The sequence below is a fragment of the Lissotriton vulgaris genome, chromosome 1_1 (assembly GCF_964263255.1).
Source record: "Lissotriton vulgaris chromosome 1_1, aLisVul1.2, whole genome shotgun sequence".
NCBI classification, from domain to species: domain Eukaryota; kingdom Metazoa; phylum Chordata; class Amphibia; order Caudata; family Salamandridae; genus Lissotriton; species Lissotriton vulgaris.
The window spans coordinates 1,249,741,385-1,249,813,473 of NC_141685.1; positions in this window are offsets into that span (position 1 = coordinate 1,249,741,385).

The following is a 72,089-nucleotide window of genomic DNA, read 5'->3' on the forward strand; positions in this document are numbered from 1 at the left end:
TTGGCCGTGCTGTCAAGTGTGCTGGTTATCTGGACTTTGAGATTGGGAATAGAGGAGGAGGGCCAGGCCAGGGTGCTCTGTGCAGCCAGTTGCGAACGTAGGTACCTCAAAGCAGTCTCTTTTTAAAGGCATCTGAATATTCTCCACTTTTAAAAGTATGTCAGTGGTTTAATATTATTAATGCACTACCTGTCTTTATTGTCGTTGAGGGTGCCTGCTAGAGAAACTATCCTTCTGCCTGATGGTAAAAAAAAGTAACTCGTGCCACCTGCTTTCCTGACTGTTTTATTGACTGTCATCAATTTGTATTTTGAAACTGAGTTTGGAAGTGCATCATTTGCAGAATAGGTAGGTTTTAAGACCAAGTGATAGGATGCAACACTGAAGCATCAGATCCTCGCTGATGTGAGTCATTACACATATGCTTGGTGTTTGGGCGCATACTGAGGATTTATCAATTGCAAGCTCTATAGAATCACAGTTCTGGAATATGGACTAGAAACTTATCATTACTCTGATTTTTTCTTTGAACCTTCCAATCCTATCACGAGGGAGATGTAAGTGACAATATTTTCCCAGGCACACGACCTTAACTTAATCTGACTTTATCTCTGACACCAGCATCAGTTTCAGAAACACATAATCCTTGGGAAAGCAGGTTTGGCTTGTGAAACCGCTTCGGCTGTGTATCCATTTATATCAATTGATTTACATTGTTGTGGACATTAGTTAACACATGAAATGAAGACGTCACTCCTGACAGAGCATGATCTATTTTGTTATTGAAGAATTTATTTGAAATATTGTACTGTTAAATATTGCACTACTGTACTGGAACAATTTTTATGTACTTTGCACAGTCAGGATTTTGTATTGATAATATTTTTTTAAAACATAATGAAATGATGTGATGGCGGCGATTGATGCTACTGACTCATGTATGTGCTACTTTCTTTCAATAAAAAGATTTAATACTAAAACAAAATGTCCAAATAAATTAACTCTTTAGATTATTTAAGTGTCATAATGTATTCTATGAATGCTGCTTTTTTCCAAGTATTTCTTTATTGAATTTTCCAAACCATCTAACTAGTATGCCATTTTTCAAAATCCACATATGAACTAAGTCTGTAGCTGTATTTTGTGTCTCGCGCTGCTTGTTCTAGGAATCCTTGTGGGAAATAATTGAAGTTTGTAACATGCAACAGTTATAACATTAAACATTGGGTGGACCCTTGTAGTGGTGCTAATATCCATCATGCCCATTCCTCAAGGTGGTGTCCAGCTGCAGCAAGCACTCTGGTAATCCCCGTCTCTTCTTTCCCCCTAAACACCCGTGACAGGTCCACTGTACCTTCTCCTATATTGTCTATACCTTATCTGCTTGGTTGGAATACTCAGGGGGCCTGGCATCAGACTTGGCCTCAAGGACCGCAATATATATGTTGCACGGTACCTCCAGGGGCCCCCTCACACCTGAATTGCGCAGCCACCACCACGCTTCGATTTCCTTGATTTCTCATTTCTATTGATTACACAACTAGGTATGAATATGCGGGGTCGCTGACGATTTTCATGCCATTGCTATCCCCATTTTTTAGATGTATTTGAGATCAAGGACTTTCACATTATATGTATTAATTTTTGGTCTTTGGCCTAACTCCCAGCTGATGATGGGTTCCATGGTAAGTAGTTTATTCAGTAGTTCAGTCAGCACTACAGTTGCCGCTTCCCAAAATTTAACTATTTTGGAATACTTCCACACCATATGGTAAAAATCAGCATTGGGACATGACCACCTGGGGCACCTGTAACACACCTGGGAACATACGACCAAAACAACTAGGTGTGAGATATACTTGATGTAGAAAATGTATTATATGATTGATGATAATCTATTTGTATGTGTTTTTCTGAAAAAAAATTTTTGTCAGAATTTAGAAGTAACTTTTACCTGGATACTTGGCTGTTGGTGCAGGAGGGATTTCATAATTTTTGTAAGCCAAGATTGTAGGATCAGGTACCAAATTGCTTAGGAAGAATATTTCTACGATCTGCTTCGCTTACTCCAATGAAAACCATTGGTTGCACCAGATTTAGATATCTGTAGTAATGTGGCTTCCAGGTATCCCCAGCAGATTGAGTAAATCAGACATCAGTGGGATTACCAATCACAGACTTACTGCCACCATTCTGCCGTATAGCTGTGGTAATGCTGCTGGTGTTAATACCACAGGCGATAATCCTGTCAATGGTAGATTTAGTCCATCAACCAGAAATCTATGAGGTTTACTTTACACCCTGTTATATTCCATACATGTAATGTTATTTGTAAGCTCCTAGCAACAATATTCTTCTGCTGGAATCTGGATTGTAGAGACCAGCAGAAGAAGCTTGGCTGTGGAGCTGAGAGGACGGCTCTGGGGGTCGTTATGAACATTCTTCAATAAAGCATAATTTTCTTCATTCAAGTGTCCTGTGTTCCTAAAACTCCCCACTTCTAAATCAAGCCAGTTGGGGATGTTTTTGGACAGGTAATGGGGTGATATTCAATCAATCAATCAGAGGGTTTAAAGCACTCTACTCACCCGTGAGGGTCTCAAGGAGCAGGGGGTGGGGGGGGGGGGTGCAGCTCTGGCCAGCCGAAGAGCCAGGTCTTGAGTCTCTTCGTGAAGATGTGCAGAGTAGGGGAACGTCTGATGTTGACTGGGAGCTCTTTCCAGGCTTTGCCGCGATATAGGAGAAAGCTCTTCCACTGGTTCTGGTTTTGCAGATGCGCTGGGTTTCTGCTAGGGCAAGGTTGGCGGAGCGGAGGTTCCTTTTGGGTACATGGAAGGAGACTCTTTTGTTGAGGTATTTTGGTCCGATGTTGTGGAGGGATTTGTAGGCATGGGTGAGTAGCTTGAAGGTTACTCTCTTCTCGACGGTGAGCCAGTGGAGGTCTTGCAGGTGTTGGGTGATGTGCTCAAGTTGTGGGATGCCCAGGACGAGTCTGGCTGCAGTGTTCTGGATGGTCTGGAGTTTGTGTAGCAGGGATTTCTTGATTCCAGTGTAGTTGTCATTCCCGTAGTCCAGTGTGCTTGTTATGAGTGTGTGGGGGACAGTCATTTATTGCTTGGGGGATCCACTTGAAGGTCTTGCAGAGGTTGCAGAGGGTGTGGAAGCAGGTGGAGGCGGCGGTGTTGAACTGCCGGGTCATGGTGAGGGAGGAGTGGAGTATGATGCCGAGGTTCCGTGCATGGTTTGTGGGGGTCGGGGGTGCTGAGTGCGGTGGGCCACCCGGAGTTGTCCCATGCAGAGGGGGAAGGTCCATGGACTAGGACTTCCAAGCAGCAATATCTTTAATTCCTTCTTGGAAGCTGAGTCTGGTCGTTTCAGTGTCCTCCATGAGGGAGAGGATGAGCTGGGTGTCTATGCTGTCTGACGATGGTGGCAAGGAGGGCCATGTATATTTTTGAGAGCATGGTTCTGAGTGATGATCCATGTGGTACTCCACAGTTGATCTCTGTGGGCTTGGAGAGGAAGGGCAGGAAATCTGACCCTGTGGGTTCTGCTGGCAAGGAAGGAGCAGAGTCAGTCGATTGCGGTTCCCTGTATTCCTGTGTCATGTAGTCTGGCTGCGAGGGTGCGGTGGGAGACGGTGTCGAAGGCCGCAAAGAGGTTGACTGAAAGGATCAACTAGAGAGGTGACATCAGTTATGTTTCTTTCTTCAGAGAAATCTGAATGCTGGAGGTTGTTTCGGGCTTCGCGTACGAAGATTGACTTTTCTAAGGACGGCGTTTTAGTAAGCCGGTACGATTGATTTTATATCTCCTTTTACCACCTAATTAGTTCTTGTGATTCTAAATACTCACAAGTGGATTATTGTTTGTACACAGGGTCTCAAATTTTTCATACCTAAGGGTGGATCCTTTCTTTTCATTTGGATATTCGAAGGGGTAAGAACATTATGCCTACTGATAACTTTCTGAAGTGCTTTTGGTATTTTCGTGAATTTAGGCGGTTACATATTTGTTTTCATTTTGTAGATCTACTGCCCAGATCGGGTAAGCCTATCGCTATATGTGTATTGGCACTATTTTCACACACATGGGATATAAGGAGTGCGTGCAAACACCAGCAAATGTGGTATCTGGTTAGTTTCACCGATTAATATACGAGGCATTTACATAATCTTTTGAGTCTTCACACATCATATACACATTTGGGCTTATAATTTTCTACTTTTCTTCTTTTCTCCTTTTCTCCTTTTCCTTTCTCCTTTTTATTTACTATTCATTTTTTTAAATTTGGATGTGCAAATTCTAACGTAGTCTTTGTGTAATTATGTAATCATTGCATTATAGATTGCTGTGGAGGACCTATTTATCATCAGTATCTTTCACACTTTGGATTCTACTTTTTTCCCCTGACGAAGGGTTCAGAGACGAACCCGAAATACATTGGCATTGTTTTTGTGTATAAAGCCGCATGTATTGAATTGCAGATGTAAATTTCTTATTTCTATATGATTTTTTACCTTATTTTCTTGAGACATTGGAAAATAATTCGCTCAGATAATTTGATTTACAAGGCTGCGAATATGTCTTTGTATCAAGTATACTTTTGAAATACAAAAATTTTCAAACACTAAAGAAATCAGGTTCCCGTAGAGGTCAGGGTGTCCTGTACTTACTGGTAGCTGTGTGTTGGACAGGCCACATGAAGGGCTCGCTCCCTCCCCGCCTGACAGGGCCCGGACACCGGCTCACCAGGTACGACCTACTGAAGCAACCCGCAAACCTTCCCCTACGGGACTCCTGCTCCTGGACATCTCTGTATCACTGGCCCGGGCCACCGGCAGCACCATTGCCCGGCCCAGCCGCCATCTTGGACACTGCACCACGAGGCCGCGTGGCCTCAGCTCGACCCCAACCCTGGGCCCGGCCAGGCCCCGACATCCCGGCACCACCATCCACCCAGGAGGTGAACGGACCACTTGGCAGGTCAATGGGAGGAAGAAGTGTCGATGGCTCTCCCCCGCCAGGTGCCGATCGCCCCCAGCCTCCCCGGGCGCTGGCTCCACCCCCCTGCTGGGTGTCTGGACTCCCTCATCCCGGACCTCCCGACCTCCAAGTGCGAGGGTCCGGACATCAAAGGGCGCCAGACCTATAACTGGGGCAGCTCCAGAGCAGGAAGGCAGTTGTATCTTGGAGTCGAGAGACACCGTGAAGAACTCATCCTTGACGGACTGCTGGCGCTGCCGCAGCCCTGCCTTGTGAACTATCGTCCTGCCTGCTGGCGCTGCCGCAGCCTTCTCCAACCTTCATCCTCGTTGGACCTGCTGGCGCTGCCGCGGCCTTCTTGTAACCTTCGTCCTCGTCGGGACCTGCTGGCGCTGCCGCGGCCCGTTCCTCTCTACGACCACCTCGGGACCTGCTGGGGCTGCCGCGGCCCGTCCCTCTCGAACGCCGAGCTCGAGGATAGTGAGCTACCATCATTGCATCGCAGTACCAGATTGGTAACCAAGACTGTCCCGCTACCCCTTTCCCTGTCAAGAGACTAGAATTAAGAGGATCATCGAGTCCTGCTTCCATTGTATCGTATCACCATACTTCAAGAATTGCTTATAAAGAACGTTAACCTTATCCTTGTGTGGTGTCCATCTGTGGGGGGGGAAGTTACTTGTCTGTACGATCGCTGGAGACGGCCCTCACCGGAGGCCTCTCCCCTTGTCCTCGGCCGACCCTCCCGGTCCCCGTCTAACACTGTGGAAGGCAGCTGCCCAGCTGCAAATCCCAATGTGGTGGGTGTAGAGCAGTAGCAGTGGCATTTAGAGCCTCATGCTGCAGCTCATTGTCCCGGTAACAATCATGGACACAGCTTCCGTGTCCGAGCTCCAGCAGAGATAAGCCCCTGCACCCTCAAAAACAGATGTCGAACAGTAAAGTGGAGAGCTGGGGTGAAGAGAAGCACTCAGTGCTTCAAAGTAGCACAGAGAGCATGATGAAGGGAACACATCCGTAATTTCCCCTCCAAAAAATGAATATGAGAGGGGGCATGGCCAAGCACGGACTAGGACGGCCGCGTAGTATGAGTGCTCTGTCGCCCGTTTATCCCTTGACCATCCTGATTACCTATCCGTGGCACCCAACTGCTGCCTCTCACGCCGGTTCATCAGCGGAGCCCATCCCGCCTGCTCCTGTGCGTGAAGAGTGCAGATTAAGGAAGCTATCGCCCTCTTAAGATTGCGGCCCCTACAGGATCCCGAGGCCGGTGCCTACAGTAGAGGGACATCCCGCATCCGGGATCCAGACGGTCCACTCCTGCCTGACTGTGGTGCCACTGTTTGGGGCACCGTTGTGATTCTTTTACCACCCGGGCATCCCGACACAGCTCTGAGGACCCAGGATGACGGAACTATCGAGGTGGGGGCAGCGGCATGCTGGTGAGTGAGGGAGAGGCTGAGGATGCAGGGTGAAGGTGTGCGCCAGCTGTGATGTGCAAAATGGTGGCGGCGCGACTGGCATAGTGAACCCTTTCACTCCACCTGCCCCCTCGCTGCTATTTTCATGCACCTGCTGCCAGCCATGGCCAGAGGTGGGACCTGTTATTTGAAGAGCATGGCAGCAGGGCAATCTGTGACCCCGACCTGTGGGGGTAAACATAGCCTCGCTTTTGAGGTACTTGTCAGGATCTTGGTGAGCAACTGTTGGGGATCGGGCGCGCCATCCATGGAGCAGCTGTTGGCAGCAGTGGGCCCCTTCCTGTGACAGACCCTGCACCTGCTGTGCCAGCCAGCGGACGTCCCCCACCCCACCTGCCATTTGTATACTGAGGCCCATACAACAGCCTAAAGCCAAACCTGCAGTTGCAGCCCTCCCAACTGGCAGCTTCAGCTATCCTGCTGCTGCACGAAAGTGGCACTCAGACCCTGCACTGCTGTTGCGCAATGCGCACCAACCATAATGAGTGCGAGTGAAGGGAGGGTCGTATACCACAACACCATTGCCATCTGTTGTGACCTCGCCTAGACAGACTGCTGACAACAATCTGGGTAACACTTTGAGGCCAGTCGGGGGGTGCCAACTGTGGTTCTTTGAGCGGCTGCGACACAGCTTCTTTGTCTACTCCTCCTTTGTTTCCCCGTGGAACCCCCACAGGGCTCGGCTGGTCACCTATGCCTTCTTTCCCCACAGATGAGATCAGGAGCGGATTGGATTGTGACGAGTGGCCTCAGTGCCAAGTGGGACACACCATAGGGGGCTGGGGAGGCCTCTGTGCTTTGGCTCCCTTTGTACTATTTACCTACTTTGGCTCCAACCTTGTGGTGGTTGGGATAGGGTGCGAGACATTCATTGTCACTCTTATTAGACCTGCCCTAGAGCAAAACACTTCTTCACTCAATTACCTATCCTATAACCTGCGCCCATCAGTGACCCGCTTCAGCAGCTATAATGGAGCGCAATAAGGGGACCAGGACCAGGGGACCGAAACCAGTCAAAACCAACAAGCTGGTTCGGTATACAGTGACCAAATACTTACAGCATGGTCGTCCATCGGATGAAGCAGCAAGGGGAGGCCCTGGTGAGGGAGAGCTCGAGATCTCTCTCAAAGACGTCATGGCGGCCATCACAGGTATCAAGACCTCCCTGGACTCAGTGGCTATTGACATTAACCTCATCAGGGCCGACATGGGGAAACTCAACGAAAAAGTGAAGCAGGTGGAAATCACGATGACCAGCTTTGTGGGTGATGTCACGCAGTTGCAGAGAGAGGTCCAGGGACTGCAGGAATCCCGAAATTGCACAGACCTCAAGTTGGACGACTACGAAGGCCGACTTCGCTGCAACAATCTCCGTATCCTAGCAGTTCTGGAAAAAGCAGAGGGGCACTCTCTAGACTTGTTTGTTGAGGACCTTATCCTCAAACACCTGCAACCCAAAGGCCTCAGTAAATTTTTTGTGATTGAGTGGGCCCACAGGATTCCAGGTGGCCGACCTAAACCGGGCGCTCCCCCGCGGCCCATGTTGGCTCGTGTCCTGAATTACCGGGACAAGGATGTGATCCTCCAAAATTCCAGGGCCAACGATACCCTACGATATGAAAATGCTGAAATCTCCTTTTTTCCCGACTTCACGCAGAAGGTGCAGAAGCAGAGGAGATCATTCCTGTCTGTTAAGCGCGACCTGAGAGACAGGGGCCTGAAATACTCGATTACATTTCCAGCATGCCTCCGAGTCGAGGCGGAGGGGAGAGATCCTGAGGCAGTTGCGGACTGGATTGACTTCCAAATGACTAAAAACCCAGCTGAGAGAGTAGCTGGAGGCCACGCGGACAGTGGGCCGGCCTGAGGCAGAGTTTCAAAAGAGGATCACCTTGTTGAGAAGTGAAGGGAACCTTTGATGCGGGGCTGGTTGGGGCAGGGGATGACTATACAATGCTTATTGGGGTCTGCTGCTTTACCTGTGACCTTACGTTTAATGTTTAACAAGGGTGAGACAGTAGTGTAGCATAGGGCAGGACGCGGAGCCCACCGCTTAACCCCCTGTTTTTTTCTTCCTTTGAATTTTAGGGCGTCAAGCACTCTGCTTGTTTTTCTTTTGATGGGCAGTTTTGAGGTGAGCGGGCAGGGCTGCGGGGTGGGGGTTGTTGGCTTGGGGTTATTTCTTTAGTTGTTCTGTGTTCTTGTGTTCGTTATTCTCAACATTATTTTGATGGTGCAGTCCCAATCTGTGGCTGTTGCCACTATGGCGCTCAACAAGCAGGACAATGGGTGTGCAGCAAAACAAGGAAGTCAAGATCTTAAGTTGGAATGTTAATGGGTTGGGTGATAAAAACAAGTGTATTGCAATATGCAAAGAGATTGGCACCGGATATTGTATTGCTGCAGGAAACTCACCTAATTGGTAACACATGTAAAACTATGCACAGGTTGGGTTACTCAATGGTGGCACATGATGCATTGCCTCCAATTCCAGAGGGGTGGGCTTCAAGCAAAAGAAGAGGTTCCCCCTACTACCTACGTCCACACATGTGGATAACCACAGCAGGTATGTTGGTGTCACGGGCACTTGGGAGGGCCAAACCAAAACCTTTATGTCAGTGTATGCACGGCCAGGGATACAGGCCGCAACATTTTCTGATCTTAGCACAGTACTGCTAGCACTACCAGATGGGCACCTTGTGCTCAGTGGCGACTTCAACTCCATAATATCGGGATCATTGGACAGACATTCCCCACGCACAATCCCTCACACCGCACACTCCTTCTCTAGCTTCTTGGAAGCGATGGGGTTAGTGGATGGTTGGAGAACCCACCACCCAACAAGATTCAGCACACCTTACATTCTGGGGCTCATAACAGCCTATCTCCCTTGGACTATATAATTGTCCCGGCTCCACAGGTTACGGATATCCATGAGATACGGCATCTAGCTTGGAGCATTTCTGACCAATCCCCCCTCTGGGTCCACATTGTTCTCGTCCACTCCCAGGCTGGACACATTGCCCCCATTAACCCATGGTATCTAAAAAGCCCGAAAATACGCAAAAACCCAATCAAATCCATTGACAACTACTTTTTAGAAAACAACCATACTGTTGACTCTCCACAAATGTTATGGAAAGCCTTTAAAACAGTGTTTCTGAGGTGAGGCTCTCTCTCTTATAGCGGGATCCAAAAAAGAAAAGCTAAAAGACATCTCTGATGTTGAGCAGGAGATTTATCGTCTTGAGCAGGACGTTAATTCTGATCTGTCACTGGATGCGCTGCATAAACTGCGTCTCCGACAGGGTGCTGGTTACCGACCGTGCTAAGTTACTGGAGCTAGACAGACTAGGCCGACTTTACAAATGGGGAGATAAGGCGGGGCAATTAATCGCATGGCTGGACAAAAAGACTTGTCCCGGAACTAACTGGCGCTGAGGGATCCCCCATAACAGATCCCCAAGACATAGTCGACCACTTTGGAAGGCACTTTTACAAAGTCTACAGCTCTGTCACACCATATTCCGAGGTGGACTCTTCCAAGCTCTTATGGGATATCACCCTTCCCGTGTTGTCAGGCGGTGAGCGGGCATTCACGGACAGTGTCCTCACCGCTGACGAAATAGTGACCGCAATTCGAGCGCTTCACTCTGGCAAAGCTCTGGGCCAGAGCGGTATCCCGATTGAGCTCTACGAGCTCCATCCGGACAAATTAGGTCCATACCTGAAGTCTATGTTTGAGAACAGCCTGGAACTCGGGTTACTTCCCCAGGATCAAAGAATTGAAACCATTGTTCCAATCCATAAGGAAGGGAAACCCAAAACAGATTGCGCCTCCTATCGTCCTATCTCATTGCTTAATGCTGAACCTAAAATCTTGGCCAAAGTGCTTGCAAATAGGCTGCTTAAGGTGATAAACGGACTGGTACACCCGGATCAATCGGAGTTCATGCCTAGGAGAAGCACTGCTCTGAACCTGCGCAGAGTCCATGGGGTAGGGCGCCAACCATCCATGAAATGCTGTCATTGTCTCCCTCAATGCCACCATGGCTTTCGAGACAGTTGAGTGGCCCTTCCTCTTCTAAAGTTGGGGTTTATCAGCCGGTGGGTGCCCCTGTTGTACAGCCTCCCTATGGCACAGGTAGTAGTCAATAACAAAAAATCAGAAACCTTTTTACTTAGCCATGGGACCCGTCAGGGATGTCCTCTCTCTCCCTTGTTATTCGCCTTGGCCCTCGAGCCCCTCGCGGCTTGGATTGGTCAGGACGTAATGATTCGGGTATGCGGTGGTCGGCAGGGTGCGAGGACCATATCTCCCTATATGCTGATGACACCCTTCTATATCTTACATCCCCCAAACGGTCCCTTATCACTGAATTTGACATCTTGGCCATCTTTGGCACATACTCCAGGTTCTGTATTAATTGGCAGAAATCTCTCCTATACGTCCTCTGTGGAGAGGAGACCACACCACGATACCTCAAAACTACCCCATCCCAATAATTTCAGAAGGATTCAAATACCTGGGTATATTAATCTCGCTTGATAGCTCACTTCGATTCGCCTGCAACCTTGTTCCCCAGCTGCAAAGGCTCAAACGTGATATTGCCAACTAGAAAACACTCCCACTCTCTTTGTTGGGAAAGGCCGCCCTTTTTTTAAATGATGTCCCTACCCCGACTCCTCTATGCTCTCCAGAACTCGGCCGACCCTGTCCAAACTCATACTTCAAAGAAATAGAGGGGCTACAGTAGGACCTTCTCTGGGATGGGAGACCATGTATCGCCTTACCAAAACTTACGCTCAGCTGGTATGATGGGGGAATCGGCTTGCCTGACATAAAAAAATACTATTGGGGAGCACATCTTACAGCAATAAACCATTGCACCTATGGGTGGCCCGACGACCAGGGGTTTAACATGGACAGATGGAACCTTCATTTGAGCCTTATACTCTAAACTGAACAGGGATCCACTTACTGGTCCCACTAACCACTCAGTCAAGATCTGGTATTCGGCGACCACATCATTAGGCTGGAGCAATAAACTGACTTTGCCACGCCCCTGTGGGACTCCTAGAGGCTGAGAGACTTGGGAAATTCTAAAGGATTTGATAGGTGGGATCTAATTGGCATCTCCTACGTTAGAGACCTTTGGGACAAAAATGACGTGAAGTTCTTTGACACCCTTCAGCGACAGTACAAAATGGAAGAGTTGTAGCGTTTTTGTTACTTCCGACACGCACTGTGCACAGCATTGCCCCGTGACTCCTCCCCGCCAGACTATTCCCCATTAGAGGACAGATTACTCGATGGCTACCTACCTATAAAACTCATTAACAACATAGAAGGTCCCCTACTGTCCCTACGAGAGAAATGGCTTGGAGATGGGATCGAATTAGATGACGAAAACTGACAGGCGGCAGTCTCCTCCCCCAAAACAGTTGCCATTCCAGCGCGTCTCCGCCTGGTGCAACTAAAAATACTTCATAGAATTTACATCACTGGACCCAAATTGATACACATGGGTGGTCCATCAGATGGGTCCTGTAGGAGGTGGTGCACCCTCACAGGCACGTTCATACACATCATATGGCATTGCTACCCAATCCAGGAGTACAAGTGAAAAATTCACGAAACAATGAGCGAAACACCAACAATTTAAATTAAGCCAGAGGCCCCTAGATGCCTCCTCAAAATCTGGGAACCCATGCACCTTAATGAATACGCCATGCAATGGGTCACACCGGGCTGTATGATTGCTAAGAGAAATATCGCCTAACTCTGGGGGGGGGGGCGCCACATGCTCCTAAGGTTGTGGTTTGGAAGAAAGATCTTGATTGGTGTATGCTAAGGGAAAAGACAGTGTACGCAGCCCGGGGATGTCCCCGAAAGTGGTCTAAGATTTGGGCTCCATGGAATTATGATGATCCCCCCTCCCCGTGATTTCCAAACATTATCCATCTGTCTTTGTATTTGCCTTGATTTCCCTGTGCCTCCTAATATTGACCTATGTGGAATTGTACCCTTATGCCGAGCATGTTTAATAAAAAGATTTATTAAAAATAAAACTGAATATGAACTTAGGTTATGTAATATGTGCACATGTAAGGCACTCTGATACCTTCAAAAATCAAAACACAACACAAATGCTGTCTAATTTAGCGTCTTTTGTTAAGGAAGGCTGAAACACTGCAAGCAGAAAACATGACCCAAAGCAGACCCAGATCAAACAAACAAAAATGCAAGCAAGGAGGGGGTGCACACACTGGGGCTGCCGGGGTCCCGTGGAGGTCAGGGTGTCCTTCACTTACAGGTAGCTGTGGAAAACAGCAGCCCAATTCCAATCCCTATGTGCCATGCGCAGAGCAGTAGCAGCAGCAGGCAGAGTGCCGGTCGCAGCCATGCACACAACCCCCATGCTCCAACAGCAGGAAGCCCCCAGTGCACTCAAAAACAGATTGCAAATAGTAAAGTGGAGCGCTGGGGTGCACACACTGGGCTGAAAACAGGGCTTCAAAGTGACACATAGAGGATGAGGACGGTAACACGTGATCCTCCCCAATAAATTAATGTGAACATAGGTAATGTAATTGACGTGTATGTAAAGCGCTCTGGTACCCACAGCAATCAATTTATTTGTTGGGTCATCCTTTAAGCAAGGGCCTCGGTCGCTAAGGCTGTTTGTTTGCCTACTGTTAAGAAGGGGAATGCGGAGCACGCAAAAAAAAACTAAACTAACATAATTGAATTTAGTGCCCAGTCTACGCTGAGTGCTTCCCTTGTTCTGTGCATGCATTAGGTTAGAGACTGCAAGGATGCACAGAAACTATGTTGTGTGTTTTGTTTTTGGCCACAGCTATGGACCACCAAAAGAACACTAAGGCTGAAATGCCCAGATGGGTGGATGGGCCATCACAAGCTGTAACAGTTTGATGGCCAACAAAAATGCTCTCTTACTGAAATTGCTGGGGAGGGAACTAAGCACACAATCGATGGACATTTAGAAAAATGCACCAATAGAAAAGGAAGCCTTTAAGACATGTACAACAAATAACCAAAAGCAATACATGGGCCTGATTAAAGCCCATAGACTGAATACAGCATGTCTTGCAGAACGTACATGCACGCTGCCTAAGCTTGACCTAAAAATGTCCCCCCCCCCATTTCTTTCAGTTAAATAGTAAGTGGCCCATGTTTGCAAACTAGGACACTTTTTAAGTTGTACCTACATGCTGTATAAATGGTTTTCAAAGTATGGAAGACCGCATAGATTTTAGCTTCCTGCCTGTAATTAGTGTTTCAAAAGCATGGAAATCAACAGTAAACACTGGCCTAGCCGACCATAAAACAGACCCCCAAACAGCCAGAAAAACCTGCCCACACACGGACATGTCAAATCAGCCTATTGAGCACTGCCTGATATGTCTTATAAGTTACTTGAACCAGGATACCATTTTTTCCCTAGGATTTCCTTCAGATACAATTATTTCCCCTTCCAGTAATCCTTGTACCATCTTGTGTTCACTTTCGTTGCTAAACCCTAAGAATTTTTGTCAGTCTCTCTTTACGTTTTTAGTAGATTTTCTTCATTTTAATATTTTATTGTTGAGGAAGTATTATACTGTTGTGCTAAAGTGCAAAGAACCTTTGTTGTGTTATATAATGGAATTAACATAACCCAACATAATCCCCCATAGGGCAAAGGCGATTTCAATTCAATGTTAAAAGTAAGCATTCTTTCTTAATTTGAGCCAGGGTCGTTAAGAAAATGTACTCAACTCACTTTCAAATGTAATATGGCTTTGCTATGTACCTTACTATACTGTCACAACTGTTTAATAAAAAGTTTATTTTTTTTTAAAAAGCATTCTTTTTAGATTTTATTTTATTTGCAGGTTTAGCTCTGTGTTATATACCACCTAGATTCAGAGCTCTTTGGACCAGATACAGAGAAAAGGAAGAATGGATGAAGTTCTATGCAATAGCGGAACACAGTTGAAATTATATTATTAACTGATCATGTTTGCGGACACAAAAGTGGAAAAATGGTGGAGAAGAATCAACAGAGTGTGACAGAAAGAAAAAAAATAAGTCCTGCATTTGGATAGTGTCTTAGACATTTTAAGTGAATTTGATATTTCTTTCTGTGAAGGAAAACTCTTTGTCTGAAGCCTGCATGTTTTCTTGCCAATTGGTAACCCTCCCCGTTTATTTCCCTCTTGGATTGAGTTTGGTGTAAGCCTATGCCCCTTGTCCTGAGCACGCAAAACAAGTCGGTCCACCGGGGATGTTTTGTTTCAGTTTAGGGAGAATGCTCAGCTAAATGTTTCAAGGTTTTGTGTCTCCTCAGCTTCAAGTCCTCTCTGTAACTACTTAAAGTCACCACGTTAGAATACTCTCAGATGATATGCTAAAAACAACAGTGGGATTGCTTTGAGAGGTTACAGATTTCTACCAGGAGACTATAACTGTGAATATATGTCATGGTTTAGAGATAGTGCCCTGGAAAATGTGGGAGAAACAATATGGATCCAATTAAGATTGGGACGGTTAGACCTGGCATGGTTTACCCTGTCTTTAAGCCTCTGCCTCCTGTATGTTTTATTGATTTGATGCTGGACTTTGTCTTTGCTGGATTGTGTGCTCTGGGCACTTTACCACTGCTAATCATTGCTAAAGTGAAAGTGATCCCTGTGTAAATTGGGATTATGATTGGTTATCCATGATTGCCATATTTGTTTTTCTGCAAGTCCCTAGTAAAGTGCACTGAGTGTGCCAAGGACCTGTATATCAAATGCTACTAGTGGGCCTACAGTACTGGTTGTACCACCCACATGAGTAGCCTTGTTAAGCTGCCTCATGCCTGCCATTGCAGTGTCTGGGAATGTAGTTTTGAAGTGCCATGTCGACCTGATAAGTACACCCACTTGCCAGGCCCAGACCTTACCTTTTACTACATGTAAGACACCCCTAAGGTAGGCCCAAAGTACCCCTATGGGCAGTGGGCAGTGTGTGTGAATGGTATGACATGTACTGGTGTGTCCTACATGTCCTGATAGTAAAATACTGCCAATTTCGTTTTTCACTGTTGCATGGACTAGCGCTCCCATAGGTTATCATTGTAGCTGCTCTGTAACATTTTACAGGTGTAACCTTCAATTGGAAAAAGCTAGAGATTTGGAGTTTGGGCTCTCTGAGCTCAGAATTTAAAAACACATCTTTTAGGTTTACCACCATGTGCCTCTGCCTGCCTGTGGGATCAACATCTGGTTTCGACTGACAGCTGGGTTTTTTGTGCATTCACTCTAGCCAGTCACAAAAATGGAGCTGAGGAGTGCCTTTCATATTCTGATGGCTCATTGCCAGGCTGATGGGTCTTCCTGAGCTAGAGCGGTGGGAGGAGTTGTCACTGACACACGAATAGGGCTGTGCCTGGCCTCTCACAATGCTGTCTTCACCTCCCTGTAGAGTGTCTGGAACAAGACAGGGCAAGGCAGAATGTGTGCACTGCAAAGACTGGCCTTTGAACTATGCCTACTTCAAAGGCTAAAAGGGGAATAAGTATTGGACCTAAAACCCCAGACTTTTAAAAAACGTCTGGATTGAGGACTCTGTCAAGAAGAAGAGCTGAAGAGGTGCCAGGATGAGTACTGCCCCTTTTCTGTGTGTTGGTTTGCTGGGTTGGATTGCAGTAGCTGCGTTTGTCTCTGGGCAGTGAAAGAACTAGACTTTGCTTTTGAATCCTGCTTTTCCAAAGTTCTCCAAGTGCTTGGGTGTGCTTATCTCCCACTGGAAGTCACATGGCTATCAAAGACTTCACCTGTTTCTTCGTTTCACAATAGCTTTATTCGGTTAAAAATTTTAAAACCATCAAAGCACACACAGTAAATTCCTTTCATAATGAATCACATTTTTGGATCATGATTACACAACTAAATAAATTACAATGTGCAGAAATAAAATAGTTGGTGAATGCCGAGACACAATAAAAAAGTTTGTCACCAAATTGAAAGTTAATAGTTTCTAAAAATTCCAATTTCCATAATATACAATAATCTTTACATTTAAAACTATCAAGATAGTACGGGCACAAAAATGCAGCGATTAAGGTAGCAGCATTTTCTTTCGGCATCTCACTGCCCCTGTAATGTAGCTTGCCACCCCAAAACATATCACAGCGGATCCTAACATTTGTACATAAACCAGGGCTGGTCTAACCTGTTCAAAATTACAACCTCTTAATAGTGGGAGAATAAATTTCTTTCGCTGTGGTACATAAAATTTACAGAATCATGTGGATGACATTTTGCTCCGATTAATTATCACACGGACACGGCCCCAGCGTCCCACATTTAACAAACCCCCCCGGGAAAAGATAGCAGCCAAGGGAGGATACCATGTTTGAACCTTACAAGTAAAAACAGGTGGAATGGCTTATTTATGTATGTCAAGTACGGCTGGATATCTCTCCCTGCACTTAACATAACAAATTTTCTAACCGAAGGTTTAGCCAATTCCTCCTCTTCCCTCTTTACATCCAACCTGTTTATAAACTGTAATTTTACTGCTTTAATCATGATTTTACTTAAAGCCATCAGGCTTGTAAACAAGTCATTGCTACCCATTAAGTCCAGTTGAGTTTTAATGTACCGGATCCATGGTATAGCCATGGCCTTATCTAGGGACAGACAGTCCTGGATAATTAATTGATTTGAACTCGGCACTGGCTGGGACCAGATTCTCAACTACTCTAGTATCGGATCTACAGCAATCTAATCAGAAATATGACCAGCCCCCAGGTCTTCGTGCACATTAAATGATGCTGCTGATTGGGGGAGCGATAGGATTTTTCTGAAGAAAATATTTTCTGCCATTTGAATCTCGCTTGAGTTAGTGTAGCCCCACACCTCACTCCCATACAACACCACGGGCAAGCATTTAGCGTTGTAGATTTTCATAATGGCCGGTAAAGGCTTACAGCCTAATCGTTTAGCAAAGCCCGACAGGGCACCTGTGGCCCTAGCTAGTATGTTTTTTTTCAGCGCCCGCTGCATTGCCCATGATCTTTTGTCATCAAAAACAATACCCAGGTATGGGAAGGTTTGTACTTTACTGAGCTCCTGTCCCTTGCAGACAAACAAAGCCCTTTTTGCCCGTCTACTGCCTATCGACATGGCGTGCGATTTTTAAAAATTGGTTTTTAGATCCAAGTATTCCATAAAAATAATAAAGCAGTCTAACAATGATTGTAAGCCTCGGGCAGTCCTGGCTACTAACACCGCATCATCGGCGTATAGTAGTGCCGGGATCTTTTTTAGGCCAACTCTGGGGATGTCCTTACATGATGAAATTAGGGCTTCGCCCAGCTTGTTTATATAGACTGTAAACAGCAAGGGAGCAAGTATACACCCTTGCCTTACCCCTCTCTTTACTGCACCTGAATCATCCCTGCACTCCAAAGCTGGGAGTCCTGACATGCCAAGAGGTGCCAATTCCAGTTCTGGGCCCTTGGAGAATGTTCCTGCTGCAGAATCGACACATCACCCTTCCAGCGCCTGTTTTTCCTATCCATCACCACCATAATAATAATAATAATAATAAAACATTTATAGAGCGCCTGGCTACACATAGAACAGTGTGTCCCTGCGCTAATCACTGATAAAATTCAACAGAGGACCTGAGAGAACGGGATTATGAAATGGGGAAGAGGAGTGTTTTTAATTTCCTCCGGAATCCTGTTTCAGATGGCTCCATCCTCAAATTCAGTGGTAGAGCATTCCAGTATTTGGGGGCTAAGTTCCTAAATGAGCGTCCGCCCATTCTGGCCCTACGAATACGAGGAGTTTTAAACAACATCGCACCAGAAGATCTTAAATTGCGAGTAGGGCGATGTATGGTCAGGAGGTTATTGAGATAGTCCGGACCTTTGTTCTGGGCTATGCGGTGTGCATAGCAAAGGGCTTTAAATTTAATACGCTCCCTGACGGGGAGCCAGTGGAGTTTAGCCAATGCAGACTTTCCTGATGCTCTGCGCGGGAGGCCAAGCACTAAACGTGCAGCAGCATTTTGCACGCATTGAAGTTGATGAAGTGCTTTTTGGCTTAGCCCTAACAGCATGGCGTTGCCGTAATCAAGGTGAGGAGTCACTAAGGCGTGAACAATGGTTTTTCTGGCTACTGCAGGTAGGAGGTCTAAGACCTTACGCAGAACCTTGAGTAGACCAAAACATCTCCCTGTGACTTTATTAACATGGGTCTTATATGAGAGGTCGGTGTCTAACATAACACCAAGGTTACGTACCGACTCCCTCGGAATGGGGGGGTCCCCAAGTTCACTGGGCCACCAAAGCCTTGACCATGAGGATGTTGCTCTCCCGACCACCAACAACTCTGTCTTTTCGCCATTAAGGCGTAGGCAGTTGTCGTTCATCCATACTGCCACTGCTGACATACAGTTCGAGAAGTTGATGGCATCTTGACTACAGTCGGGTGTGAGTTTAAACACCAACTGGGTGTCATCGGCGTAGCTAACAATGTCCACCCCAAACGCCTCCACCACGCGAGCCAGGGGTTCCATGTAGATGTTAAACAAGGTGGGGCTCAAACTTGAGCCCTGAGGAACCCCATGGCTTACCTTGCGTGGGGATGATCTGAAGGGAGGACAATGTAGCTGAAAGCTTCTATCAGCTAGATAGGACTTCAGCCATGCTAGCGCTGACCCCGTCGCCCCCATCTCCATCAGGCGAGACAGCAGCGTGGAGTGCAGCACGGTATCAAACGCTGCACTCAGATCTAATAAAACTAATGCTGCTGTCTCGCCTTCATCCGCTATCTGCCTTATGCGCTCAGTGGAGTATAGGACGGCTGACTCCGTCGAGTAGCCGGTTCTAAAACCAGATTGGGATGAGTGGAGATGGGTTTCTTCTTCTAGATGTTTCATGAGCTGTCTATTAGCAATTTTCTCCACAATCTTTGCACAGAAGGGAAGAAGGGAGATGGGGCGAAGGTTTTGCAGTTGTGAAATGGGGATGTTAGGTTTTTTCTTTAGGGGGATGACCTGGGCAGTCTTCCATGCTTCCAGTACATGACACTCTTGAAAAGACAGAGTGATCATGTGGCTAATATGATCGATTAGCATGCTTTCCATAACACCTTTACACCGCGCCACTGGGCATGAGTCAGATGGAGATCCGGATTGTATGCTTTTAATAATACCTAGAAGTTCGTTTCTTTCTGGCGTTGTAAAGCATGATAGCCGCGATTTTTGTGTGGAAACAGCTACATTAGTCCCAAAACTGGTTGGCAGATTGTTACTAGCTGTGAAGGTGTCATGAATTTTGTCCACCTTGTCCACAAAATAATCGGCTACAAGATCGCATAATTCATTAGAGTAGACGTCTTGAGCCTCAAGCCTGGATGGGGTCGTGAGTTCTCTGTAAATACCAAAAAGTTCTTTGGTGGGGTTGTCTGCTGATTCGATTCTATTTTTAAAGTAGATGCCCTTTTCTGACCTTAATAGCTTGTGGTATTTCTTTATCTCTATTTTATATTCTTCTTTGAGTTCAGGGGCATAATTCAATCTCCACCTCCGCTCTAACGTTTTGCATTTGGCTTTCGCCAATCTAAGTTTTTCAGAGAACCATGAAGCTGTTTTGGAATGCCTAGTCGGGGGTTTAGACACCCATGGAGCTACTTCATCCAGAGCCATGGCCATCCAATTTTCATAACTGTTCCATGTTTCCTGAAGTGTGTTACATTGGGGCATGGGATGGTTAAGTAAGGCGCGTTCGAATAGTTCATAAGAGAATTTCTTCCAGACCCTGCGCTTAATAGGTAAAGCTCTATTAGATTTAATAGGCGGGGGGGTAGATTCTATTTCGAACGGGACAATACAGTGGTCTGACCAGACTATCTGGATTGGGAGTAAGACTACAGCACCTTCCCAGTTAGAGAAAATGGGGTCCAGTGTATGGCCCATCTGATGTGTGGAAGCAGTGGATAGTAGCCTGAGCCCGACAGAGTTAAGTGCTGTTATCACAGTTTGTGCCTCATTACACTCTTTATCTTCACAATGGAGATTGAGATCTCCCAAGACCAGGAATTTTGTGTGTCTGATAGCAGGTTGATGCACTAGGTCCAGGAGTTGGTTTGCGAAGTAGGCTGCACTGCCTGGGGGGCGATATATTAGTAGTCCGTTAACCGCATTTTTGGGGTGTATTTTAAGGGTGAACATGCCGCACTCAGTATTAGGTATGGTAGCTTTAGTAAGTACACAGTCTAGTTCTTGTTTGTAGATTATAGCTAATCCCCCACCACGTTGCTTTTGTCTGTCTAATCTTAGTAGACTATACCCCGGGGGGATAGCTTCAAGAACTTCCGGGGAGGATGAATCATCCAACCATGTTTCGGTAAGAAACAGGGCATCCGTTTGCCTATTTTGCAGTAAGTCGTGAATCTCGACTTTATGCTTCCTCATGGACCTGCAATTCAGTAATAGCAACTTTAATTTGTCTATTTCCTTAATCTCTTCTCTGACCAGTGAAAGTGTGGAGTTACATATTTTACAGTAGGAGGGCAGTGAAGTAGCCGGGAATGTATGAAAACAGCTGAGGCCAGATTCCTGATTAAGTGACAGCAACTCCGATTTAGTATAGCATAATTGATGGGTGGACTTATTTTGCAGAGACTCACCGTTGACTGGGTCACGGAGTCCTGCCCCTTGCCCCGTCCGTTCGCCGACGGGCGCAGACGGGCAGGACTCTGGCTTGACTCCGGCGCGCAATCGGCGCGCCAGCTGTACGCGTCCGCTGCGCGGAGCCATCGCTGTATGTTTTTATATGGCGCCTGAGGGGCAAAGTATGAGAGCCCTCACAAAGATGGCCGCCACTGACTACTCGTCCCAGTCCCTCAGTAGTGCCGGCCCTAACTCGGCCAGTACGTGCGTGCAGGGCAAGTAATCTGCCAAATGCAGAATAGATTTTAAAGTTCTTTGAAGGTGAGGAATCCGCGCACAAACGGTGCGTGATTCTAGCGCCTCGAAAAGTGAAGCGTAGCGCGCTGATGCCAGGGGGAGGGAGAGGACACAAAGGGTAAAATAATGCCGATATTTTTAAAACCGATAGGAGTATCAAACACCCGGCTCAAGCCTCAGGTGGAATTAAAACAGCAATTTACAGAAGGAAGTGAATTTTCTGTTTTTATATGGCGCCTGAGGGGCAAAGTATGAGAGCCCTCACAAAGATGGCCGCCACTGACTACTCGTCCCAGTCCCTCAGTAGTGCCGGCCCTAACTCGGCCAGTACGTGCGTGCAGGGCAAGTAATCTGCCAAATGCAGAATAGATTTTAAAGTTCTTTGAAGGTGAGGAATCCGCGCACAAACGGTGCGTGATTCTAGCGCCTCGAAAAGTGAAGCGTAGCGCGCTGATGCCAGGGGGAGGGAAAGGACACAAAGGGTAAAATAATGCCGATATTTTTAAAACCGATAGGAGTATCAAACACCCGGATCAAGCCTCAGGTGGAATTAAAACAGCAATTTACAGAAGGAAGTGAATTTTCTGTTTTTATATGGCGCCTGAGGGGCAAAGTATGAGAGCCCTCACAAAGATGGCCTCCACTGACTACTCGTCCCAGTCCCTCAGTAGTGCCGGCCCTAACTCGGCCAGTACGTGCGTGCAGGGCAAGTAATCTGCCAAATGCAGAATAGATTTTAAAGTTCTTTGAAGGTGAGGAATCCGCGCACAAACGGTGCGTGATTCTAGCGCCTCGAAAAGTGAAGCGTAGCGCGCTGATGCCAGGGGGAGGGAAAGGACACAAAGGGTAAAATAATGCCGATATTTTTAAAACCGATAGGAGTATCAAACACCCGGATCAAGCCTCAGGTGGAATTAAAACAGCAATTTACAGAAGGAAGTGAATTTTCTGTTTTTATATGGCGCCTGAGGGGCAAAGTATGAGAGCCCTCACAAAGATGGCCGCCACTGACTACTCGTCCCAGTCCCTCAGTAGTGCCGGCCCTAACTCGGCCAGTACGTGCGTGCAGGGCAAGTAATCTACCAAATGCAGAATAGATTTTAAAGTTCTTTGAAGGTGAGGAATCCGCGCACAAACGGTGCGTGATTCTAGCGCCTCGAAAAGTGAAGCGTAGCGCGCTGATGCCAGGGGGAGGGAAAGGACACAAAGGGTAAAATAATGCCGATATTTTTAAAACCTATAGGAGTATCAAACACCCGGCTCAAGCCTCAGGTGGAATTAAAACAGCAGGAAAAGTTTCCATGCAACGCAGTCGTGTGTCTGAAGAAATCAGCACAGCACCTGTTAGAACCACCGCAACCTGTGTCCAGCGCACCATGTCTCTGATGTCTGAGACCACTACACTGACTTTGACGTAGGCCCTGCTGTGCAGCTGAAAACATCGACACATCAGTGGTCTGCAACTCGAAGAATTGATGCATCACTGATCCACGGCTGAAAAAATCAACGCAGTGCCTTTTTGCTGCTCAACCTCAACCTCCAGTGCAGGATGTATGACGTTACAACGCATACTTTTACAACGCCTACCTTTACAACGCGGTTTTTACAACGCATACCATTACAACGCATAATGCTTTTAGGCGCTGGATAGTGAATAGTTTAATTTACTATTCCAACTCCAGTCCCCGTGGATAGTAGGGAAGGTTATTGGATAGTAAATTAACCTATTCCCTATCCTAGAGCGCCCCCCAGCGCAATGCGTTGTAATAGTTTGCGTTGTAAAAGTTGCGTTGTAATGGTAGGTAGTTGTAAAAGTTGCGTTGTAACGGTTGTATACCTCCAGTGCATCCAGATTTCCACATATTTCACCTGTGCACAAATCTTTCCACCGCATCACCCTCAGACCAGAACGGTCTTTGGATTTCAATGTATTCTCTTTACAGTCCGGATCTGATGCAACACTTCCCCTGCGTGCAGCAGAACTGATGCATCACTCTCCCGGGGACTCAAGAACTAATGCATTGCTATGTTTTCCAGTGCTTTCCTCCTCTGTGGCTGTTTATCCTTGTGTATTTTGATGCATCAAAGCTACTTTGTGCTTAAATTACTGTACCCATAAAGTTGTATGGACAGAACTGCTTAAACCTTTCAAAAGGGAACTTTTTAGTTATGGATGTTGGATGTCTGTTGTTTTTGTCTTGTTTTTGGTTTAGATAAAGATTGCTTAATTTTCTAAACTGGTTTGGTGTCCATTTGTAGTGTTTTCATTGTGTTACTGTGTGTGTTGTGTGTAAATACTTTACACATTGACTCTGAGATAACCCTCACTGCTCGTGCCAAGCTACCAAGAGGGTGAGCAGAGGTTATCTTGCGTGTGTAACTCCCTTACCCTGATTTAAAAACGCCACCCGCATTCACCACCAACTGATCCGGACTGCCAAGAAAGCCGCATTCAAAGACCGACTTGACAACAACGCCCACAACAGCAAGGAATTATTCAACATCGTCAAAGAGTTTACCAACCCTACTTCCAACTCCAACAACATAACTCCCTCTCAAACCCTTTGCGACTCCCTAGCTTCGTTCTTCCACGACAAAATCGCAGACATCCACAACAGCTTCGACAACCAACCTGGAGACCAACCCACCCAACCTTCTGTCGTACCTTCACCCCCCTTTAACTTCCTTAATGACTGGAACCTAATCTCTACTGAGGACACCATCCGCCTGATGAACTCCATCCACTCAGGATCCCCCACAGACCCATGCCCTCACCACATCTTCAACAAAGCAGACTCCATCTTAGCACCACACCTCCGAGACGTCATCAACTGCTCCCTCAACTCCGCCACCTTCCCGGATATCTGGAAACACGCCGAACTCAGCGCCCTTCTGAAAAAACCCACAGCTGACCCCACCGAACTCAAAAACTACCGCCCCATCTCGCTCCTTCCATTCCTGGCCAAAGTCATTGAGAAAGCTGTCAACAACCAGCTCGCCGCCTTCCTCGAAACCAACAAATCCCTCGACCCCTCACAGTCCGGATTCCGAGCCAAACACAGCACTGAGACCGCACTCATCGCTGCAACAGACGACATTCGAACTCTACTGGACAATGGAGACACAGTCGCCCTCATCCTCCTCGACCTCTCCGCAGCTTTCGACACAGTCTGTCATAGCACCCTGTTACAACGCCTCAGTAACAGCATAATGGAGTGGTGTGGCTCACTGGTTGGAGGCGGCAGACCCGAGAGCAGAGAACGGCCCAGGACCAGGGTTCGATTCCTGACGCGGCAGGGTCTTGGACCAGGATCAGCGGACTCGATAATTCTCGCATCGGTGCCTACTCCAACCAGGGATCACACTCGGCAACTCTGGGCATTAGCTTGCCTCATCTCCACAACGGCCCCTCACAAACGCCGGGGATGCCTGGTTTCACCTTGGAGACTCCCAGGAGGGACTATCTCACAGGGAAAGCCAGGACGGGTTCCCCAGCGGTCTATAGCGCTACGAGGCCTGCGGTGCGGGTAGAAGTGCGCTTTACAAGACACACACAATCCAAGGAAAAGCACTGGAATGGATCACCTCGTTCCTTGCCGGCAGAACTCAGAAAGTCCGCCTCCCACCATTCAAGTCAGAGGCCACTGAAGTCATTTGCGGCGTGCCACAAGGATCTTCACTCAGCCCCACCCTCTTCAACGTACACTTGAGCCCCCTCGCGGCCATCGCACGCCAACACAACCTCATCATCATCTCTTACGCTGATGACACTCAACTGATCCTCTCACTCACCAAAGACCCTAACACCGCCAAAACCAACCTTCATGAAGGAATGAAAGAAGTAGCCGAGTGGATGAAACACAGCCGTCTGAAACTTAATTCAGACAAAACAGAAGTCCTTATCTTAGGTACCTCCCCCTCCACTTGGGACGACTCGTGGTGGCCAGAGGCCCTTGGAAAAGCACCCATCCCGACGGACCACGCACGGAACCTGGGCGTCATCCTGGACTCCTCACTCTCGATGACCAGACAAGTCAACGCCGTCTCATCATCCTGCTTCAACATTCTTCGCATGCTCAAAAAAACATTTAGTTGGATCCCCACCGAAATTAGAAAAACGGTCACCCACGCTCTGGTTACAAGCCGCCTGGACTACGGAAACACCCTATACGCCGGCACCACCGCAAAACTTCTGAAAAAACTCCAACGCATCCAGAACGCATCAGCCAGACTCATACTAGACATCCTGCGTAACGACCACATCTCTGATCACCTGAAAAACCTCCACTGGCTCCCCGTCAATAAGAGGATAACATTCCGCCTCCTAACCCACGCACACAAATCACTTTACAAACTTGGATTCGAATGCCTCAACACACGACTTTCCTTCTACACCCCCTCCCGCCAGCTACGCTCTTCCAACCAAGCCCTTGCTGCTGTACCCCGCATCAACAAAACCACCATGGAAGGAAGATCCTTCTCCTACCTGGCGGCTAAAACCTGGAACTCACTTCCCATTCACCTTCGCCTCACTCAGAACCACATTGCATTCAGAATGCAACTTAAAACCTGGATTTTCGACTTGTAATTCCCCACCCTTCTTCAAGCGCCTTGAGACCCTCTGGGTATGTAGCGCGCTATATAAATTACTTGACTTGACTTTTATTAGATGGAGCCTGAGGGTTTGACTTTAGTGAGTGTATTTTGTGTACACTGTGTTTGGCACCTCCTATCTGTATGGCTAACCATTGCCATACTCATGGTCTTTTACCACTGTGATCTGGGTATATTTCTATATGGATGTGGAATTTGCCTTCTCAATATTTTTTGTGACTCTGTCGTACTGTGGACGTCTCGCTCTCTCAGTGTGAGTGTTATCTAATGGTGTGAAGTAAAGTCCTGTTATGGTCACCAAGTGCTGATGACTGTAATATGGGAAAAAATAAATATAGATGTTTATGAGTTTTTGGGTTTTGCTGTCCAGATCGTTGGTGCCCCAGCAAAAGTCTTTCTTAAAGACGGGCAGTCTCTGCCTCCTCTTAAAATTCTTATTACCTGAGAACGTTTGCTAAATGGCTGCTTAATTTGCCTGCAAACTTGAGTGCCATTCATTCTTCAGAATGGGGAGGAAACTAGAGACCCAGTATTACTAAAATAGACATTGATTTCGCTCATATATACCTATGATCACAGCTATATGGAGTCAATACGTCACTTATGACTTGCGTCGTGAAATTAAGATTCTATGCCACCAGTTTTTTATTCTAGGCCTTGATTCAGGGCCCATTGCCCCATCACAGATGTCATGCTCCTCCTCAACATTATCACCTCACAGTCCTCTTCCCCGTCACAGGCTACAGAGTGATGTGAAACCTCACCTTGGAGAAAGGGAATTCACTAGCCTCCAAAAAGAAGGACATATTTTTAATTTTCTTACCAGCATTTCCTTGAAACTGGTCATTCACGTCTTAACTTTAAAAACGAATTACATCCTTATATGAAACATGTCTGTATCATTTACAACTGCTAATTAGGATTGGGCAACATTTTTTATGCGAGTTCCTTGCGCTGAATAAATTTGCAGAATGATAAGAGAATTTAGAGATATAAAAAATTTGCTTGATTTTCATAAGGCAAGATTTATCACGTTTTCCTTAAAGGACATACATACGTTTATACACTGAATTTGAAAAGGGCTTTCTTCAATGTACATTGATTCAATAGTTTATTTAGGTAAGTGAGCCAAGGCACTAAAACCTGTTAAATGAACTGAGCTGGTTTTCAGGTGTTGGTGAAAAGAATAAACAAGCATTGGAAATGCAATAGGTCTCGGATTTATTTGAGTTAAAGCTAATGGCATTGTAAATGGCAATTTCTTTTAGCCATGTGTTATGGAGTGTATGCATGTGGTGTGTAGTGGAATTATGTGGGTTGGATTGGAATTGTTAGTTTGTGTGTGTGTGGTTGTGTGGTTGTGCTTGTGTGTGTGGTTGTGTGTGTGTGTGGTTGTGTGTGTGTGGTTGTTTGTGTGGTTGTGTGTGTGGTTGTGTGTGGTTGTGTGTTTGTTGTGCTTGTGGTTCAGTGTTTGTGGGTGTGTGGGGTTGTGTGTGTGCTGGTGGTTGTGCATGTGGTTGTGTGTGTGGTTGGGTTTGTGCGGCTGTGTGTGGTTGTGTGTGGTTTTGGGTGTGGTTGTGTGTGTATGCTATGTTTTGTTCTGCTATGTTTTTTTATGATATGCTGAGCTTTGTTGTGTTTTGTTATGCTATGCTATGTTTGTTTTGTTATGCTATGCTATGTTTTGTTGTGTTTTATGCTATGCTATGTATTATGTTGTGCTATGTTATGTTTTGTTATGCTGTGCTTTGTAATGCTATGCTATGTTTTGTTTTGTTATGGTATGTTTTGTTATGCTATGTTTCGTTGTGTTTGGTTATGCTATGCTAGGTTTTGTTATGCTATGCTATGTTTTGTTATGCTATGCTAAGCTTTGTTGTGTTTTGTTATGCACACTCACACACTGCTCACCCTGCACACTCACACAACACTGCTCACCCTACACACTCACACACTGCTTACCCTACACACTCACACACTGCTCACCCTACACACTCACACACTGTTGGCCCTGGACACCCACACACTGCTCACCCTGCATACTCACACACTGCTCACCCAGCACACTAACATACTGCTCACCATGCACACTCACACACTGCTCACCCTGCACACACACACACTGCTCACCCTGCATACTCACACACTGCTCACCCTGCACACTCACACACTGCTCACCCTACACACCCACACTGCTCACCCGGCACACTCACACACTGCTCACCCTGCACACTCGCACACTGCTCACCCTACAAACTGCTCACCCTGCACACTCACACACTGCTTACCCTACACACTCACACACTGCTGGCCCTGGATACCCACACATTGCTCACCCTGCATACTCACACACTGCTCACCCAGCACACTAACATACTGCTCACCCTGCATACTCTCACACTGCTCACCCAGCACACTAACATACTGCTCACCCTACACACTCACACACTGCTCACCCTGCATACTCATACACTGCTCACCCTACACACTCACATACTGCTCACCCTGCACACTCACACACTGCTCACCATACACACTCACACACTGCTCACCCAGCGCGCTCACACACTGCTCACCCTGCACGCTCACACACTGTTAACCCTGCATACTGACACACTGCTCACCCAGAACACTAACGTACTGCTCACCCTGCATACTCACACTCTGCTCACCCAGCACACTAACATACTGCCCACCCTACACACTCACACACTGCTCACCCTGCACACTCACACACTGCTCACCCTACACACTAACACACTGCTCACCCTGCACACTCACACACTGCTCACCCTACACACTCACACACTGCTCACCCTACACACTCACAGACTGCTGGCCCTGGACACCCACACACTGCTCACCCTGCATACTCACACACTGCTCACCCAGCACACTAACATACTGCTCACCCTGCATACTCTCACACTGCTCACCCAGCACACTAACATACTGCTCACCCTACATACTCACACACTGCTCACCCTGCATACTCACACACTGCTCACCCTACACACTCACACACTGCTCTCCCTGCACACTCACACACTGCTCACCATACACACTCACACACTGCTCACCCAGCGCGCTCACACACTGCTCACCCTGCACGCTCACACACTGTTAACCCTGCATCCTGACACACTGCTCACCCAGCACACTAACATACTACTCACCCTGCATACTCACACTCTGCTCACCCAGCACACTAACATACTGCCCACCCTACACACTCACACACTGCTCACCCTGCACACTCACACACTGCTCACCCTACACACTAACACACTGCTCACCCTGCACACTCACACACTGCTCACCCTACACACTCACACACTGCTCACCCTACACACTCACAGACTGCTGGCCCTGGACACCCACACACTGCTCACCCTGCATACTCACACACTGCTCACTCAGCACACTAACATACTGCTCACCCTGCATACTCTCACACTGCTCACCCAGCACACTAACATACTGCTCATCCTACATACTCACACACTGCTCACCCTGCATACTCACACACTGCTCACCCTACATACTCACACACTGCTCTCCCTGCACACTCACACACTGCTCACCCTACACACTCACACACTGCTCACCCTGCACGCTCACACACTGCTCACCCTGCACGCTCACACACTGTTAACCCTGCATCCTGACACACTGCTCACCCAGCACACTAACATACTACTCACCCTGCATTCTCACACACTGCTCACCCAGCACACTAACATACTGCTCACCCTACACACTCACACACTGCTCACCCTGCACACTCACACACTGCTCACCCTACACACTCACACACTGCTCACCCTGCACACTCACACACTGCTCACCCTGCACACTCACACACTGCTCACTCTGCACACTCACACAATGTTCACCCTGCACACTTACACACTGCTCACCCTGCACGCACACATACTAATGGCCCTGGACACTCACATACTGCTCACCCTACACACTGCTCACCCTGCACACTCACACACTGCTCACCCTGCACACTCACACACTGCTCACCTTGCACACACACATACTGCTGGCCCTGGACAACTCACACACTGCTCACCCTACACACTGCTCACCCTGCACACTCACACACTGCTCACCCTGCATACTCACACACTGCTCACCGTGCATACTCACACATAAATGTGGGCTTAAAATCCGTTTCGTTCGTGTAATTTGCGGATTTTTTGGAAAATTCGTGGTCCGCGAATCGCGCAAATTTGCCCAAAAATCTGCAAATTCGCAAGCTGCAAATTATTTTGATTGGTCGCGCTTGAAAAATACAATATCGCGCGCGCGGCATTGACTTACCGTGATTCTGAGTCCGCCGAGTTGTTTTTCTCCCGGTTTGCGTGTGCTGTGCCATTTTGGATCTTGCTGCGTGATCGCGCAAGAGTTTTTCGAACGCAATTACGTCATCGTCATCGCGGCTCGCCATCTTGCACAGCGAGAGTTTGACAACGCAAGTACGTCATAAGGGCCCGCAATCCCGCATTGCGGGAGTAAACAATGCCGAACATTTAGATGCTGCGTGCAGCTGACTTCCAGCGGGAGATTTGAACAGCTTGCTTTCCCGAAATTGCAAAAATTGCAATTCTGCACAAGAAATCCACCGCAGGAAGCATTAACCTTCTGAAAATGATGATTTTGATCAGAATAACGCCTCAGATTGACATTTGGCTGCACTTTGTGGTGCAAGGAGTCCATTTTAGGGGCCGAGGGGGTGGGAGGAAGGAAGTGCCCCAGAGTCTCCAACTTCCTGTTCCTCTCCAGCAGGCTCCTCCCAGTGCTTTGTCCATGTCCTGGTCATTTTTGATTTGGATCTGGAGCTGGAAGGATTACTTTTTGTGGCTGCTGATGGATATTTGTATTTGAGGACTTTTTGGACTTTGAAGTTTGGATCACTTTTGGACTTGAGATTTTACAAGTAAGTTGGTGTTGTTTGTTTGGGGCATTGCAGTTGCTGCAACTACAGTTTAAAAACTTTTTCACAACTTAAAAAAAATATATATTGTGGGTAGCCACAGTATCCAGTAGGCCCAGGGTTAGTCATGGGAGCATGATACAACTGTTTCTGTGATTTTTTTTAACTCAATTCTCATTTATGTCATGGAATTTTAGCTCACTGTTATATGTTGATTTTTATTTTAATGTTGGGGTGCCTGTAAAGCCTCACTAGCCAGTAGGCTCAGGGGTAGTGAGTGGTGCATGGACCAAGTCTTTCTGTGGGGTACCTTTAATTTAGACATCATTGAGGGCATGGATTGGCATTGGATTGTAGTGATTTCTGTGTGTTTTTCGACTTTTTCGGGTGTTGTTGGGGCTTGGCCATGTGGGTGGGGGCCATTTTGAGGCCTGGTCCAGGCAGGGCCTTGTCACGTGGCTGGGGGTCAAGGGCCCATTTTGAAGCCAGGCAGTGTGCTCAGGCCTGCACCCAGTTTGCCTTGCTTTCTTCCATTAGGCCCAGGGGTACTCAGTGGTGCATGGACCAAGTCTTTCTGTGGGGTGCCTTGAACTTAAACATCATTGAGGGCATGGATGGCATTGGATTGTGGTGATTTATGTGTGTGTTTCGACTTTTTGGGGTGTTTAACTGATGTTCCTCTGGCTTCCATTGCTTTTAGGTGCACAAGAGAACCACCAGTGCCAGGAAGAAGTCCTGCAGCAGTGTGTGCAGCACATCACGTGAAATCACGTGTGGCCACAGACAAGACAACTCTGCAACTTGTGCAACTGTGGCCTGCTGTTCTGACATCTAAAGAAGATGGGCCCAAAGAAAGGTGGCCATAGCGCCTCAGCGAAAAAAGTTGCCAGTGCCACTGCCAGTAGGAAGGAGCAGAAGAAGCAAGTGGCACCACCTTCCAAGGAGACTGGTGTGCCCACCGACACCTTTTTTGGGAAAAAAACTACGCTTGCAGCATCAGCGGTGTCCGCCGGGGACCAAGCTGGAAGCAGCACCTCCACTTCATTGGGCTCAGTGCCACCACGCCAAGTTAGGTCCAAGACCATGAGTGCTGCTGAGGCAGCCACTTTACTTTCTCAATCACCATCGACCAGTGATGTTGGCTCATCACAAGAAAGTACCATCCAATCAACGCCGGGTGTAACTCAGCTGTAATTCAACAACCACAGCCTCAACGACAACCACAGGTGCAACTAGTACCAGCGCAAGTACATGGGCAAGGAGAGGCGCAAGTAGAGGCGCAAGGAGAGGAGCAAGTAGAGGCACATGGAGAGGAGCGAGGAGAGGAGCGAGGAGAGGCGCAAGTAGAGGCGCAAGTAGAGGCGCAAGTAGAGGCGCATGGAGAGGTGCATGGAGAGGTGCATCTAGAGGTTCATGCAGCGGAACAACTGCCTACAACGCTTGTTCCTCCAGAAATAGGGGCACATCAGGAAATTGATATTCAAGCGTTATCATCCGAGGAAGCCACTCCTACTGATGATGATCCATTGTCTTCCAGATCCCCAGCAAGAAAAAGGTCTAGGAGGGCTACTACTACTACTACAAGTTCTTCTTCAAGCCCCCTTCACACTGATGATCTTGATCTTGATTGGAACCCAGCATTGCAGTAAGAGAGTGAGTTGCGCCATGAGCCGACAAAGGTAGCTTAGCCTAAAAGGAAGGTTCCCGCAAGGCTTCGACATATGGGTGATGACGTCGAACAAGAAGTGGTGTCTTCTGCTGCTGATGAACAGTCTGACGTTGACCCAGTCATCACAGTCGTCACTCCAGCCCCAGTGGGCATGCAACAGACAGACATTTTCACCCTATCCTGAATGGCTGCTGAGCGGGATGTGGGCGGCGTGGCACTGGTACCACCACCAACGCAGTTAACTACAACACCAACCCGACCTACAGCTTCCATATTTTTTTGTCAGAATGGCCAGCAGGGACCTCCATCCAACTCGTCCTCAAGTAGTGGTGCTGTAAGTGAACAACAGAAACAAATTCAGCCACGCCCATCCTCCACTTCATCTGGCATTGAAACTCAAAGTAGCACCTCCACCACCAGCAGAGATCTCCAGTCCCCAGTTTGGGACTTCTTTACTGTTAGCCAAAAGGCAGAAAACATGGTCATTTGTTCGATTTGTAAAACATTAGTTAGTCGGGGTAAGCTCGGTACCAACTATGGTACCGGAGGCCAGAGAGGTCATCTCAAAAAACACCACACTAACCAGTGGGAGGCTCACCTAAGTAAGATCCAGGAAGCCAAAAGAAAAACAAATCCAAATGTATCCATTGATTTGGCATCTGATGATGATGAGGGGCTGATTGTGCAGGGGGGAAGTGAAGAAGCGACAGACATTTTTTCTGGTACACCCTGTACCCCTGGCAGCAGCACTGCAGTGGTAGCGCCCACACCCTCTACCCCTGCAACATGTATGAGGCACACTAAGAGTCTGGGAGAGACACCAATGTGAAAAAGTACATCAATGAGCCTAACTGGTTTGAAGTCTGCATCATCATCATCATCATCACGTAAAACGGTCCAGCCCAGCATTAGAAGCATGTTTTGGTCGGATGCGCCATTTGAACGCAACCACCCAAAGGTACGTCTGTATACCGCAAAGCTGGCTAAAGTGCTAGCGCTGGACCTTCTCCATTTTTCTTTAGTGGAAGGGGTGGGTTTTCTAGAATTTTTGGCAACAGTCTGCCCTAAATGGAAGGTTTCTAGCCGGTTCTATTTTGCCAGAGTTGCGGTTCCAGCACTACATCAAGATGTGCTGGAGGTGATTGGGGCAGCTTTGCAGAAGAGTGCTGTTCACACTATCCACTTGACAACAGACATGTTGACCAGTTGCCAAGCCCTTGATTACATGTGCATCACTGCACACTGGGTCTCTTTTGCAGGGGTTAGAGACAAGACAAATGCAGAAGTTGACCCGGACACAGTTTTTCAAGCTACTCGGAAACATGCAACATTACCCATGTTTGCCATGGAGAAAACTCATACTGCACCTAACCTTTGGACGAGTTTGATAGGAAGGTCTCTGAATGGCTGCATCCAAGAAATCGCATAGTTGGTCATGTTTCCACGGATAATGGCAGTAATATAGTTAAGGCCATGCAGCAAGGTGGCTATTTCAGAGTGCCGTGCTTGGTGCACAGTATTAACATTGTGGTGCAAGATTTCTTGAAAAATGAAAACACAGTCAGCAAGTTACTGACCACCTGCCGAAGAATCTGCACACATTTCAGCCATTCTTTTAAGGCCCGGAAGGAGCTGAGAAGCATTCAACATGAACGTAGACTGCCAGTCAAAGGACTCATCCAGGAGGTGGCAACACGTTGGAACTCAACCTTTTACATGCTTGAGCGTCTGTCTGAGCTGTGCCTGGTAATAAATGAGTATGTCTTTCAACTGTGTTCTGTTATGAAAGACATGAGGCTAGAGTTGGAGGAATGGAAGCTAGTTGCAAGCCTGACAGACATGCTTCGTCCTTTTGAGGTCTTCATGCGTGAAGTCAGCAGGGAGGACTGTTCTTTGGGCAAAGCTATCCCATTGTTGCGCATGCTAGAGCACCAACTGAAGGCGGTGTCTTCAACGCTCAGAGATGATGCTGAAAAGCAAGACGCATATCAGTTGGCGGAGAGGTTATTAAGCCGCCTAGTAGACAATGAAAGGCTTAAAAACAGACATACAGAACAACATTACATTTGTGCCACTATTCTGGATCCACGGTACAAAAAGGCAGTGGCCAGCAAAGCATTCATTCCTTTTGATGAAGCAGATGTTTCAAAGTACAAACATTGGCTTGCTGTGTCAGCCACTCGGTTCGAAAAAGATCGGCAGAAAATTCAAGGAGCCGGCAGAAGTCCAACTGAATCAGCAGGCCATCCGGCATCAAGTTCCACTTCTGAATCTGTGGCCGAAGGGAGTCACTTTCCCTCACAGCCGTTAACGACACCAGCAGCAACAGTATCATCATCCTCACCTGCACCAGGCCCAGCCATAATATTGTCGGAAGCGGATTGGCTAACTCATCAAGGGTTTGCTCGTTCCAGTACTGCAAAGGCCACAGATGGTACGCAAAGTTGAGCAACCGTGGAGAACCTTGAGTCGATGGTGCAGGCCTATCTGGATGACCCAACAGAGGTCTTTGTTAATCAGAACCCATTGCGGTATTGGTATAGGAAAAGGCCTCTATGGCCACTGATCACCAACCTGCCTCTAAATTATTTGTCTTACCCACTCGCAAGCGTGTCTTCTGAACGTGTTTTCAGTGCTGCTGGTGCCATTGTAACTTCAAAAAGGACCCGCCTCTTGCCAAAAAATGTGGAGAGGTTAACACTGATCAAGATGAATCATCACTTCGTACCACCAGATTACAAAATACGTGAATGCACGCAGGAAGAAGAGGACACCGACTTAGGTGACTGAAGTTCTTCTCTGTTAGCTGACCTACTCCCGTCTCAATTCATAGAGTTTGAGGACGAGCTCTACTTCCCTGACACCAAGGCCTGAAAATGACTTCCTTTTTTTTCGTCCTTATTCACTTTTTCTCCCTTGTGTCTTTCTTTGTTTTGCAACTTTTACCACAACAAAACTCTCACAACAAGTCCATCAGCAGCACTGTCTTCATCTTATTTTTCTTATTGATTTGAACGTGCCGCAGTATGCATTCCTGAGGTTCATAAGTTCACAACTCAATCATGCTCCTCTATCCTCCTCCTCCAAGCTTGGGCCAAACATCCGTTATGTGTGCGAAATTTGCTGTTTTTCAGTTTTTCGCGAAAGTCGCGAAATTATAGAAAAATCGCAAATTCTGGAGCGGAAAGGATTTTTGGCCCATGCTTGCGGCAGGGCCATGCAGACGGTCAAGGCAGGCACCACTGAGTGAAGCTTTCTGATGTAGCATACCTAGGCTCTTTGACACAGACAGACAAAGCATATCTAGGGTTTAGGGTTCAGTGCGATTAACTTACGATTTTTGGGTTCAAGTTGGTAGGGTTCCTGCTGAGTCTAGGGCTCAGGGCCAAATGCAGGCTTGTTCATAATGATGTTGGCAAGGTTGTAGGGGGGCTTGGCATTCTTTGGTCCAGAATTTGTAGAATTTTGGCCTTTTCTGTTGTTTTGCGGGCGTGTGTGTTTGGGTGAAAACTAAGTGAAAACTAGTCGTAGACCTTCTTCTTCTTCTTCTTCAAAGAGCGCAGTGGTTTGATTTTGTTCTGCCTTGCTGAGATTCTTGGGAATCGCTGGAACACGTGTCCAGGTAAGTTTCAAGAGGATTGAAGTAGTGGAAGTGCTGAAAAAAAGCTATTTTTTGTGAACAGCGCAATTTGCCATGTTTTGAATATACCAGTATTGCATGTTTTTTTTTCTCCAAAATTGCATTTCTGCGGCGGGCTACTTAGGGGGGGTTCTAGATTTTTGCGACAGGGTTTAGGGGTCTGGGAGCACTCCTGGGAATGTCTAATAATCATTGCAAGTGTTTTGAAGAAAATCCATGGTGGAAAAGGGGTCTTTTGGGCCTAATTTCAAAGTCCGCTTTCTGTTTGATTTTCAACTAGGCCTCATCCCCGTCGCAGTATTGCATGTTTTTGGGGGGCTAGTTGGGGGGTTCTACAGTTTCGCGCCTGGGTTACGGGGTCTAGGGGCACTCCTGGGAATGTCTAATTTTGATTGCAAGTGTTTTGAAGAAAATCCATGGTGGAAAAGGGGGGTTTGGGCATAGCTGCAGAGTGCTTTTTGGCACGATTTGAAGTTAGGGTTCAACCTGGTAGCAGTATCGCATGTTTTTAGGGGGCTACTTGGGGGTGTTCTACATTTTGCCGACTGGGTTCAGGGGTCTGGGAGCACTCCTGGGAATATCTAATTTTGTTTGCAATTTTTTTAAAGAAAATCCATGGTGGATCCGCAGAATTCAACCATAGTTACTATTACTATCCTTGTAAATGAGAAACAGTTTGCGCACTTTTGAAGTGATGATTGTATATAATAATGTCAGCTCTGAAAACTGAAAGTGTTATATTTGCACTACACAGCGTATCTTATATTTTTTTAGCTGGTTCACTTCCTGTTTTTTTCCATCAAAAATGACAGGACGGCTTTTAACATGTGCCATGGAACAAACGATGAAGTCAGACGTAATCCGCAATTACTCATCAGGCAGCCAGTGGACAGTGTGTGTGGTCACCAATATTGATCGACGGAGCGTAAGATAGAATGGAGGAGTATATCGTGAATAAGAGGAATGGCTGGATGCATGCAACTTCACCAATTCAACAGGACAACTACAACATAAAGTTACAGTATTCTCTCTTAACTTCTCCTTATCTTTTAAATGTTATTGTTGTAAACTTGAACTTCTACGAATGTGAATAGGTGCGTTTCTTTGTTCTCTGCTTCAAAGTCATCTCTCCAACTATTTCATACGTTTCTTTGCTATATTTATAACTAACTTAATGTACTAATAATAAGTGTTTATTCTCTATAAGGGCAGAAAGGCAAGTGAAATTGTGTAATTAATGCAGACCTGTACTAGTGTCAATGTCAAATTGTTTCCTCATACTTACCAATAAGATGTAGTAAGTACAACTTTTCAGTAACCTAACCATCCGTTTAGCAAGCAACTTCATGCATGCAGTAGTGCACTACCTTTATGTCCCTTAATGTGACATTACTGGGAGTTTCAGGAATTAAACTAGCAGGACTATGGATGGACTCACTACTACATACATAGTCAGAGAATACTAAAAAAAGTCTTCTGTTTTTTTCTCTTGTTTTGCAAAAGAAATTACTGATACGGGAACTTGTGGTAGCCGGCATGGCAGCTCACTCAGCTTGCGCCCAAGAAGAACAGACACAAGCCATGATGACGCAGACTCACTGCTCAATGTAATGATATCTTTCACACTGCCCCCCTCCCGGGCCTTGACTACTAGAAAAGAAGAATGAAGATTATTCAAGTCTGATCATATATCATTATCCTGCCGATCAGATGATCTTTGGTTATATGATGGATGACTTTAGGTGCTTTGTTTTGATAGATTGAGTGAACTACAGCGATAGTCGACCCATGACCCAGTTGAAATAAAATTATTAACATAGGGAGTAAGTGTGGTACCCATAATTGCCGGAGGAAGGGACTTGACTTGATATAATGTTGTCAACTATACAATACATACACAATAGATGCTGTGCTTGCAAAGTAAAGTACTGTACTGTTAGTCAAGGCAGGGAGTATTTGTGAACAATCACAAATTCTAGTATTTGGATTTCCTCAGTTTGCTACTCTGGCATGGACATGTTGTTTAAAGTAACAATCTTCATCCACTCAGCGTCTCCTCTACTACATCATACACCTCTGCTATCGATGAGGAAAAAGAAGATAACATCCAGGGTTCCAAAGTACGTCTATCATTCTTAATGTCTCAAATGTACCAAGTTTTCTTTTTCTCAACAACCAACTAACACCCTTTTCATTATATTTTGGAAACCACCGTCTTCTTCTCTTGACTTGCATTCAAAAACACAATTCTTTACAGTCATAAATGTTAAGACTCGCTCGTCCTTCGTTTCACCCTTCTTTGACTTTTCGTTCTTCACATCCCTAAAGTACATCTGATATGACTTGGCTTCAGGATAAAAGTTTGCCAACTGAGTTGAAGTCAAATAGAGGGGGCCATTGCTTACCCGAGAAGTACCGCCGCTAATGCTATTACAAGTCAAGGTTGACTGTCTTCTCTGTGATAGCCAAAAAAGTAGTTCTAAATTAGTAACTGTTCTTAACAGTACAGTGTACATGTACTAGTGTACTGTGTACTGTACAGTACTTTGTGAGCCTACTCAAAAATTTTAATAAGTAAGGAGTATTTTAACTTACCACCGTCTGCCACCGCTGAGCCTTCCCCCCAGCTCCTCCCGGTGGCGCAGCCGTATCCGCCCCTAGAGTGGACCCCTCCGCTCTGCTGGGCCCGGCACTGGTGGTCACCTGTGCCGCATCAGATGTTGCATTAAATGCTACACTTCTTAGGACAACTGATGAATGCTTGCTTAACGCGCACCATTTTTCTAATTACAGAAAGAAGATTACATTGCCCTTCTGCCAACAGGACGATTAACCAGCTACTAGTAAGTCATCACCAGCAGTACTTTAAGTACTTTAAAGAAGGTGGGGGCTCCCGCACAGTTATTCTAATAATTTCAGTCCGTTAACTATTACGTTAAAGTAATTTGATTTATGGGAATGTTGTTTAAACTTTAACGTCATCTATCAGCAGTGCTCGCTCCGAATACTATGCCATTAAAAATAATGAAATAATTTTTTCATTTCTTAATTCAAAAGAACATTTTAAAACTAACATACTCTGTGTGGTTTTTGTTCACGAGTGAGTGAGTGGAAGGGTTTGAACTACTGCACTTGGCAGTCATGTTTCAGTGACTCAGATAGGCCGGGACTCGGCAATAGTCTTCTTCTGTTCTTCTGGGTCGTAAAATCATTGGTCAGACACACTAGATAGTCGGTCAGGGGATTGGAGGTTCAACTTCTGTTTGGACTGAGGTATGTGCAAAGTCGAACTTCACCTATCATCAATAATGTCCTATTTCTCTTGTCCATACTTTTTTATGTGCAGAATAGTCCCTGAAACACTAGCAGTATGGTATGGGCTCCTAGCAAATCAAAAAGGCAACTACTACCTTTTTCTTGGTGTAAACATTGACATTTTGTTGTTGGAAATTGTCGAAGCACTCACATTAAGAAGACTGGAATAGACAGCAAGGGCAACCCAGATGACTGCACTCAGTGCAGAGAGCTATTGCTGGATCAGAGTTTTGTTTAACACTGTTTGCCGACTGGGCAAGCTTAGCTAACTACACAGACTGACTCATAATCGTAAATAGTAGTAGCACAGAGAGTGATGGTAGAGGCAGGATAAGAATGTAGAAAGTAGTCTAGAATAAAAGAAGATCAAAGACTATTTTGTGAAAAATAGAATTAGGAAACAGTTTGTAATGAATAGGAGCTGTAAAAGTTAGGGAAGTATAAGTATTAATATAACAATAAAACAACTTACTGGGGCCAGCAGAAGAGCCTGCAAGGGACTGATCCTGTGACTGTCCACCTTCTTCCACCGGAGTCTCAATGGTGCTAGTCGCCTTGCCCCTGGGAGGTGCTGATAATCATGAAATAAAGAAACACAACATGGATGATTGTTTTTTTGAAATATTTGATCTCTTTGAACACAATCTAAAATTATCTCGGGTCTACAAATTAACAACAATTGCACTACATGTATTGACCTATCTGATCTGGTCAACTAGGAGGATAGCACAGTATTGCAGGATTCGCAGCCATCTAATAGGAAAGTTATGTAATTCACTAACTACACCAACAACTAAAAGGTTCTACTACGACTGCCATCACTCAGCAGCATGAGAAGTCACGTGACAGACACAGTCCGTCATCATGATTGCAGACCACTAACAAATAAATAATATACTAAACGTATCAATCCACCACTTTCTCTTCTTAGTGGCAGCAGGAGTACAAAGAAGGACTAGAATTGAGTCTCTACTGTCCCTAGCATTACGCAGTTATGCTCTCAAACAAGCAAAAAGTTGCAAACAAGTAAGCATAGTAGCAACGCAAATTACCAGGTGAGCAACTGCAATGACAGAAGCTATTTAAACATTAATTTACCTGCAATGTAATCGAATCAGCAGCATTCGTACTCTTCCGGAAAAAATATCAATATTACACAGAGCAGAAGAAAACAAAGTAGTTATTAAATAGCTACTCACCAAGGCCAGGGATCTCCACACCTAGCAGGTCAAGCAGGTCCTGCTCCCGGTCGAGGATGTCGGCCCACCGGTGCGTCGCTTGGTCGTAGGTGTGTCGGACCCCCGACTCCCTCCGCATGGCCCGGCACACCTTATCCCACCGCTGGCGACGCTCCCGGGGGCCATACTCTTGACCGGGCCTGCCCCCTACTGCCACGGTCTTAGGGAGGTGGCGCAGAACAAAAAATATAAGGGCAGCCACCTCCACCGCGTTGAAAATCTCCCTGGCCACCACTTGCACCCCCCTCAAACACATGCATGGGAGCCGGGTGCGGGGTGCGGGACCCTTCCACTTACTCTTCCGGACGCCCTCTGGCATGGTCCTGGACAGCTGATGGAAAAAAAAATAGGAAAGAATAGGGAAAAAGTAAAGTAAAGAAAAGAGTTTTAAAAAGTAGCTTTAAAAGTAACGAAAAGTTAAAAAAACACAAAATATAGATGTAGAAAAATAGAGGGATAGATAATGAGTAAAAAAGATCCAAAAAAAAGTTCAAACAAACAAAGGATTGCAGAGATTAGGGGAGGATAGGAAAAGCATGCCCAGAACCATTCCAATGAATGAAAAAAAAGATGGCCGCGCCCATTGAGGACCGCGCGGGTAAGTTTGCGCGATATTTCCCCTTTGAGCACAAAAAAACACACGCAAACTCGTAATAGCGCGCCGCACACAACGCGAGCTTGCCAATAGTGCCCGGCAACGGAAATACGCAACACGCACAAGATGGCCATGCCCATGTATGACCGCATGGGTAAATTCGCGGTCGGTGCGCTGCAAGCGGCCAGCGAATACAGAAAAAACCCAGCGAACACGCAAAAAAAATCAGCAAATTTGCACGAATTCGCGAATTTTGCGGATCGAGGACCGGTTTCTGGCATTCCAGCCGTCTTCAGCCCGGCTTGCTTGAATTCAGTGGCAAAGTGAGCAAGGGACTCACGTCTGAGCATACCCTGCCACACTTATGGCCGCCAAAAGCGGTACAAAAGGGGGTGGTGATGGACGGAGCATCTGAATCAATCAAACACTCACACCCAGTCAAAAGATCTGGGTTTAATCCATCACCGTTCTTTAGCCCACTCTGCCACCCTAGTTCAGACATGGCTATATGCAAATCAGTCTGACCCTGTGCCTCATGGGAACAGTCCAGTTTTGGCCGCCATAAGAGTGGCAGGGTATGCTCAGACGTGAGTCCCTTGCTCACTTTGCCACTGGATTCAAGCAAGCCGGGCTGAAGACGGCTGGAATGCCAGAAACCGGTCCTCGGAAGCTTGTTTCTGGTCCAGGGAAGACATGGCTTGGCAGTTCGGGCTGGACTGTTCCCATGAGGCTCAGGGTCAGACTGATTTGCATATAGCCATGTTTGAACTGGGGTGGCAGAGTAGACTAAAGAACGGTGATGGATTAAACCCAGATCTTTTGACTGGGTGTGAGTGTTTGATTGATTCAGATGCTCCGTCCATCACCACTCTCTTTTGTACCGTCTTGGTGGTTTTTGGCAAGGGTTTGAAAAACTGGGAAGTGTCTGGTAGTTTACATGACATGTGGTGCAAGATTAGACTTTTAACTAACCCTGGGCGAAGAACTACGCTCCGTTCGCGGAGTTTGCGGAGTTTCGGCAACTCCGCGCTCCGCGGAGAACGCGAAGTTGTCGAATTCTCCGCAAACTGCTGCGTAGCGTAGTTCTCGCGCGCTCAATAGCATTTTCGCGTGCGCGAGGATGCTTGTCGGTAAGATCGAGTTGCCGAACACCCAGAAACTGCAATCTGGCACAGAATAACTCGCGAACACGTTAGTAGTGACCAGAAATAAGGGGACGCGAGCGGGCGGGACAAACCTCATGGGTAACTTCGCGCGCTACACATCCCGAGCATGCAGTCAATCAATCAATCAATCAATCAGGATATTTGTATAGCGCGCTACTCACCCAGAGGGTCTCAAGGCGCTTGGGGGAGGGGGGTCCGCTACTGCTCGAACAGCCATGTCTTGAGTTGCTTCCTGAAGCAGAGGTGGTCTTGGGTCAGGCGGAGGTGGATGGGGAGGGAGTTCCAAGTCATGGCTGCCAGGTAGGAGAAGGATCTTCCTCCCATGGTGGATCTTCGGATGCGTGGCACGGCGGCGAGGGCGTGGCTGGTCGATCGTAGCTGGCGGGTGGGAGTGTAGAAGGTCAGGCGGTTGTTGAGGTACCTGGGGCCCAGGTCGTGGAGGGCCTTGTGTGCGTGGGTGAGGAGTTGGAACGTGATTCTCTTGCTGACGCGGAGCCAGTGAAGGTCTCTCAGGTGTCCGGAGATGTGGCTGTGTCGGGGGATGTCCAAGATGAGTCGTGCGGAGGCGTTCTGGATGTGTTAGAGTCTTTTCTGGAGTTTGGCTGTGGTTCCGGTATAGAGGGTGTTTCCGTAGTCCAGTCGGCTGGTGACGAGTGCCTGTGTGACCGTCTTCCTGGTTTCGGTGGTGAGCCATCGGAAGATCTTTCGGAGCATGCGTAGGATGTTGAAGCATGATGATGAGACGGCGTTGACTTGTCTGGTCATCGAGAGGGAGGAGTCCAGGATGAAGCCCAGGTTGCGTGCGTGGTCCGTTGGTTTGGGTGCGCTGCCCAGGGCAGGGGGCCACCAGGAGTCGTCCCAGGCGGAGGGTGATGATCCAAGGATGAGGACTTCCGTCTTGTCTGAGTTCAGTTTCAGGCGGCTGTTCCTCATCCACTCGACTACGTCTTTCATCCCTTCTTGTAGGTTGGTTCTAGCGGTTTCTTGGTCGTTGGTGAGGGAGAGGATCAGCTGGGTGTCGTAGGCGTAGGAGATGATGTCGAGGTTGTGTTGGCGTACGATGGCTGCGAGGGGGCTCATGTAGACGTTGAAGAGGGTGGGGATGAGTGATGATCCTTGTGGTACGCCGCATATGACTTCGGTGGCCTTGGATCTGTACGGGGGGAGGCGGACTCTCTGGGTTCTTCCGGTGAGGAACGAGATGATCCACTCCAGTGCCTTCTCTTGGATTCCGATGTTGCTGAGGCGCTGAACTAGGGTGCAGTGGCAGACCGTATCGAATGCTGCGGAGAGGTCCAGGAGGATGAGGGCCGCTGTTTCCCAGTTGTCGAGCAGGGCTCGGATGTCGTCAGTGGCTGTGATGAGGGCGGTCTCGGTGCTGTGGTTGGCGCGGAAGCCGGACTGCGAGTGGTCGAGGCTGGTTGGGCGAGCGCAATTGGTGATCCACTGTGTGAGGTTGTTGGCTGCTTGGTTGGGGTCCGTTGAGCTGGCGGGAGGGTTCTGGCTCAGTGAAGTGGTGAGCTGGTCGGTGGTGATCTTGTTCCAGTTCCTGCGGGGAACCTGTTGCGGGTGGTGGTGAGTCGTGGTCTTTCTGAAGCTGAAGTGGACGCAGCTGTGGTCTGTCCAGTGGAGTCCGGTGGAGTGGCTGAAGGAGATGTACTTGCTGGAGGAGAAGACTGGGTCAAGCGTGTGTCCGGCGTAGTGAGTGGGGGTGTTCACCAGTTGCATGAGTCCAAGGTTGGCGAGGTTGTCCAGCAGGGTGGTGGTGGTGTTGTCGTTGTTGTTCTCCAGGTGGAAGTTGAGGTCCCCTAGGAAGATGTAGTCAGCGGAGGCGAGGGCGTGCGGGCTGATGAAGTCTGTGATGTCTTTGCTGAATTGTGTGCGAGGTCCTGGGGGTCTGTAGATGAGGGTGCCTCTGAGTGTGGTCTTGGGGTCGGTGTGTATCTGGAAGTGAAGATGTTAAGCGGCTGTGAGGGTGTCGTCTGAGTTGGTCGTGATGCGGATGGTGTTCTTGTGGACGATGGCGATGCCTCCTCCTGTCTCGTTGACGCGGTCTCTCCGAGTGATCTTGTATCCGTCCGGGATGGTGACGGCGATGTCGGGCGCTGAGGAGGCGTTCATCCATGTTTCCGTGAGGAAGGCGACGTCTGGAGATGTGGTGTTGAGCAGGTTCCAGAGTTCCACGGCGCTCCCGAAAGACGAAAAATGCCTCGCGAACGGGTCAAGCAAGCTACTACGCATGCTCGCGGAGCTATGCGTAGTTCGCGGAGTGCAAGTGCATCTTCGCGTAGCTCCGCGGAGTGCGGCTACGCGAACTACGCCCAGGCTTACTTTTAACAGAGGCTGTTAAGTCATAGACTAAGGATTTTAAATCTCTAACTTCAGCTCTTAAAGAATTTACAATAGACACTAGCTTCGAGCTGCTGGTACTATAGGCTACTCTGCCCTCCGTCTGTATTTCAGTTAGGTCGTCCACCGGCGCCTGGGTGGTTAGGTCGTCGGGACAGGCTAACTCATCAGCCAGGGCAGAGAAACGATTGGAGCAGACTACAACGGTAGGCTCCAAATGCCTCGGCCCAGAGAGTGCCGGTAATGAAGGGAGCTGGAAAGTGGCGGTTTCTGAGCTAAGCTGCCCTAGTGGCACCTCTTCATTACTGGTGGGGGGATTCAGGCAAGGTGATTTGTGAAACATCTGGGGTATACGTAATGACTGAGAGTGTTTACCAATTTCGGTGGTCTGAGTATTAGTGGAATCTGGGCTCGGGGAGGAATCTGCCATTAGTATGTTTTCACATTCAACAACAAGTGTCTTGATCCGATTCAATACAGAAGTATTACACAATTTCTTGTTGCTTTTCCTTGCCTTCTTTACTTTCCTAGTTCAGTGAGTGCAACAGTAGGGAAAGTGTTGGATAGTGTAGGGGTAAAAATTACTATTCCCACTCCAGAGAGTGCTACAGTAGGGAAAGCGTTGGATAGCGTAGGGGTAAAAATTACTATTCCCACTCCAGTGAGTGCAACAGTAGGGAAAGCGCTGGATAGGGGAGGGGTAAAAATGACTATTCCCACTCCAGTGAGTGCAACAGTAGAGAAAGCGCTTGATCCCAAAACAATAAAAAACAAAAGTATCAACATTTTTATTTAATTTAATTTCCAAATGTAACATAATTAATATATAAATGTAAATATATTATTATTACCAACGATAATACAAAATTATTAATAACACATCATTTACACATACAAACACCACAACACACACCTAAAAATTATTACACTATTACAATTAATAATTACTAAATAATTAGTAGTGAATAATTTTAAAATGGATAATAATTATTCACTAAAAAATGAATTACTTACCACCCTTCACACCATTTACACATATAAACACCACAACACAAACCTAAAATTAATTAAACAATTAACATAATTAATTAATAATTGACTAATTGAAATTAATTAACAACTAATTATTAAACTATTATTATTTAATAAGTTGACACATTAAATAATCAATTAATTGTATATAATTAAATTACTTCCCACCCTATTACCCTATAAACCCACTTCCCGCTACGGAACTAATAACGCAAAATTAAACTTAAAATAAATTATTAACTAGAAAAATTCTAAAACATTTAATAAAATGACAAACAATTCTTATTAAAAACACTAAAATACATAACATTATTGATACATCGATATTTTTGTCAACTATATTTTTGTAAATGATTTTTATTACAACTTTATTTTTGTAATCAATATTACTTACCTGTCGGTCGATATTCTTGTCAACTATATTTTTGTTGTCGATGTTTCTTCCAAACGATATTTCTGTGGCGATATTAATATCCCACAATATTTCTCTGTCGATATTCCTCCTCTGCACGGTGTCACACTAGGCCAGTGTAGGCATTGGACTGCTTCGGATTCAAAGAAGCCACCATTGTGCTTGCAAGGACTTGTGATGAAAGACTTCAGAGATGTGCTGCATTGTGCTGCGCCGGAGTCAATGGCGGGCTGCGTCATATTACATTGAGATGTGTGGAGATGCATTGACGTTGATTGAGGAAACCTGTATGTGACTTTCAACACATGGCCAGCCAACTGAACCTTGGAGATTTACTGGACTTCTGGGTCCACACAGGCAGGCTCGATTCAGAAGGGCAACTCACAAAACTAGAAGATTCCTTGTGCAGCAACAGTAGGCCTTTGCAGCAAAGAAGCTCATTCATCAGCAAGCAGGTCAGACTTTAACAGTTTGGCAGTCCTTCTTCCTGGCAAAGTCCACTGATTCCAAAGTGATCTGAAGAGTTGGGTCTGAGGATCCATTATTGATACCTGGCATCAACATTAGAGTAGGAGAAGCTTCTAGAGTCCTCCCTCTAGAGAGGTGTCTGGAATTTCAAGCTTCTCTGCCATGGCCTCAGCTTGGCTGGTGCCCCAAAAGATTAGTAGTAAACCCTTTATGAGTGTGATGAGTTAGAGCCTTTGTGATGTGCAAGTGTGGTATGTGACAGCTCCGTCTGAGATGGACCTTCCAGCATACACCTGTTACCTCTTTGTCTCACTGTCTGGGAGCAATAGTCAAAGACCACATGCCAGCTACGCCTAGTTATGTGATTCAGAATACAAGCTGTAGGGACCAAATGGTTGGGACAAGGAAATTCCAACTTTCTAAAAGTGGCATTTTCAGAATTTAAACTTAAAATCCAACTTTACCATTAAAGAGGGTTTTAAATTACATTTTTAAAGGCACCAAGCTCTAAAATCCTACTTGTTTTCAATTAAAAGTTATCACTCATTAAATGTAAAAAGGTAATCCAATGTTATCCCATAGGAGCGGCAGCTCTTGAAGTAGAGAAAAACAAATGTAAGCATTCTTCACTTCAAGGACATGTAGAAGTTAGAAGTAAATGCCTGTTTTAAATACATTGCACCCTGCCCTCTGGATGTTTAGGGCCTATGGATGACTCTCTATGTATTACAAAAAAGGGTTGAGGCCTGGCAAAAGTTTTGTTTTGCCAAGTTGAAATGGAAGATTGAACTTCACACACAGGCAGCAATAGCAGGTATGAGACCTGTTTAAAGGTTTACTTAAGAGGGTGGCACAGTCAGTGCTGCAGGCCCACCAGAGTAATATCAAACAGGGGGCAACCTAGTATACCCCCTAAATACTGTAACTCACAAATCAGGTGCTCCTGTAGGATTCCTTCTAAAAACTCGATCTTATTACTTAAATAGGTAAAAAATATCCCCAATCATTACGAAATACTTTCATGTATTAATGATGTAATACTTATTAGTAGAGCTATGTATTGTTATAGAAAAATGGTCAATTCATAGTACATAAACTTGATCTTACAGAGACAGAATCTCAATTGACATTAGATTTGAGTCAGCTGTACAAAAACAGTAAATCAATAATAAGTACAATGCACATACCAATGCTTCCTTTAAATCCTAATCTCTATATTACTCAAGCTTTTTTAAATTTACAAAGTAGCGTAAAGATCCTCCTGACTTTATAGGTACTCAAAACATAGAGTTCATTTGAGTTACTTTCTCATGATGTAATTATGTTGAAGAACTCAGAACCCCAAAAGGTGCAAAGTAATTTCTGTTACAGAGGAAAGCAGTCGACGTTTCGGTCTCTACAGGCAACGTAGCTCTGTGAGACCATCTTTAGGACCCAATGTAGTGTAGTTGCAAGATGGAACTTAATAAACTAGTTCAATTAACCCTTTCGATGCTGATGACGAGCTCAGCTCATCATCACCCACGGGTGTCGTGTGCTGATGACGAGCTGAGCTCGTCATGGTGCCACTTAAATGGCATTTTCCAGCACAGGGGGGGAAAATGGCCAGCAGCAATGTGGTTAAAAGGATCAATCCAAATCGTACATAATATGTCCCTATACGGAGGAGGTGCGGACGATATACAACCACTCTTTCCCCGATATGTGCCACTATGCTGCCTAAGGTCGGCCAACACTGGACTGGTACATCTCCCTAAGATAAAAAGAATCAGGTGGGGAGGTAAGGGTTTCGCGTTCCAAGCCGCTAAACTGTGGAACTCCCTCCCCGTACAGATGAGATTACGGTCGAGCAGGTTTCTTTTTAGAAAAATTATAAAAACCTTGGCCTTCACCAAGCTCTAGATCTGTTTAGCTTCTCTGGGATTGCACACATCTCAGCGCCAAGACACCTCGGCAATAGTGTGCTTTATAAATATTCAGTCAGTCAGTCAGTCAGATCAATCCACACCTTGGGCTGGAGCTGATAATCGTACAAGACCCACTAGCAGCATGTAATTGTACATGTACATGTAGTACCACTTGAATGAATGAATGACTACACATTTGTATAGCGCATGGTTACCCGGAGGCATCCCAGCGCTTAAGTGGTCCATTCATCTCTGATGTATTAGAGGAACAGAAATGTTTTCAACATTTTCCTAAACCTGTGGTGGTTCTCCTCCAGACGAATAGCATCAGGGAGGTTGTTCCAGAGTTTTGCAGCCTGTAACGCAAAGCGCCTACCGCCCATACAGATTCTCCTAATCCTTGGCATTACCAGTAGATTCTTATTACTGTATCTTAGGGTCCTGCATGTTTGGTAGGGGCGGAACAGAGGTAAGAGGAGGTCTGTTCCTGAATTAGTCAGGGCTTTATGAACAATAGTCATGGCCTTGAATTCAATCCTTTGTTGTACAGAAAGTCAGTGGAGTTGCCGAAGCGCTGGTTTGGCTGAGGCTCTTCGTGGGATGTCCAATAATATCCGGGTTGCACAATTCTGGACGGTCTGTAAGATCTTAAGTGTCCCCTTTGGGGCCCCTAGGTAGACTGCGTTGGAATAGTCCAGGCGTGATAAAATCAACGCCTGTACTAGTATCCGCCTAGCCTCAAACGGAAGTAGCCCCATGATTTTTCTAAGTGATCTGATCAGGGCATAGCAGGTCCCTGTTACCTTCCGAGCCTGTACCAGAAAATTGAGAGCTGGGTCCAGCCAAACTACCAGACTCTGAATTTGCTCTTTTGGGAGCGGGGGCTGGCCCAGAATATCCGGCCACCATTCCTCTACAGAGGTGGGTGCATTATGTCCCAGCATCATGACCTGGGTTTTAGCTCCATTTAATTTCAAGAAGGACTCATTCATCCACTCATAAACTCTGCTGAGACAGGAGGACAGGTTGTTGTAAGTCAACTCCTGCCCGGACAGAGTGATGATGAGCTGAGTATCATCAGCATAAGTCACCAGTTGCACCCCCCAGGGTAACACCACCTCAGCCAGTGGTCTCATATAGATGTTAAATAAGGTCGGGCTGAGGGATGAACCCTGAGGAACACCGCATTGTAGATGCATTGGGGGAGATACAGCATCATCCTCGAACACTGAAAAGGTCCGATCGGAGAGGAAGGACTGAAGCCACCTCAGTGCGGTTCCAGTGATACCTAGATTACTCAATCTTTGAGTCAGAATAGTATGGTTAACGGTATCAAAGGCCGCACTGAGGTCTAATAATAGTATGGCAACACAGTTCCCTCCATCTACAATCTTCCGTGTTTCCTCCACTAATGCAATAAGGGCAGTTTCAGTGCCCTGTTTGCACCAAAACCCAGTCTGGGTGGGATGTAGTAGATTGTTACTTTCGATGAAGGTGGATAACAGGGAGTTAACGTATTTTTCGGCAATCTTACTAATAGTAGGCAAAAAGAGATAGGGCGGTAGTTAGCCCAATCATCAGGGTTAAGATTGGGTTTCTTTAATAACGCCCTTACTCTTGCCTGTTTCCATGCGGGTGGAACTAACCCAGCTGCCAAGGAGGTATTAATCACACCCTGTATCACCGGGGCCACCGTGTCTGAGACCAAATTAAGAACGGTTGGTGGCGCTACATTGATTGGTGAGCCTGATTTCAGATTCCCCAAGAGCAAATGAACCTTCGCACTTTACTAAGGACTTACAGTAAATTAAATGTGCCAGTAGGGTGTAAGCCAATGTTACTATGTTTTAGGGAGAGAGCACAAGCACTTAACCACAGGTTATCAGTGGTAAGGTGTGCAGAGTCCTGAGGCCAGCAAAACCGAAGTAAGCAAAAAAAGGGGTGTAGAAGACAAAAAGTTGGCAAAAAACGACGCCAAGGATGTCAGGTCCAACACTAATTATGAGTGCAAATTATTCAAATGTGTAAATCTATGTGTCTCTGTGTCCTGAAACAGGGGCGGAGCCAAATGTATGACTGTAAGTTACTATAGTCAAAAAGGAGCAGTAGTTAGTCCAACACCACACATTGTCAACCACTGATTCTGCAACACCCTGTCACAGAAAATAATGAAGGCAAGGAATTATAATACAGCCTTATAAGAAATAAAGTTACATGTAATTACCTTATTTGACATTTTACATATGTAGAAAAATAAATTATGTTAAGAAATGTAAATACAAATGAATAAATGAAGATTATTTAATGCTAAAACATTTTAGTAAACAGCATGTATGGTTAAGTGCACTCCCAATATGACACACTTTGTCTTCTGACCACATACACAGACACATACCCAGACTAAGAAACCAGAAAGACACCGTGTCCAGTGTGCTGATCTTAACTCAGTCACGGTCGGACTGGGACGGAAAATAGGCTTGTGCAACAAAATAAAAGTGGCCCCATTAGTGATTTCTAAAACTAAAAAAGTGGCCCATGTTTGTAAAATGGGGCAGTTTTGAACTTGCATAGACACACTGTTTAAGTGCCTTGCGAGATGTGGAAGACAGTATGCATATGCGCTTGCTAAAGGCAATGGTTGTTTTAATACCAGTGAAATCAACAGTAAAAACCAGCCCACTGTACCATAAAACAGCCCCACAAACAGCTAAAACACCGGCACACACACTGAACTATCAGACTAGCCCATCGGGGACTGCCTGGTTGCCCTATAGCCCAGTCTGATCGTGCCTGCAGGTTCCATAATTTGACATGTGTACTGTAACACTCACTCATGGAATTTATGGTCGTGGTAGAACATTCAAAGTATGTCTGGTTGTTCATGTACACCTGCACCAGCCTAGTGGTGATACGAGAGGACCCTGGAGAATATTCCACTGCTGCTTGTCAGCAAGACCTGCTTGTTATCTCTGTTCCCTGCCTCTCCTCCACGACTGCACAATGTTAAGCACCCATAGTATTTTTTCCATTTCCAGGATCGATGGACTATACCTGCAAGGTTCACTCCAAGCTTGTTCCAACTGGTACTTTATTCCCCTCCAATCTTCCTCTCAGTATCACCAGAACACTCCATGTTTTTCTTAGTAGCTCTTGTGAATTATGCAGGGTTTTATAGCCATCTGCTGCCTTCAGCAACAATTGTGGGGGAGTAGTGAGCTACATGTGCTGCTATTTAAGATATGATGCCAGCAATATGCTGCCTCCAACTTTTAGTTCATTTGCATTTTGCATTTAAGTTAATTTCTTTTGCTGTCATGTACAGATGTAGCTCCAGTGAGAAGTGCATTTAATTAACTATTGCCCCTATTGTATATTGTCAGCAGCGTATATCTTGATACCCTATTTTCATCAGAGCTTTTATCTGTATTAAAATGCATTATATATTCTGGATTAAGTGTGGAACACTATCTTCGCTCAATGTTAATGAAAACCCGCAATAAGATAACGAAATGTCTGTTCTTTCGGAGACATATGCTGTTAATAATTACATTACAATGTTTTTCCTGCAATCTGTGCACTTAATAAGACATACTGTGATTTGAGATGATTAAAATTGGCTTAAGGCCTTGATCACGCAATGGTCCATTGCTCAAACTAAACTGCAACATTTATTATGCAAATAGCAACAGACAATGGATCGTCCTTCTCTTTTTTTTAATGTAAAGTGTTTTTTTCATTTTTTCTGGGGCAAACCTGGCATTACACATCTTTCCAAGAGAACATGACATTATACATTTTTTCTTTTCTTGTGGGCACAGAGTGATTAAGTGATTTGCCCAGGATCACAGGATGTTGAGCCGACGCTGAGAATCAAGCCTTGTTCGTACGTTAGGAAGTGGGCAGCTCTAGCTATTAGACCACATCTTTCTCCAGGCGCCGAGATAACTGTAAGACCCTCATCATGGGGCAGATTTACAACCCCCTTGAACCACTTTTCCCATGTTAAAAGTGACACAAAAGTTACGCAAGGGGCTTGCAATTCTGCCCCTATGTGTTCACTGATAATGCGGCGACTCTTGGACGAGTAGATCGTGAGTTACCTGTAGCTCTCCAGCTACCTGAAAGTAGCTCTCCTACAAGCAGCCCAGCCTCCTAAATGACAAGTGTTTGCTTGGTTGAAATAATATATGTAGAGCAGATTTGAGAGTGTGCATCCAAGATGAAAATGTGCATATTTTCAGTACTCATAAACTGATGCTTGGAGAAAAATGGCTGAATTTCCAAAATATATTTAAAGATGATATTTGCATGATAAATCATATGGCACTGGGGACACTTATTACTAATAACCCGGCATGTTCTTACCCCGCTTTTGAAAACACATGTTTTAATAAAATTCGGTGAGCACATATCAGGCTTGGACAGACATGTACTATATGCAATAGTGTTTTCTGTGGATAGTCACAAGGCCTGAAACTCCTACTTAGCTATTCTTGGATGCATTTTGGTGTCCAGTCCTTAGTTGGTTATAGACCAAGTCTTTAGTTCAAAAATACATACATCATCATCATAATCTTTATTCGATTTTATAGATAAAATCACAAAAGACAAAACATTTCATTTAAACGCAACATATAGAATATCAGTATCATAGTCATTCATATTTTAAAACTCCCACCAGAAAGCACACAAGTAAAAAGCAGGTAAAAGGTGAATTCAACAGCTGTAAAAAAAGTAAATCTGTCTTAACTTGGTTAAAATTAAGCGGTGATAAAATCGGGCATATAAAATGATGGCGCAGGTAGCTATATTTTGGGCAAAGCATAAACACATGTAATTTGTCATTAAGCGAGATGCTATTGCAGTTGTATGTGGGAATCGGTTACATAAGTGTAACCTAAAATAGGGCATCAATTTGCGTTGATGGCGAGGTATGTCCCAGGTCAGATAAGTTTCAATGTTACTGTTTTCACCAACAGTGTGTGCGGTATAGCGTGTTTTGTTAGAGCGACATCTTCTCGTTCTGACCTGAACTTGTCCATAAGTGCCGATTCAACCCATTTTCCATCGACACAGGCTATGCTTGTGGTGTTTACAAACATATCCGGCCTCCCTATAGCCCGCAAACTGCGTGCCACATATGCCAACCATGAGAGCTATAGGGGGCTGTCTAATTGTAAGCTGTCATGCAAGATTAATATACCAATACCCCACTCCTTCTTTGTCCAGATCGAGTTCCAGAGTTTTAATGGATTAAGTAGAAGCCTATCAGCTAAGTAATCCATACCTAGTTCTTCGTGGACTATTTCATAGGGTGGGCTTTGGCAAACGCCCAGGAGACTCCTTAAAAACGTATTTTCTGCCAGTTGAAGTGGAGCAACCTGGCCGTATCCCCAGATTAGGCTGCCATTACACGCTAAGGGGATACATTTAGCCTTGTAAATCTGCAGAGCCGATTGGATGTGAATGCGCCCCAGTCAACGGGAAAAATCCCTGACACCGAATACAGCCCTGCTAAAAGAGGAAACTTTTTGATTAATGAGTGCCAATTAAGCTCTGAATACAGTTGAATCCCCAGATACTAGAACTTATCAAACCCTTCTAATGTGCTAGCCATTTTTACATATTTCATTGTTTTTATTTTTGTTGGGCCAAAATTCATGACATGCTATTTAGAGAAATTAGTGGATAGGTCAAGACTATTCATAAAATTAATAAAAAGGGAGAGAAGCTTATTCAGGCTTTTAGCAGCACGGGCTATTAACCGCATCGCTGCGGCGGTTAATTTTCCGCTGTGCGGCATTTTAAAAAATACCGCGTTACATGACGAGCTCAGCTCGTCATCAGCACTAGGCCTGGGCGGAGTTGGCGGAGTGGGGCTTCGCGGAGCTACGCGAAGTGGGCGAGAAACTACGCCCACCTCCGCACTCCGCGTAGCCCCACTCCGCAAACACCACTGGCCGCCAGCCCCGCCACCCGCCTCCCTCCCGCCCTCCCGCCCTCCCTAAATACTTTCAAATAGCGCAATCAAATAATTTAAAAAGCACTTACCTTGCCGCCGCTGCCCGCCGCGTCCCCGGGGCTCGTTATCTTCCGTCTTCTTTAGTAATGCGCATGCGCGGGCGGCCGCGCATGCGCATTTTCTCGTGAAGGGAGGGTGGGAGGGAGGCGGGTGGCGGCCAGCTACGCTCCGTCTGCAAAGCGTGCGTAGTGCCGCCTGGCTACGCCAGCTCCGCAAAATGCGGAGTAGGCGGCACTACGCACACTCCGTGCACGGAGCGTAGCTGGCCGCCCACCCCTAATCAGCACACGACACCGTGGCTGATGACGAGCTGAGCTCGTCATCAGCATCGAAGGGGTTAAAACTGTATTGTCCGCATATATGTAAGGCAGGAATGGGACGGCCACCTACTCTGGGGCTATCAACACCCACAACAGTCAGGACCTGCTCTAAGCTGTTGATGTAACATATAAATAGAAAAGGAGCTAAAATACAACCCTGCTGTACCCCTCCCTGAAGTTTAAAGTGCTCAGTGCATTCCCCATTGGGGCCATACCTAACGCTGGCAGAGAGGCCGTTGTGCAAATCATGCAAAAAATAATTAAGACTATATCAACATTCATCCGTTCCCTCATTGACCAGAGCTTAGAGCGATTAACTCTATCAAAGACTGGGATGAGATCCATAAAGGCCAGATGGATGGCCCCATTCTTGGCCTTAGTATACTTGCAAGGTAAAAAATAGAGGTTCAAGGTCTGTTCTATTGATCCCCGACCAGGGCAAAACCCATAATGGAGGTCAGACAAAAGGCCTCGGCCCTATCCGTGAGGTTGTTTATTAAAATTCTGCCAATCATTTTTTCCTCCGAGTCTATGATGGAAATGGGTCTAAAACAGGCTGGGTCTGATCTATTGCCCTTTTTGAAGACAGGGACTATTATAGACTGGGACCATGTAAAGGGAAGATGACTAGATACAGTAGAGTTTAAGTGCAGTGTCAATATCGGGGACCACAGAACTATACAATCCTTTCATAGGTCACCAGGTACCCCATCAGGCCTTGGAGCCTTGTTTAAAGGCAACTAGGAAATGGCATATCTGACCTATGAGAGGCTAAAAGTTACATCACGGTCCTTCCGGGGGCCTTCTACAGGCTCTGGCTCTCCCTCAAGGCTATAAATGGCCCTGAAGTGATCCACCCAGGCCTGAGATGGGATGGTATATGTCTGCTTGGTAAGTTGGTTTTCAAGAAAAAGGGGCGAGTTGATGCCACTCCAGAAGGCTGCGCTATTGCACTGCTGACTGGTCATCACCAACTTGTCCCAGGTCTCTGCTTTGACTCGGGCTTTACGGTCTTTGCAGGCTTTCTTAAAGGCCGCCCTGGTCTTCTAAACCTTTTACTGACAGAGAGGTTTATCAGGCAAGAGATATCACAGTTCCTTATGGGCTCTAGAGCATTTTCTGTCAAACCATCTAACCACACAGGTAGTTGGCGAGGCAACGATTTTAAGGAGTGTCGACTTAATAAACCTGGAGATATTTGTATATGACGTCAAGATCCTCTGTGGTGGCTCTGCATCTGACAGACAACTTTGAAAATCCTCATGACACGAAACAATTAGGTTTTGAGCAAAGGCCGATGGGACAATTCTAGCCCACTTTCTCTTACCCCCCTGCTCAGCCATTGCAGTGCGTGCCTGGTAAGTGGGTGTGGAGCTAACCACTTTATTGTTCCAAAAAAATGATGCAGTTAATGGGTTAAGGTCGCTCAGAAGGTGTTGAGAAACCTCAGAGTCTAAAGTGTGGCAAACAGACAACTGGCGACAAAGATATAATCAATCACACTACAATGCCCTCCCCCCTCAAAGGTCTGTGTGTAGGCCTCCACAGGACCATGTTTGCTCACCAATACGTTCACCAAGTTAAACTCAAAGATAAGGTTGTTAGTCGCTTCCCTTGGTGTGAGTGTTTAAAATGTGCCTGGGTTAAAAATGGCCCCATAAAATCAGATTTCTGGTTGTTATACCAGGAGCGGCACGGGGTAAAATCTCCCACCAACATTATTAGAGTAAAAAGGGGTTCTGACAGAAAGAAATTATCCATAAAACTTTTAAGACTAGCCATCGCTTCTGTTTCATTTTTCGGGGAAAATACATTATAAATATTGATGAGGATTAGTCTACTCTTGTGGGGAATATTAAAAGAGTGGCCAAAAAATGTTTGCATTTGGAATTTATCACCTGCACTTTACAGTTATATTCTAATTTAATTAGGGTGGTGAGGCCACCACTAGTATGTCCACTAGAGGAACGGGCGGCTAAAACTGAGTGGGAGGAATAGCCATCAAGATGCAAACAACCCTTGGTGTCCCATGTTTCTTGTAGACAGATCAGACCAAAGTTCTTCAGCATGTCCAGCCAGTCACTATCAGAAAGTTTACTCTGGGCCCCGGCAGTCACAGGATCGTCAGTTGCATTGGCATGGGTCTGTGATCAGAGTAGAGTTCAGTCAATCTGGGTCATCAAGCTCACTCAATAAAAGGAAACAGTTGCTCAGTAACAGGTGAGTGGTATTAGATATGGCATGGGAATTTAAGAGGCAACACTATGGCTTTCCCTGTGGCAAAATCAAATGTCTCGAGCCTCCAACATTGGAGTTATTAGGGGGTAGAAAAAGCCCAATGGGAGAGCTGTTATACGGTCTGAGGGTGCACCCACCAAACCAAAGGCACAAGAAATTAAGCCTGCCTCCGGGGGGTTGTTAAAGTTCACTATAATGCAGTCTCCCACCTCCGTTTTCCGAGATTGTCCTATCCAACCCACCCTATAGACCATTATGATTTTTTCTGTCAGCATCTGCATGGGGGGATAAGAGGCATTGGTCCTGGTTCCCAGCCAGTGAACAGTCTTGTTTTTCAGTTCATCAAAATTTTCCTCTGCCCCCTCCTCAAAGGAGGCACATCCGCCAGCACAATAACATATGGTGTGGCCGCCGGGGGCAACTGGATAGTCGTATTGGAGGGCAGCATGTCGACTGTGATTTTTAGGATGTGGCAGAAGAAGTCAAATCTTGGTTACTCCAGCTTCCCTGCTGGATTGCCGTACTAGGCACTTGCCGCCCAGAGTTAGCCTCCGTGATCCTCAGCACGTCTGGTAAATTAGGTGTATAGTATTACAAGGTTGGTTGTGGTGCGATTGCCAGTAAGACCTGGGCCTGAACTTGGGCTTGAGCCTGAGGTGTTACTCCTGCTCTTCTACTGACAGTGATGTCGCGCGGCAGAGTACTTAGGCCTGTATTTAGGAAAGTGTGCTGGAAATCCGAAAACTGGCTGCTTATACTTGGATATAGAGTGTCCACAGACTCCTTCAATGATCCGACTATTTGCTCCAGTGCAGAAATCCGGGTGTCAAACGCATTTAGGGCTGAGATGATCTTCATTTCAAAAGCTTTAAAGGATGCTAAGAGACTGTCAGCTGGCGTATCCTTCCCCGTGGCTACGGAATGGTCCATTACAGAAGTAGATGGAGTACTCACATGCTCTTGAATAGTCTTCCTGCTCAATTTGGTAGATACAGGCAACCCCGTGGTAGAATTTTTGCATCTGGTTACCAATTTACATGTTTTAGAGGGGCATTTCAACACTTAGTCCCTTGGTGTGGGTAGTGGATCTGGTGTATTGAAGGAGCTAGCTATGGGGTCAGGATCAATAGGAGGGGGACAGGAGGAGGACTAGCTATATGGTTGTTTGGTTCAACCAGCCTCCCGGTCAAGGTGCCTGCCACTTGGTTCTCAGGGGATTTGGCTTGATGATCCCTAGCCAGCTCTATTTCACCATTGTTAATCTCCTGCGATAAGACTCCCACAGCCTGGTTCAAAAAAGGCAAGATTGACTTGCTGGCTCTTGAGCTTTTATCACCCCCATTAGTCATTTCCGCCTTTCTTTTCCCCATGCTCAAGGTTCATAAACACTATGTGGGTGAATAGACTATGTGGGTGAATGTGGGTCAACGCATTCTACTGAACAGATTCAGTAAAATGCGTTGTCACTCACTGCCTGCAGAGTACGCCAGTATCCTGAAAGCCGGAAGAAAGAGGGATGGCCCAGCCCGGCCTCTTTCGGGCTATGACGTGCTACGATAGGCCCATCTTGGGCCGGTCTTTGCCCCTGCGCGTCCCGCCCACATTCCATGCAGCAGGAGTCTCTGAGCTCTTTAAGCATCTCTGGGCACAGGAACAGCTGCGGAGAAGCAGCAGCGGCCGCTGATCCTCTGGGGCTTGAAGTCTGCCCATGCCAACACAAGATTTCAGGACTCATAAACTGATGTTTGGTGAAAAATGGCTGAATTTCCAAAATATATTTAAAGCTGATATTTGCGTGATAAATCATGTGGCACTGGAGGCACTTATTACTAATAACTTGGCATGTTCTCACCCCACTTTTGAAAATACATGTTTTAATCAAATTCGGCGAGCACATATCAGGTTTGGACAGACGTACTATATATAATTGTGTTTTCTGTGGATAACCACTGCAACTCCTACTAAGCCATTCTTGGAGCCATTTTGGTGTCTAGTCCTTAGTTGGTTATAGGCCAAGTCTTAACTTCAAAAATAAATCCGGCATGTGTGATGAGAAAAAAGAGACAGTTATCTAAGTCTGGGTGAAGTTTTGAAACTGTCCAGGCATGATTTGTGACTGATAGTGCATTTTAATCTACATTAAGCGGAAGTAGTTTTATTGCTTGGTTCAAAAAGCATTTATATCACACTGGATTCATCTCTAGAGGCATGGAAGGCTGTATTCCAAGGATTTAATAAGACTCTGATGAGTAGGACCTCCATGTAGTAGTTTATGAAGATGTACTGATTTCCTTCCAACACATGTTTACAAGGGAACCAAGTTCAGAATAAAACAGAGAGTTTATACATTTTAAAAAGGCACCCTATCTCACTGGACCCTGCCCTGGGAGGCTGTACTCTAACTGTGGAGTGATGTGGCTCACTAGTTAGAGGCGGCAGACCCGGAAGCAGAGAACGGCCCGGGACCAGGGTTCAATTCCCGACGCAGCAGGGTCGTGGACCAGGGTCAGCGGACTCGATAATTCACGCCTCGGTGCCTACTCTAACCAGGGATCACACTCGGCAACTCTGGGCATTAGCTTGCCTCATCTCTACAACGGCCCCCCACATTCGCCGGGGATGCCTGGTTTCACCTTGGAGATACCCAGTAGGGACCATCTCACAGGGATAGCCAGGACGGGTTCCCCAGCGGTCTACAGCGCCACGACGCCTCAGAGCAGCAGTGCGCTTTACAAGACACATACATTACATTACATTACATTACAGTATTTCAACCTGGCCAATATTCTTTGGAATCCTAAAAATGGATTGTAGAGCCTTGATTTGCAGCAGGTCCAATAATTTAGTGTCATTACCATGGAAGGTAAATGAGTTATAGGCTAATGCTGGAATTTACTTTGCAGGCATCATTTTTACAATTTGATCGTAAGTGGGGCATATTAATTTGTCTCGAAGTGATTTCAAGGCGAAAATAAGAGAAGCTGTTTTGGCTCCTAAAAGACCAAAATGACCTCTCAATGAGATCTTGTTATCAAATAAAATACCAAAGTATTTATAGATGTTAACTAATTTGATTGGCTGTCCTCTTGCATACCAGGCTTGCGATCCTGTTGCACTTGCCCCAATTGCCAAAATCTTGGCTTTCTTAATATTAACCTCAAGGAGTTAAAGGGATCTATATTCGTCAAAGTAATTGATTAAGCGCTGTAGACCAATAGGTGTCTGGCTGAGCAAAAAGATATCATCAGCATATTGTAGATGTTTTAGAGGAATGTTTGCAAATTTGGCAAAATGGGAATTTGTTGCTTCCAGATATTGTTTGAAATCCGCCATGAGAAGATTAAATAAACATGTGACAAGCACACAGCCTTGTTTTAAACACTTAGGGGCCCATTATGATGGCGGGCAGCTGGCGGTGGTGCAATTTTCCGCAAGCGAGCAGCGGTCCTCACTCCTGCCATATTAGTATGGTCAAAGATAGCCCATTTCCTGTGTACCGCGGTGCAACATGAACCACCATCAAAATGCGCCTGCCACCGCGGCTATGGGAGCCAATGAAGACTCACCGCCGTGCAGAATGACGTCCTGACCGCTAAACAAATCAGGATGACCCAAACAGCCAGTCACACCGCAGCAGAGAAACCGCCCAACCAGAGACGGCGGAAGCACGACTGCGGAGCGCCAAACCTGATTCCCGGTCCACACCACCCGGTCCTGCCCGGACCACCCAGTAATGGATCCAGCTCTACACGTGTTCCCGGTGCTGTACCTAATACACTACTAGTAAGTTATGCACTGACGCGGACGACACCACAGGTACGCAATCACACAACTACACACACACAACCACAACACACAACTCATGGGCTGACATACTGTTCCTGTACACACCAGACACCCTGGTGGGGACAGGAACACATCCACAAGTGAATACCCACATGTGTCCTACCTGTCACCAAACCACACCTCTGCATCCATGTCACCCATCAACCGCAATATCAATGCAATGTCCCGGTCACTTCACCGCAGTGGTGAAGATGCAGAAAAATATGCGCACAATGTAGAAGGCAGGGCCTGCGCCAGGCATGGGCAGCATCACAGGGACACACCTCCACCCTCCACACACCAGGCCTCCCCCATTATGGGACATGCTATGTTCTCCTCCTGTACACCCACATGCACAACAACCAGCCAGGTGGACCCACACCCAGCACCACACACAGTCACAGCAGGTGGTGCTGCACAGGAACACACAGCACATAAGATCAGAGCCAGGACAACCCCCACACCATACCAACACTACAGGCATGGCAAGCAAACTGAGTACAATCACAAAATTAACACTCACAATGAATAGGAACAATCGCGCAACTAGACACACCCCACACTGACACACTACCACATACACAGACCAGATGTCAACAGCAATGGAGGACAAGAAATGGGGAAGATAAAGTGAGGTGGACACAAATGGAAGACAAAAGGAGCTAGCCACTAAGCATGTGTACATCACATCCAAGAGAAGGCACATATAACAACACCCTTAGCCCATCAAATCACTCATGGCTGGCACAGTGAGTGAAATGAAACCACAGTCACCTCTGTGCAACAATACAGGGAGACAGCAAGACAACTCATGCATAGGCAGATGGATGAAATGAAGCCTCTCTGCAGTCAAACAGTGTACAGCCTCACATCTGTATCCAACTACTGGACAGGTGGGTGTCAGCAGCACAACACAAAGGGCCCATTGTAACACACCATGACTGGAAAACACCAGTTGGATCCTTAACACATACCCCCCAACATCCTCACACCTGCAGCACTCAACACCAGTGTCAAACACACAGAATTGTGCCAAGAATGTCCAGTCAATACACTGACAAACAATCACACTCCCTGGGGGGCATCCGCAAACATCACACACACACACACTCAGGGATGCATGAACCAATGCTGGCACTAAAACAAAAGCCAAACACAAAACTCACAAACAACATACACAGAAGTTCAACTAGCACAGACCTGTGCAGTAAAACTGGGGAAAGTCAATGGGAGCCCAGACTGTACAGGAGTACACAACATCACACTCAGGAAGGTAACTACCAGCTCAGCAAACACAGATACAGCTCACCTATCACCCACAGATGCACAAGTCTGGGACACCAAGGTAACAACAACATGACCAGAGGACTGTGCAGCACAAACAGTTGAACTGCATATGAGCAACCATGACTGCAAAACAGTACAAGAAAATCACATATAACAAAACAGTACAACAAAATCACATATAACCAATTGGGAAACAGTTCTGAGTGGCACATAGGTCCTTTGCACAGATCAGCACCACAAAGCAAAGTGTAACAAATACAGTGGTGGGGAGGCACACACACACTGGCAAACCAAGGGGACAGCTGACATGAGAGTGAAGGGTTGTGTAAGTCAGTAGTGGACAGGTCTGGAGTGCCCCATACACAAAGATGGAGTGCGCACTCACAATGGGTAGGCATCTGAAGCACAGATAGGGGATGTTATGACTCCACAACCCACATGCCATACTGGAGCCAAAAAAGCCTCAAGTGTCAGTAATGCAGGGGAAAACACACCCACAATGTCAGTGTGGCTGAGCAGGTCTGCACATTGAGCGCAAACAGTATCAAGACACATAGCTGATCAACAATACACAACACTGACTTGCCAGTCACACACTCGGCAAACTCATAATTGACACCAACAACATGTAGATGTCCCCAAAAAGTGCAAGGACACACCACCACACTGTAAAGTGCATAACCTACAACTCCCACATGTGCACACAATCACAAGCACAGGGCTGACTAATCAAACTTACAGGCACTCAACTTCTGGGTGACTCATGTGTGCAGTTGCCATTGCAGGGGCACACACACATCAACACGACTGACAAAGTCACCCCCTTCAAATTGCACACTTCTTGACCACCCAAGTTTACACATTCAAAGTTACCCATGTGACTAGGCTGACTGGCCATCACAAGATGGCCATTCACCAACACTGCTCTTCACACATCAAGAAAGAACACACCGATATTGTGGCCCTGGCCAGCCTGCCTGCAATCCTGTGGATGTAATCCCACTCCGTGCTAGCAGTGCATCCAAACATGACATGTGTACAAGTTAGCCAACCTGACCAAAGAATGATCATGACAACAGTAGTTCATCACAAACGACCATCATTGCACCCACAAGCCTCAGAGTCAATAAGAACTGTCACCCCTGCAAAACCCTGAAAAAGTGGAACAAGGCATTGGCAATGTTGAAGTGGAATACAGTGCATGTGTCACATTAAACCATACCCACACAGAAAACCCTTTATTTAGCTAGGACACTGACAAAGCAGACAACAGGAGTAATTGTCTTTATTCACATATTACACAGATAAGCCCCAAAAGTAGACAAGAACCAGGCCAGTGTCCAGTGCAAAGTGCAGTGAGTAACTTTAGATCCTGCACAGACAATGAGCAAACATCAAGGCCAGTGGCCAGTACAAGGTACAATGAGGTACAAGAGATCCTGCACAGGGAAGGGGCAAACAGCAGTGAACACAAGGCCAGTGGCCAGTCTAAGGTGCAGAGCTGGTACATAAGATCCTGCCCAGGGAAGGGGCAAACAGGAGTGAGCATCAAGGCCATTGGCCAGTACAAGGTACAGTGAGGTACATGAGATCCTGTACAGGGAAGGGGCAACCAGCAGTGAACATCAAGGCCAGTGGCCAGTCCAAGGTGCAGAGTAAGTACATGAGGTCCTACACAGGGATTGGGTGAGACTTTACCCTGCCATGGTCAGCAACACAGTAGAGTAATGACAATGGGCAGTCCAGGCAATGCAGTGGGAGAGACAGGTGTGTGAAGGAAACTTTGACACAGACTTGGCTGTCATTCAGACTCGGAGTTGGCTGAGTGTCGGGCTAGATGGAGGACTGGACCGGTGTGAGAAAGGCATAGCTGAGGAGGAGGTATCCGTGCCTTTGGAAGCCAGAGGGCTGCTTGGACCGGGTGGTGTGGTGGCAAGTGGAGGTAGAGTCATGCTGCCCTGAGATACAGTGTGAGTGGGAGAATGTGGAAGGGTGCATTTCCACTTCTTGGGAGTTCGAAACGGCTTTATAATGTTGGTAAGAGTGGGAACTGGGGCAGACACAACAGGCACACTCACCACCAAAGCTGCATCAGGTGCAGCCGGTGGCCCTCCCTCTGGGTACATGCTGGATCCAGCAGGACTCTTGGCCTGGCCTTGCCTTGTTCCCTCCATCCCCTGTTTACCAGGTGTATCCCCTACAGTTGCAAAAACCACAGTTGATGGACAGAATGTAGAACAATGTCATACATTCACCCCAGTACAGAGATCTGGGCCTAAATCCATCGTTTTTTTGCACTCCACACCACCCCAGTTCAGACATGGCCATATGCAAATCAGTCTGATCAAGTGCCTCATGGGAACATTCCAGCCCGAACTGCCAAGCCATGCCTTCCTTGGACCGGAAACAAGCTTCCGAGGACCGGTTTCTGGCATTCCAGCCGCTTTCATGCCCGGCTTGCTTGAATCCAGTGGTGTGGAGAGCATGGGACTCACGTCTGAGCATACCCATCCCACTCGGGGTGACAAATGCAAAAACCACAGTTGATGGACAGAATGTAGAACAATGTCATACATTTACCCCAGTACAGAGATCTGGGTCTAAATCCATCGTTTTTTTTTTTAATCAAATGTATTTTATTGAGTTCCACAAAGCAATACCATACATCATTAGACACAATTTGAGCAAAGCTACAATGCAGGTACCTAGGCACTAGGTTTGTCCTATAACTGTCCGGCCAGTGGGGGCTACCCAGTGCCCGTGCTAGCTCGTATGGCGGTTGTCGAACCCAGCATTAGTTGCAAGAACTCTTTTCCACCCGCCCCCCCAAAACCGCGCCCGCCCCCCCCAACCCCAACCGCTAACACCCCCCCACCCACCTCAACCCACCCCGTCCTCCCCCCCGGTGTGTTCCTAACCATGCCTGGTGGTAGTGGGACTGGGACCAGGCTAAACCTTGTGTTCCGCTTTGGTTGTCTCGTCTCAGAATTCCTCTGCCAACTTCAAAACCCTGAGATATTTCGGGCAGGTGAGCCTCGTGAATTCTTGAGACAGTAGGGAGATAAGTGGTTGCCATATTTCTCTAAATGTGTCCGATGTCTGCGAAAGTGAGGTTTGTATCCTTTCCATCCCCATGATATACCACAGCTTGTGTAGCCACCCCGTGTGTGTGGGTCTTCTCGGGGTGCCCCATAATGACAGGATATGTTGGGTCACTGCCCCCATCGCCAATCCCATCTGCCTCCCCCGCACTGATTTAAGAGGGAACATAAGCTTGTTGGGAAGCCCCAGGATCGCATATGCCGGGAAGCGGGGAATGTCGGTCTCAAAGTAGGTGTCCATGTCCTTAAGCACCGCCTCCCAGTAACCCTGAACCTCAGTACACTCCCAGAGTATGTGTAGCATGGTCCCTGTGTGTCCACACCCTCTCCAGCATTTGGGGTCCTTGCTCGGGTTTCCCAAGTGTAGGCGTTCCGGGGTCAGGTGCCAGTAGTAGGCGACTTTCACCGCCGCCTCTCTGCTGGCCGTGTTCCTAGCCGTGTGGTGGGCCCGATAGAATACGTCCCGCCATTCTTTATCAGATAGAGTGCGCCCCAGCTCCCTCTCCCAGCGTTTCTGGCCAGCGGATCTCTCTGTAGGAGGTGGCGGGGAGAGCAGGAGATACAGTTCTGTGATGGACCTAGAGTCCGAGGTTTTAGTCATGATCCATCTCTCGTACGGGGTAAGCGGGCGACTGGCTAGAGGTGCCACGTCAGGGTGTGTCAACCAGTGCCTAAATTGGAAGTATTGGTAACGGTGCGGATTGTTGAAGGCGTAGTCCGCCGTTACTATATCCCACGTCAGGAAGCCTTCCGTGTCGAACAGGTGACCCGCAGAGCGGCAATCAGAAGGTCTCCATTGGGAAAACGAACCCGGCGGCAACCCCGGGGGGAAAGCCGGGTTGTCCAACGGGGTGTCATTGGGGAGGGGAAGGTCGTGAGGCCCCTCGGGACCGCGGTAGCGTCCCATACTTGCATGAGAGTCCTGGTGATTGGGGATTTCTTGAGGTATGCAGGCCTGTCAGGCCGCACCAGGAATGGGACCTTCCACATGGGCAAGCCCGCCATGGCCCTGTCCTGGAATAACCAGTGTTTTTCGGAGGTGGGCCTGGACCACTCTAGTAAATACCTAAGTTGTGCCTCTTGGAAGTAGCACCGCAAGTCTGGAACACCCAGGTCCCCCTCAGCTGTCACCCGTGTGATCAGGTCGCGCCGCAGCCTGGGCCTCTTGCCCGCCCACACATAGTGGTTCAAGGTGTCTTGCAGTTTCTTAAGCATCCCTAATGGGGGAGAGACCGGGATAGTTTGGAATAGGTAGAGGATCTTAGGTAGAAGAGACATTTTGATGGCTGCTATGCGACCCAACCACGAGAGCGGCTGCTGTTTCCATCTCGCGATGTCCCCTTGAACCCGTGATAGGAGTTTAGTGTAGTTAAGGTCGACCGTCTGGGCGGTCGCTGGCGTCAAGTCTATCCCTAGGTACGGTAATGTGGTGCTGACCTCTAGCCCCCTCATGTGAAGCGACTCTCTGTTAGCCGGTCTGGTGTTGCTACCTAGTGGGAGGACGACGGATTTCTGTACATTCATTTTAAAGCCTTACACGTCTGCGAACGCGTCCATTTCTGACAAGAAGGCCGGTATGGAAACCCTGGGGCTGTCCACCGCGATCAGGATGTCGTCCGCGTATAGACTCATAGTCTCGCCACCCCCCGAATGTGACTCCAGTGATAGTTCTGTTGTCACGAACCCGCTGAGCGAATGGCTCAATGTAAAGAGCGAACAGGAGCGGCGAGAGCGGGCAGCCCTGCCGTGTGCCTCTTTGGATGTCGAAAGGCTTGGAGCTAACCCCATTCACCTTGATTGTCGCCCGAGGCTTCGCGTAGCAACCTGCCACCCAGGAACTGAAGCAGGAACCCACCCCAAATTTCGCCAGCGTGTTGTCTAAAAATCGCCAGTCCACCCTGTCGAACGCCTTCTCGGCGTCAACCGAGAGTAGTGCTGCATCGGAGGCGTTAAAGTTAGCCTTGTCTATGACATGCATTATGCGTTTTGTGTTGTCTGCGCACTGTCGGGTGGGGACAAAGCCCGCCTGGTCCGGTTCGATAATGCCTGGCAGGCACAGGCCCAGGCGTGAAGCCAAGATGCCCTTAAAGAGCTTTAAGTCGATATTGAGCAGCAAAATCGGCCTGTATGCCGCGCACCGCGTGGGGTCCTTTCCCGGTTTCGGCAGGACCACGACCTCCGCTTCCAGCATCTCCGCCGGGATCGAACCCGGACCCCCACAGGAGTTAAATAACTTCGTAAGGATTGGCGCCAGGAGGTGGCAAAAGGACTTGTAGAAGCCCGCAGAGAAGCCATCCGGGCCCGGTGCCTTCAGGGGTTTAAGTCGGGCAATGGCCGATATAACCTCCTCTAGGCGAATGGGGGCATCTAGAGCGCTGGCGTTCGCTTCATTGAGAGCAGTGACATCCATGGTCTCGAGGTAGGCCCTCCCCGCCCCCTCCTCGATGGTCGGATCCGCGGCGTAGAGTTGTGCGTAAAAGGCCCGAAACGCCTCGGCTATGTGGTCATCCTCCCGGACTTCGTCACCTTCGTCTCCACGTATAGTGGGGATCTTAGAACGGACAGTTTTAGCTTTCAGTTTGCTGGCTAGGAGGCGACCAGTCTTGTCCCCTCCTACATAGTACGTATGGCGAAGGCGGAGTGCCGCATATTCCGCCCTGTCCAAGTCCAGGCTCGCCAGTTGAGCCCTGGCCGCTTTCAGTTTGCGCCATACTCGGGGGCGCCCGTCCGGCAGTGAACCCTCTCCAGCTCCAGTACCTGTTCCTCTAAGTCTCGCCTCCGTTCCTTGCGCACCTTATTATCCGCCGCTGCAATCGCTACGATGTCTCCCCTAATAACCGCCTTGAGCGCTCCCCACATCGTCGAATGGGCCACCTCCCCGGTGTCGTTTGCCTCCAAGTAGTTAGTGATGGTCTGGGACAACTGCTGTATCACCCCTTTTCGAGAGAGTAAGCTTTCTCGGAGCCGCCACCTGCCCCTGCGTGGGGGCGTGCGCGGAACCGTCAACTGGAGGATCACCGCCTCGTGGTCCGATAATGCCGCTGGTGTAATGTCAATGTCTTGGAGTAGGGGATCAGGTCTGTAGAGCTCAGGAATTGGTCTATCCTGGCGTAGGTGCGGTGCACTGATGAATAAAAAGTGTATCCTGGGTCAGTGTGGTGCATTTCCCGCCAGGTATCAATCAATCCCCTGTCCTTCAACCATTGTTTCCCTGTCGCAGAGAGCGCCCCTGAGTCCCCAAACCTCTTCCCGGACCTATCCATCTCGTTGTCCATGACTAGATTTATGTCCCCACCTATCAAGACGTGTCTCAGGTCTCCCGACAGTGCCTCGGACAGCGCCCCTTTAAGGAAGGCCTCCTGTCTGGGGATGGGTGCGTAGATAGAACCCAGTGTGAAGGAAAAGGTGCTCACGTGGATGGTGTGCGCTAAGAGTCTACCCTTTATTTCAGCCACCTTGCTCCCCACTCGCCCTCTGAAATGCCTGGCTACCAGTATGGCTACTCCCGCTTTTATCTCGGTCGTCACGGAATAAAATTGATGTGGGAAGGTTCATGCGGTGCCAATCTTTCACTAACAAATGTGTTTCCTGCAGCAAGCAGAGTTCTGCCCCAGAGTGCTCGAGAAATGAAAGGACCGCCCTCCGTTTGATTGGATTATTAAGACCCTTCACATTAAGGGATAGAATACGGATGCCGTCAGCGGCCATGAGAGTGTGTATGTGCTGCCTGCTTTGGACCTAGCCCCGTGCCACCCCCCCTGTGATCGCCTGCCATCAATGCGATTCGAACACATCGAGTACCCAACCCCAACCCGTCCCTCCCCCCGGAGCCCCAACAAAAAAACCCCAACAATGAAACATAGTCCAGGGCTTATCCGGCAACAGTCCAAGCCCCTGGTGAAGTCTCTGGAAGCGGGGAGACGTGGCAGTGGCGGACCTGGAGCCCCCCGTCCCGCCCCCCCACGGCATGTGCTGAGTGATGATCTACCCCTGCGCTCATGTCTCTTCATGGACCTGCCGTGGTGTCAGTAGAGACTTTCTGGATCGCTGCAGCATGCTCGTTCGCCACCGTTTCCGGGTCTGGCCTGAACCCCTTCTTAGGCGTGCGACGGCCTCTCATCGTTTGCCAGCCGTCCGCTTGTGAGTGGGGAGAGCGTGATTGGGAAGGCTTGAAGTCTGAGTTGTCCTCCGGTCCACCCTCCTCTGTGGGAAGGCCCAGTAATGCGCAGGTATCTCGCAGGGACCTTAGCTGGAGAAGCTTCCCATTCCATTTAAAGATTAGTCTAAAGGGGTGGCACCAGGAGTAGGGGACCCCCTTATCTCGCAGGTAAGTAGTCGCCACCTTGAACGCCCGTCTCTTCTGTAGAGTGATCATGGATAGATCCTGGAAGAGTTTGACGGTGTGTTCCCTAAAGCGGAGAGGTTGTTTCTGGCGTGCCGCCTTCAGGATGCGTTGTTTGAGGGGGTAATCAGGCAAGAAGGCCAGGATGTCTGGGGGGGGGGGGGCGGTGCCCTACGTGCTAGGCCTACTCTGTGGGCCCTGTCGATTCTGATATCAAAGTCTTCGTGTTCGCCTAAGACGTCGCAGAACAGATCCTGCAAGTGTGCGGTGATGTCTCCCCCCTCTGACTTGAGTGGCACGTTTCGTACCCTGATGTTGTTTCTCCTAGAACGGTTTTCCAAATTCTCAGCGTAGGCCTGGAGGTCAGTCTGCTGGTCGTGCAACCGGAGGATTTCCTGCGGCAACTGTTCCACTTCTGCGCTCCGAGCCTGGTCAGAGGTCTCAACAGCTGCCACCCATTTCCCTATGTCGTCCACATCGCGGCGGTGCTCTTTGTATTCCTCCGCCATATCCTGCCTGAGGGTTTGAATGTCTTCTTTGAGGGATGAGAACAGTGCCTCCATGAACGATTTTGTGGCTGGGGTGTCTCCTTCATTGCGCTCCTTGTCCTTGGGCTGATTCGCCGCCACCGGTTTGTCTGGGCTTTTGTCCCCTTTGGAGGCCCCCTTCACCAACATGTCGGGATGGTACCCCCCCCCTGCGATTAGTAGAGGACATGCCCCTCACAGTTCTGGAGGTACCGTCGCAGTATTTGTGACTCCCGCTGGGCCCCTCGTCGCTGCCAAGCTAGCCCTTCACCTCCGTTCCGCCTCGTCCCACAGCCGACGCTGTGGAGGGCTTCCTCGTGCGTGCTCCCGGCCGGTAACGCTCGCCTCTCCTGGGCCCGCTGCCGCCCCCTCGCTGGCCCCCGTAAGGATCCGGCGTCACCGCTGGTGTCCTCGGTGTGCCTGCTTTCTTGGGCTTGAGAGACCCCACCGCGGGGGGGAAGCACCCTCGTTGTGTGCTTGTCGTGCGCCGGCCTCCTCTAGGGTTCTGAAGCTGGCCTCACATAGTAAACTGCTACTGCCCCGGACATGTGACCCAAGCCGATCTCACTTGCGGCTTGGAAGCTCAGTGCGGCACTGTCCCAGGACCCCCGCGGGGCCTCGATGTACTCGCCGCTGCCTCCCGGGTGTCTGAGGGGGGGAGATGGAGGCCCGCCGCCTTCTTCTGGGCCCTCCAACCTCGGCTCCTCTCGCTGTGCAGAGTTGGCTCTCCGCTCCCCCGCACTGCTGGAGCCGTCAGCGGGAGCGCCGGGGGCTCGAGCACCTGCTTCCCGAAAATCAGCGCCTCCCTCCTTCACTGTCCCGCTCCTCATCTCTCTCCGCCAGGGATCGCCGAAGTCCGAGAGAAGGCCCAAGCCGGGGCCTCCCGTAGTGCGTCAGGCCGCACCAGCACCCTCCTTCGCCAGGCGCCTCCTGGGGCCACCTCGGGTCCGCCGACGCGGGCCACCGCAGCCGATGCTGTACCTCTGAGCGGCCCCCGCTGCAATCAGGCGCTCAATGGTGCTCCGGCGGGCTCGGGCCCCCTGCCTCACGCCCAGCCTGTCCGCCCCCTCCGGCGCGATCGGGTCTGGAGCGGTGGCGCACCAATGGTGGGAAGGTCCGCCCGGGTCTCCGGCGTCACAGCCGCAGTCAAACGGTACCGCCTTGGGTTCCCCGGCTGCAGGGTGTCGTATCCGCCAATATTGGAGTGATTGCTGCTGCGTGGCTATGGCAATGGGGGTTAGGGACGAGGAGCTCCGTGGATTCCCGTCCTCTCAGGCCGCCATCTTGGCCACACCCCCAATCCATCGTTTTTTTGCACTCCACACCACCTCAGTTCAGACATGGCCATATGCAAATCAGTCTGACCCTGTGCCTCATGGGAACAGCCCAGCCCAAACTGCCAAGCCATGCCTTCCTTGGACCGGACACAAGCTTCCGAGGACCGGTTTCTGGCAATCCAGCCGTCTTCAGCCCGGCTTGCTTGAATCCACTGGTGTGGAGAGCATGGGACTCACGTCTGAGCATACCCATCCCACTCGGGGTGACAAATGCAAAAACCACAGTTGATGGACAGAATGTAGAACAATGTCATACATTCACCCCAGTACAGAGATCTGGGCCTAAATCCATCGTTTTT